We start from the raw sequence: 72,089 nt of genomic DNA, 5'->3' as shown, positions 1-72,089 counted from the left end.
GTTTTTTTTTCCCCTTCTCTATAAAGAAATTGATAAATGTTTCTATTAACTAATAACCCAGGAATCAACAGTCTTATAAAACCGGTTTATTCAGCCCAGAAAATTAGGCAATCCATCATGACTGATTTGCTCACATTTTCCCCTGCAAATAAGTGAGATGAAAACTTTAAAACCAATAAGATAATGCACTTAACAAATTCAGCTGAGAGAGATGGATAAACTAAGATGCCACTGGCATCAGTTAAGGAAAATCTGTCGTGTTTCCAATTATTTGAGCAGATTTTGTATCCCAATTTGCTGCCAGACTGGCTGCATCCCCCACTCCCCTCTTTCAAACCAAATCATCTGATCTTAAATCAGAACAAGCTCATCATATCACACTATGAAAGGCCAACAGGGGATAAATGACACCAGATGTTATATGAGTTTTCTTTTAGGCTTTCATTTCAGACTTACTGCATTCCCCATGCTGCTTTTTACTTGTCAAAAACTAAAATGTGCTTTGATAGATAACAACCCTATTTTCTTCACTGCCTGAGCTTAGAGAATACCATTAAGTATTGATATTGATGGTGCTTAACTAGGGAATGCAACCTGGGACTGCAGAAAGCAGGATCCTGGGATCCTGAGGTATCTTTCAGTCCCACAGATACATTTTCTGCTAGTCCCAGGGTTTTTCTGTTGTTGCTGCTGGGGGTGGCATTGGGATACATGCTGTGTGATTTTACAACACAAAATGTGAGCACACAGACAGAGAGGAAGAGCAAGGAGGGGCAGGCACGCTCAGAAACATAACTCTTAGGCCCATCTGCTGCTGCTGTCTGAGCTGCTGAGGGAGCCGATATCATACTGAAAGACTAACAATGAACTTCTGAAGCTGAACTGAGGCTCAGTGGTGCAAAATCCAAGGCACGTCATTTTAATTTGCTTTGCTTATGGTCTTCTGGAGTCATTGTGTGCCCAGACTAGTGGGGAGAGGCTGGAAAATGGCAGGAACAAAGAACAGCACGCGCTGCTCAACAGCGGTGGGAGAACCAGGCATGCACAGTAGACGACACGCGTGGCTGTTTGTGCCTGCAGGGCACACCGTACCCCACCAGCCCAGGTCTGTAGGGAGAAGCTGCTCTGTAAGGGAGAAACCTGATGATTCTACCAAGGCGTGGGCAGCCTTTTAAAAGCCAGCTTGGCCGTATGCAACGTACTAACTGTGTTCCCAGAATTAAAATGGCTGGCTGGTGCTGCAAAGAACCTGATGTAAAGAAAATGTGAACCACCTTGGTACTGGGCAAAGAAATAAATAGGTTAAATAAATAAATAGGTTAGTCGCGATCGTGAAGGAAAAAGCCACGTCCTTTTACAGTGTCATAAATTATTGGTTTTAACAGTATTTATAAAGCTACACTAGCTTTTCATAATTGCCACAAATATTTTCTTAAGAAAATACCTAAGTAGTGAATGCACTTTAACTCTTAAACCCACAGTGACTGGTGACATTACATCACAGTGGTGCTGTCTCCCACATGGCCCGGTGTGTGTGTTTGTATGGAGACACTACCGTGGTTTCAAATACTTTAGTCTACTGCCTGGGAGTAGCTTGCTTGTCTCATGGGTGGCTGTAGGAGGTGGCAGCTTAACCTCATCGACTTTCCTTCCAATACACCCTGCAGATGCAGTGAGGGAGCATATTCACACAGACTCTGACTGCAGCTGCTGGCAAGCAGCTTACTCCAAGGTGCACTGAAGTCAACAGGGGTAAGCCTCAGGAGCAAAGGAAAAGATAAGGGTATGGTCAGCGCGATTGACAGCAGCAGAGGCTCTCCTTTACAGGTCAGAAATGCTCAATCACAGATTCTGAAGCAGAATTCAACTCCATTTAAAGAGCACAACAACTTTCCCCCTTCAACTCTTTCTGCTGCCCCGGTGCTCTGCTGCTGCCTGTGCATTTCTGCCTGCCATCATGATTCCACTTACTTCCACCGATAGCATCACCTTTGCAACTCATGCAAAATACGCCTGGTGAACAAAATACACCAATATGCCAGCAGCTGTCAGAAACCATGACTTACAGCATTAAACAGCATCGGTTTGGTTCGGCTGACCCTCTGCAGTACCTACGTAGCACAGCATCACTTGATACTAAGAATGAGCTGGCCTCAGCTCCCATCCCAGCAAACCTTTACAGGAAAGTAGAAATCCTCATCAACCAACTTGTGCAATGAAGTGATAATGCAGAACATCCAGGGTAAGGGGAGGGGGGCTAGCAGCAGGTACATTGATGTGTTTAGGCACATCAGTCTAGAGATCACTGCCCTTCTGAGCCTGCTTTCATTCAAAAAACTAGGCAAAACATAGTGTGAAGAAAGGAGCCAACAGCTCTTAAATCTGGGATGACAACAAAAGAAACATCACTGAATGTCTCACAACAACAAAGCTGTGCCAGATTTGCCTCACCTTTAGCCACTTGTACCACTGTATCACATCTGTGACTTCCAGAACTGGTAAGCAAGAGCTTGAGTTGGTATCTTAATGCTCCCCTCCTTACAATATTCCATTTGAGAACAAGCATCATATCACTTGCTTGTCCAACCTCTAAGTGTATTTTATGTCTTTCATAGAAAACTAGCAGAATAGGGTAGAAGGTGATAAGCTGACTGCTAAACTAAAAGCAACTAACAGTGGAAGTTATTTAGGCAAAATGATAACAAAATCCATCATCTATTCAAACTATTACCCCAAAAAAGGTGATGGAGTAACCTTTTCATTTTTCTAAATCTCTGATTATTATAAACGTGGTCAGATATGCTAGTTAGCAGATAAAAGGAAAGGTCTCCCACCCTCCCATGCTCTCTTTCAATTCAATGCTAATTTATATTCCCGCACCTGACTATGCACGTGCTCACATGCTTTGTGGAAAAGGGACAAATTGCTGCTTTTGGATCCATGGGCACAAGAGAAAAAGCCTGTGACTCAGCAATCCTCCAGCATCATCAGGAAGGGTCATCCCTACAGTCACCAGAGATACCAGACCCGTGGCCCCCTGGTAGCCAAGCTAAGTGTGGTTTGAAATGGGCTGTGGTGAGGAGAGACATCAGGGATGTCACCTCTGCTCCCCCTCCATGTCAGAACAGAATGAAATGGGCTTGGAAATGTGTTGTCCTGCACACAGGCACTCGGCGTTTTCAGTCGATTTGAGCTGGCTCTCTTGGCACCTCTGGAGGTTCTTCCTGTAAGGGTTTTCTCTGTATGTGAATTTCTCTGGCAGAAACTTTTGCCTAAGCTGAAGATTTTAAATGGAATTGGAAAAACATCTGTGGAAAGTGTTTCTGGAACCTGTTGGTGGACAGCCACCCTGGAAATCTTGTTCCTCAAACCAGGAAAGGAAAATGGCCATCATGACATGTGAAATCAAAGCAGTTTGAACCACAGCAGCAAATGCTGACAACAAACTGCTCTCAGCCAAACTCCAGGCTGAATATTACAAGCAGAAATTAGGTAGCTAACACTTTAGCATGACCAATCGATTTAAGAAAAATCAACACTCTGCTGACATATAAGTCATGAAACAGGAGCAAAATTAATCAAATCAATGACTTCTTTTCACTGTATGATATTCAGCGCAGCTAAATCCCACCCATCACTTACTTAGGCCACCAATACAGTAAAATCACCATGATCTGTCACTGGCCTGCCTGTGGAAGCAAGCTCCTAATTTAATTATTGCATACCCTCTGCTCTTATTGCAGAGCTATTTCCTTTTACATTTGCTCTGATCTAAGACACGCCATTTCCTGGACTGAAGATAAAAGAAGCAAGAAATATCCCCAGCAGTAACCCTCTTAAAATAAAAGTCTGGGAATTAACAGCAGCCGCATAGGTATCTTTGGAGATCACAGGAGCAACTCTGAATTTCCCGGCATACAATTGTACGAATATTTGCCTTCTCCTATCTTTCCAGTTGAGAATGAGGCAGCCAAGTAACGGGATTTGAATGCATATTGGCTTGCTGCCTCTGCTGTTTTGATTTGCAGACTGGCCAAGCAGAACGCAATTAGTGGTTATTGACACCTTTACAGGAAGCACTCATAAGGGAAATGGGAAATTGAAAATGGCCTTTAAAAGACGGAAGCAAAATACTGTATCAAAGCTTGCTGGTAAATAAGACGAGCCCAGAAAAGTGCTCAGTCAGAATATTTGTATTTCTGTATCATTTAGGAAAATCCTATTATGGCTTTAGCCACAGAGACATCCCTGGTGTGCAAGATAGAGGCAGTTCATAAAATACATAGCATTTTCAGCTTGAAAATAGGGCAACCTATTGCTTTCTGTAGATGGCTATGTTACACCCCAGTTCCCATCAATAGAACATAATCTCATTGCAGCAGGCAATACTCAATATCAATGAAACACTGGTATTGTAGGTATTTGCAGACTGCCAGTACCTAAAGGACAGAAAGACTTTGTGTTTTTACAAGGGCCAATATCTCTGGAACACATTTATGAAACAAGGCAGCACACCAAGGAGGCAAACAAGTTATATGCATGTGTCCACAGAGCTGTCTGCAGGCGTTTGTTTGCTCTTTCTCCCTCTCTCTCTTTTCTGATACTTTGTACCATCCCTCCCTTATACTCTCAAAGTTTCGCTAGCAATGTCAGTTATGCAATTAGTCCCCTGCCAATTAATGCCAAATTAGATGCCTGCTGTCAGCGTTCCCTAGCACTGACGGAGTGTATGGTAATAATCTGTAACCAGGATAATGCTCTAAGGAGTCTGCATTGTTCTCTGGAAAGGAAAAAAAAAAAAAGGAAAAAGAAAGAAAAAGTATGTTGCATGTTCACTTACGCCATCAGCAGTCCGTGCAAAAATAAAATAAGTTTTGTTGTGCAGTTATCCCAATGATTAAAATATAATAGGCTAATGAGATTACAAAGCTGATTGTGAACAAGACCAATTGTGTTAATTGGAGACTCCTGAATGGCAATTTGAGCTGCTGCCGCTGCTGAGTTTTGAAATATAATCAGTTTTACTAATTTTATCTGATTTCTTAATGAAGCTTGCCTTGAGCAATTGTTCTATGTGTTCTTTAGCAAACAGTGTGTGTCATAACTGCTGACATTAATCTTGATTACTTTAGTTAAAATAAATAGTTATACTTGGGCGGCTTTCAGAAAATACATCAGAGCAAATGTAATGTTAGGAAGAGATGGGGTTTTACTTCTTATATTTGTTGTTTTTTCTATATTGTATTTGCAAAGTCCCAACTGTGAAACATCTTTCTTGTGTGACCTGATCTCTTTCAGACTCCCCTATCTTTTGCCCACCCTTCAGAAGGCATTTTTGACTTCTACAGAAAGAGGGATAAAGACAGAGTCGTTATTACGGAAAAATCTTTACTAAAAGGAAAAAAAACCCCATCCACCAACAAAACCCATCTCAGAAAAAAATACTACAAAGAGCTTTTTCATGCATGAATCTCAAAGTTGGCACACACATTCTCACCACCTCATGCTCCAGCTGCCAGTACTAACACTCAAGCCTTATAGAAATGCTCTCTCTCATATAGCTTATTTATTTTTATGGAGGATTAATATACTTAGGATGGCTCTTTGGAGCTTTCATAGTGCATTTGATGGGATGCTGTACCATATTGCTGCTTACAAAGGGACATATAAACATTAACAAAAATAAACAGTAGAAAAGGGGAAATGGGAATATAAGTGCAGTCTGAATTAATGGTAAACATAGCTAGAGATTGTTCATATTTCAGAACTCCTATTATATTATGGCCTTGCCTTTACAGGGATAATCTTTTCATAATTAAGATAATGGCTAACTAGTCTGATAGGTATTATACATCTTTTTGAGCCAGTATGCTTGTATGACAACATAATTTGCATGTACTTATTACTGGACTATAAAATCTGTGGATTTTCTATGTAGTTGCATTGATTAGGTACTTGGATGATAAATAGAAACCATTTTGGGAAAGATGATATAGGATATATTAAACATTTATTTCACCCTCTCTTTATAGCCAGCACTGCTTTGGTAAATTAAAAGTGTTTAGTCTGGCCTGGATAGTAATCTATGTCCAATTAGGATCTAAATATGTGTAATAAACAGTCTAGCTTTTAATCCATATGTATGCAGCAATTTCTTTAGTCATGGGGTTTTAGAAAGAATTACAAAGTTTTTTCTCTAAGACACAGTATTGTGGAACATGGGAAGGTCACGGGCAGCAGTGCAAGCATGGAGAGCAGCTTCAACACAGCACTCCCAAGGACTGCGCCGAGTACCGAACGGCGGCATTTTCTACTCACAGATAGAATGGGTGAAAGTCCGGATTTCCTACTCAAACTCTGCTTCCTCAGTGCTTAAATGCACTACTGCTTGAAGCGCTGCAGTAAGAAAAAATGTTAGCTTTTTATGGGCAACTCTGACTTTTATGGAGAAGCTGACATCTGACATATGGCGTTTTCACTCCCTGCCCCTGAAAGGATTGCCTTTTATTTAAAACTACTTCCTGTCCTGCTTAAAAATCGAGCTAGAAAATTTGGGGAGAAAAAACCCCAAACATAAGATGTTTCCACAATGACCTTTCCTTGAAATAAACATCATTCATAATCATGATTCATACCCATAATTCAGACCCTCACCTAAAACGGCACTGTCCCCATCAGCCTGGGTCCCTCAAACACCAAACAACCTTTTTCAGACACGTTTAAGTCTCCAGTGAGTAGGGTCATGGCTTCTCTAGAAGGCCCACTTCAGTGAAGGAGTAAAAAAATACATGTGAAATTGAATTTGTGTATTCTCACTTTTGGTTAATAAATATGAAAATATATACTTAATGAGAATCTACTTTTACCGCGCTCTGCCTTCCTTCATGAGAGCTAATTGAATAGAACAATCTTCATTTGGCAGGACACATCACGAGGGCTTGTCTATACTTAGAAATTTACTGAGATAACTAATCTAAAATGGTTGAGAAATATCCCTACAGCTTTCTGCCCAAATAGCTGTTCCAGAGCAATTATTTCAAATGAGCTATTTTTGTAAATTTTCAAGTGTATACAAGTCTCAAATCTAATATCTGGCTGGCATTACATACCCAACTAGTTTATATGGATCAACCTATTTGATCTGGTGAGTAAGTCACACTTAGTAACAAAAAGAATATACTAACGTTGGCTCCGATCTGCCTTTATGCTAATGCATGATGCTATAAAAAAAAAAAAGTATTAGTGCCACTGATAATCTGGCTATATATGACCTGGATACCGATTCCATAGTACCAGTTGCAAATTCCTAGCCCCAAATACTTTGAAAGGTACCACACAGGCTACTTTGTAATAAAATTTTTCACCTTTTCACTTCCCATTTGGACTGAATAATTTATTTCTCAAGTGCTTTCCCTGCAATTTACAGACAGCTAGGCTGCTGTAACTTTCAAAGGTACATTAGTGTGTGATAAGCCCTATTTTAGGTCCTTGCTGTGCTCAGTGCAAGCATGGCTACCGAGTTTCAAAGCTCACACGTATTTCTTTGGGGTCTGGCAGCACACCAAAACAGCAGCCTCTGCTAAACCAGCCTGGATTCAGCAGACATGGATTGATCCTTTCTTGTTATGTGTGAGAACCATTTCCCTCAGCATGACCACTGCTTTAATCTTGTATTTTAAACATAAACAGAATGACAGATTTTACAGTATAATCTGGTAGGCACAGCAGCCTTTTAGAAGAATGAATCATTAACCTAGAAGCTATGTTTAAGTAAAAAGGACAGACAACAAGAAAGGGGGAGAGAGGGAGAGAGATTGGTTTTGTTCATGATTTAACACACAACTGTGATCCACCCGCCTCTAAAATGCATTGCTGGAGCAGAAATAAACCTCACTATAAGCAGGGCAGGAAAAAGTGGCAATACAAAAGAGCTTAAGGAGCACAGGGAGAGAGGGGAAGGAAAATGAATTTTAAAATTTTTCTCTCCTGCTGCATTTTCGAAATGTAACACATACTTTTATGGTAGTAATGTTCTTGTTGCCATGCTGGTGTAAAAAGACAGAAGAGAAGGACGGCACGTTGAGAAAGGCAATGACTCTCATTAGACCAACTGATATAAGTGGAAAAAACAGGGAAAAGGAAATACAGATGTACTGTTTTTCCTTGTATTCAAGTCAAGCAGTTTAAAAGAAACTTCCATTCTATTACGACACTAGGTCATTTTTGTTTGGAGGATAACTAGATTGCAGCTAACATTGATACATTAATCAATTCGCAGAGGGAGAGCTTCTGGGACAGTTTCTCATTTATACTGCTGCCCCTTTTGTAACAGGCTGGGCAGATTAAATGTAATTTACACCCTTGTTTATTTTACATTGCTATGTTATTAGTGTAAATAAGAATCAGACCCTCTGCTCTTAAACTACTCCCAAAGGTGGCTTAAATAATAGAGACCCAAATGTGAAACTGATACCACTCATTCATTATCTCCTTTGTCTTAATAGAATAAATTTTGCTTTCATTTATATGAGTATAAATGTGTGTGTAAATGTATTGACATCACACGTACATAGGTGGAGCAGGAGAATCTGTGTTATAGCATTGCTATAATTACAGTATTCATGTTTGTTCATCGTGTGTACATACACATGTAGCTTTCCCTCTCCTTGATTACAACAAGGAGGACGTTAGATTGACCCATTATTATCTGTAATGTTTTGTTCGTGGGTTGCATTTTCAAAATTGACCCCTTAGGAAGACAGCATGGAAAAAAATAAGCCTTTAAACTTGTGGTTAGGGCTGGTACAGTCTTAGGAAATATATTTTCCGATGTATGACTTGGATCCTTTGTGTAACTTGAACTTGTGCTGCCCAATTGTTCACTGCAGTTGGTATTCCCAAATGCATATGCAACCCACGTGATCAGCAGTTTTTTTCGGCCATCTCCTGGGAATTGTTTTATACACCTGAGTCACCAGAAATGATTGAACTAGATCAAAGTAGGGCGAGAGTGAGGTCATCCAGTTGGGTGGCTGTTGTCATGTGTCCTAATATAATTTGGTGATGCAGTGATAGACCATGTTACTGTGACAGGATGCAACAAAAGGAAATTAGAGATGTTTGAAGGGAGTTCATGTCACCAGAAAAGCTTAGCCATGGCCAAGTGCATGTATATACATGGAGCTATCTGAGGAGACAACCATGGCCTGCTGACCTGCCTGTGATGGAGGACCATCATCAGCTGGGTTTCCCATTTGCTTGAGGGAATGAGCAATAACTCTTTTTTCTATTCTTCATTCAAACTAAGGCATTTGTAAACAAGATGCAAACTCATACCAGATGGGATCTTACTTTTCGTAATGCAAAGACCAAATTGTTATTTAATCCTTCCAAATTAATTTACTATGTCAGGCATCTCTTCTGTTGCTAATGGTAGGAACTCAAGAATTTTGGGGTTTCCCCCCTCATCCCAGAATGCAGAGTGACTTATCTCCTAGTTCTTATGACTTCTCTCACACCCACAAAGCTGAAGCCACAGATGAATCAATCATATCCCAGGCATTAGAAGCCTTTCACAGAAGACATGCGTGCCTTTACCTTCCTCTCCTCCTTCAAGCAATCTCTGCATATAAGAAAAAAGGTGGCACTATGATCCCTTTCTTTAATTCTTCACAGATTTTTTTTTTAATGCTGTCACACCTGCACTTCTGAGATGCTTTGCTAACCTTTTTCTTTTTACCTTTAGTTTCTCAAGTGGATCTGCTGAAAACAGATGGTTGTTATTTTTCCAGGCAATATTTACTTAAATTATGTCATATAGTCTACATTCAGATTTCCCTTTCAGAAGAAAACAGAGCCTCAAACTGTACGTACATATAGGTATGGTATAGGTAAGGTACCTTTGCTATATTTAGATTATTTAATTTTTTTATAGCTAGGATTTATATCTTTCCATCTTGCTTTTATACTGCTGTTTCTTTTTATTAGGGTTTTTTAACATATTTGTCATGCATGGCTGTGGCTTTATCTGTAAGCCATTAATATACAAGGGAAGCTTTTTATACAACAAATAAGAACTATCTAGTTTTACAAAAGAAAAGGAAGAAAACCCAAAAGATTAAGGTGGGGTTAAAGGCTAAAATTTGCCTATAAATGCAGTCTAGCACTTAAACAGGCACGTAGTTTTAACTGTATGAATATTCCCGCTGAAATCTAGGACAGGGAACTGTATTTAGAACAGTTTTTAAACACTCTTCTGACCAACTGGGGTTGTAACAAGTTTTGCGTTCAAGCATAACACGATTAACAACCATGGGAAAGAAGACAAAAAAAAAAGTAGGCTAAAGAGTTATCCTGGGTTGCCTGTAGAGTGATTTTATTCCTGATGCCTTCACTTGGTTGGACAAATTGTAGTCAAAGCACGCTAACGCAGCAGAAGCATGCTGTGAAGCAGCTTGCTGGGCACCCAGGGTTTGCAGGACAACCATTTCTGAATGCTACAGCAAAGGCTGATCTGCCTTGGCTTCCTGCACGGACATGACCTGAAGTGCTAGAAAACAGAGGGAGAGGTTAGACCTTGTTTCTTTAGGTTTGCAGGACAGCAGAGTCAACTTCTATCAGGCTGCTTTCTTACCTTCCTTTTCATCCAGAATTAAATCAAAACTGACAGAGTAAGGAAAAGATTAACACATTTGGAGTTTGGGAGCAGAAAGACTGACTCATTCTTGTTTATGATGCTTGCCTGGTTTGTGATTTGGAACAAAAGAAAAGTATCCAGCTAGATTTTTCAAGCACATGCCAAGCATGAAGGGTTGCCAGGCTTCAACCTTCCTCGTGACATCATCTGAAAGGCTGTGTAATTCCCTGCAGAAAAATATCCACAGAGGTCATGGCAGCTTGCTGCAGCAGCTGAAATCCGTTTGCTGTCCTCTACATACTTGCATTTGGAGGAGGGTTTGTGATAATTATTTAATTTGGGGCATGGAAAAGTTCACAGGCTGTTCATAAACAGGGAGGAGAGCTGGGCAGAGAAATTAAAACAAAAGTATGATCTGGTCGCAAAATAAAAAGCATGACTTTTCTCTAGATTGCAGACCCCAGAGTTGTCTCCTTTATCTTTCTTCCAAAAGAACTTGTGATCTCATGGAAAACTAACAAAAAACAAACAGATCTCTTTCTTTCTCCCAGTATCCCATAATCATAAGCCATCTGTCAAAAATATCATCTCAATGCTGCACAGATCTACTTGATCCCTGTGTGTTCAAAAATATTTATATATTTCACCACTGCTAACCTAGTTCAGTTAGTTGTGGAGCTACCTTGATTATTTTCACCTTGTGGAACAACAGAGTTGTTAATTTAATTCCAATTCAAACTTTTGTCATACTGCTAATGCACATACCTGGGAGAACACCTTTTAGCTTTCAGATTTCAAACCAAATGTAATAATTGGCATGTTTTCCTGAGAGAGAAAAGTTGAATCCATGTATTTCCTAGCTTATTCATTTTGTGTCATTTCTTTTGATTTAAAAAAAGATTGCAATAACAGGAACTAATGCAAATTCTGTTGTCTTTTGATAAATACAGTAATCCTCTATTTTCAGACTACAACTTACAGATCTGCAGACTTCAAGCTTTAGAAAGAAACTTATGTTTTTATTACTGTGCCTCGTCTTTTTTCTATCATACTAGCTCTGCAATGCCACATGGTTTTAAGCAGTGCTAGTCTCACTCTGAGGTTTTAAAAACAAGTCAAATGACCAATCTTGTGGAATCACGAGTAAAGAAATATAAACTAAAGTCTGCATTTTTTACCTCAGTTTGGAATTTTTGACTGCAGAAATTTTGTTTTCAGGAATTACAAAAATTTTTTTCTTCATTTCAAAGTATTCAGTTAGTTCTTTTCAATGGTTACTTCAATCAACATCAGAAACCAATTGGAAGTTAAAAAAAAAAAGAGCTTGTTTTTGTTTTTCAATTATTATGCATCTAGTAGATAGAAAAGGTTGAGCTCTACCATTTTGAAGGCCTCGATGGACACTATGAACAGAAACAGTTTGTTTAACTATGCCATTACACTATTTCTTCTATGTAATATGCTTGTTTTAAATGAAAACAATCTAAGTGCATGTATTTTTCCCTTCTGCACATCCATCGAGTTTAAGATAGATTTATTTACTTAGTGAGAACTATTTTAAAGTGGTTTTTTCCTGCAGTTGTAAAGATGATGTGAATTCTGTATAAATAGTTTTTAACACTAATACCAAAGAAAAAATAGTATTCACCTAATGAAAAAGAGGTACAGCACTCACCTTATTCTAACATCATGTAAAGGTAAAAAATGAGGAAGTTAAATTATATTAAACTAAAAAGCTGGCTAATTGAATGGGCAAAGATATAAAGTACCTTTCCGATCAGCGACAAATACAAGAAGTAGGCAGCTCACTTTGTAGGATGTATTTAGCCACATATTTTACAGCTTACCAACCAACCAAAGAAGGGAAAGCTTTCTAAAGGGTAAAAAAAAATAGGACAAATGCAAACAAGAGTAACAGATAACTGAAACCAAGTTAACCTCCTTAATGATTTAAATCATGATTAAAACAAACAATTTAAATCCTCCAGATTTAAATAAAATCAATGAAAGCTTTGGGTTTGTACATACTTTTCACATGTATCGCAGTGAGACCCTGGCACATGCCTGCAATACCAGTAGTAGTTAATCACACCTGTTCTTACTTTGGAGCTCTCTCCTGGTAATCAAGGTTGACAGGTACCCCTGTCAACTGCATGGTTTAGCTCTGGGCCACAGCTGGATTTTACCCGTAATGTTTAACGTGCAATCCCAGAGGCTTGCAAACTGTGACGTACAGAAACGCTAGCCAAGTTGCTACTAGTAGTTTGTGAACCTCTTTGGGGTGATACGTGACACAAGGCTGGGAGCAGCACTGCTACCGTGGCTGCTGGCACTCAGAGAGACGCCTGCCTTGCTCAGCCCTTTGATCACCATCAGGTGACAGCGACCAGCCTCCTGCCCTCAGAGCAGAGCAAGGTGGCAAAATCATTTTCTCCCAGCGTCTGCACCAACCAGGCTTATGAAGATGACCGTGAACTTCAGGTTCAGAGCTGTCAGCTGGACCTCTCACACTCCTTGCAACGAGGAGGTCCCTGCCCATCCTTGCTCAGGATCTCCTCGTAACTGGATGGCAGCAGGTATCACAGAGAACAACCAATAGGCTTTTGGTTTGACAATAACTCTTACCAATATTTACCTTTTCTCAAATATTTATTTCTCATAGGGAGCTGCCTGCAATGGCTGCATCAAGGTAGGTCTGGAGATAAAAGCACCCCTGCCCTTCTTTCTCTTCTGTTTCAAGCCAGGTTGAATTTCTCCAGCAAAGAGCGCGACCTACTAGTAATAAAGTTTACCATGTCGTAGCTCTGGGGGAGATAAAGAGGCAATTCCTCTGATGCTCTAAACATGTAACCTGCAACATGGTGATGATGAGTCATTTGGCCTCTCCTTTTTACTAGAAACCCACCAGTTCCAACTTTTAATTCATTGTCTGTCTTGCTGGGATTGAAACCTGAGCGAGTGAAACACAGTTCAGATCTCACAAAAGCCTTCAGTCAAGGGGCAGGCTTGAGAGCTGGTCACACAATAGAAGAAATCTGTCTGGTTTTATTTCTGGTAAAAGCAGTCACTTTTTGAGAAATTGGATCTATAAAACTGCAAGGCATGATGAAACGATAATAAATGCATGGAAGCTTTCATATTTATTAACTGCACATATTATAAGATAAAAACCATCCAGAGTAGTTTTCTAAATTGGGATCAAGATTTTTTTAAAGCAGCAGCTCTTTTAGCTGCAGATTCTCACACAAAACCTACCAGCGAGGTTTCTGAGTACCGAGAGACTGCGAACTGTGTTAGTATTTGAGATAAAGTAAACAAGACCATCATGTGAAGCTCACAGCTCTTTAAAATTACCTTGTTCACATGTCCCCAGATGGACATTAAAAAACAAAACAAAGCAAGAAGTGACACTTTCTAAAGCCTTGTCCCAAACCAGTCAATAAAAAGTGACTTCTAGAGATCATTTTCTCAGAAATTACTTGCAAGCCTCCATTTAGTTTTCTGAAACATGAATGATAAGTGGCAAGAAACTGCTGTTATTACTAGCTTAGAAAGCAGAAACTCGGGCACTAAAAGTTCATGGAATTTATTCAGAACTCACAAAGAACTTGGGAATACAACTCCTGTCCTTAGCCTCAAGATCCTCCATCCATATTCCAGAAATGGGAGATGGTACTGTAATGAATGTATTGTTTTCCCTAGAGCAGGGGGTGAGTCTCCTTCCACCCTATTTTCTTGATATTGTATCTTTGATCTTTCATGTCAAATTTCTTCTTGCGGCTGTCAATAGGGTATTTAAAAAACAAAATGTGTCAAGGAAAAGCTATGCCACATGGCAGGTATAAAAGGCAACACTTCTAAGGATTTGTGCAAATATTAAAACATCCCTCCTACATTTAATCTGGTGTTGCTGGTGTTTTTCTGTTACAGTGCCCAGTGGTATTTCATTGTTTACCACAAAACTGTGAAGAGGTACTTAAATTTTTCCTTTTGCTTTTATCCCAAAAATTAGTCATGACTGACATTTAGAGATATGCAGGGTGAGACACCCCCATGCATTTTCTTTTGACGTTCCTTGAATTAGGCTCAGTGCTAAAAGAAAACATTTTCCTGCACTCCTCCTCTATATTTTTAAATGAATGTCATCCAAATGGCATTGCCATTCAAACATTACAGTGAAATTCCTCGCATGCTGATAGTGCAGTGTGGGAATCTCTGAAATTGTCCCCCGTAGGTTCGAATTCAGCCCCTGAAGGTTCACTTGAGTTTAATTTCACTAATCACACGGGGACAGTTATTTTTTGCTCTCGCTCAGCTTCTCTTTCACATGCGAGCACACACACACCACACACACACACACACACACACTCACGCTGCATCCCTCCCGTTCTGTTGCACTTAAGTCCAGATTAGCTCTGACCATTCCCTCACGCAAGCAGAGAGCGACACAACACCACGGTGCCCAAGACCATAGGTGGGTCGTTTGCTTCAAGCCAATTTATTCACATTTGCGATGGTAAGATTGATTTTTATCCTGCATTTCTGAGTTTATTTAACTGATTTCAGAAACTGCCACAGAGGTGGGGGCAGAGATCGTCTTCAAGGTTGCTGTCATCTGGAATTTTATGTCCTTCATTTTCTTTCACTCTGTATGCCTGTCACATCGGCTTAACTGTGAGTAGCGTACTAGCCAGTACCTCTGGCATACTGTATATTAATAGAATATTGATATAGCCCAAATACTGTTGTGGGATTCATCATTTGGTAAATCCTCTGCCGTCTGCAGTTTTACAGAGCCGTTTAATTAGCAATTTTACAACCTCCTATTCTCTCATTAAATTAATTAATAATTAAGTTCAAATATAGGCATCTTTAATGTCATAATTATATTTCAGTTTTATGGTCACCAGAGTTTAGCTCATTAGGCAAGGTAGTCATAAACCATAGCTCTATTTAGGGGCTGAGGCACTGATGCACAGGTAGTCTGCTTCTGCTTGGTATTTTTATCCTTCTCACTTTCTCCTCTCCCCCCCTCCTCCCCTCGCTGCTTCTCCAGCTCCCCTCCCTCTCATTGCTCTCTGCTAGCACTGGCGTTTTTTCCTGTGGCAGCTCTTTCTCATTCATATGTAAGATTTAAAAAATCCCCGACACACACCTTCACGGCCCCCCCCGCCCCTCCGTTACTCTCTCGCTGGCCTGTCGTGGGTCCTGCTTCCTCGCAAGCCTCAGGGACCACACCACCTTCAGCGCTGGGCACCCAGCAGTGGCAAATTTTCTGTAGCATCGCGTCAGTGACATTGTACTCCTGTTTGTCTGCGTGATTTACCAAGGCACGGGACTTAGTAATGGCATTTCACACAGTATGATATGTTGTGCGTTGTTTTATATGTAGTGGATTTATTTCAGTCATTATCACTGATTAAACCAGCTTAGTTGAAAAGGCAAAGCAAAACTTGGCTTTGAAATTGTTCTTATTTAATTTTGTTTGTGCTCACATAACCCAGGACAGCACTAATTATCTCTTTAGTGTAGCTCATATTTCTAATGTAATTCATATGTAAATTGTAATTTAATTCATATGGGAATGTTTGTGTTCCTTGCATATTCTCAGTAAAGAGCACAAACAGTGAATTAGAACTGTTTGGAAATGAAACAGTGAATTAAATCTGTTTGGAAATGAAAACTTTATGTTGCCTTTTTTGAACTGTCTTTGATTTGTTTTGGCTTGTTGTTTCTCTAATGAATCGCGATTCAATTGGATGGTTAAGGCCAACATATTCAGTCTCCTCTCTCTGTATTTAGACACCTTGCTCACTGGCCTGCTCTTCCTTCTGAATTTGGAAGGCGGGGGTGGGGGGGAGCTTTCTGCATGCTCACTACCTTTGAAAGAAAAATCATCATATGATGACTGTTATTAATAACGAATAATTATAGGGCACATTTGTATGACTACAGAGCCTACGAGCACAGCACGGCACTATTTGTGCCACTTTGCTACTCAAACAGAACCGCAAGAGAGCACAGCAAGGCTGCAGGAGTGTTATTTCTGGTTCAGCATATCTGATAATGTGAGGTTAAAATTTTAAGCCCAACCCAAGTTTTCCATCTAATAACCTTTACGTTTTATTGCCTTTTAAACCATCAAACTGCTTAATGCAACATTACTGTCATCTCTAGAAACCGCTGCTGCCCACAGCAAAGTGGTCTTTCGACAGGACAAGTCGAAACTTCTTATTTGTATGAGTAAAGAGTAGGACAGCAAAAGTTGTTCCTGGACTGCTGAATTTTCAGGACAGGTTTGCTTGCTGTACGTGGGAATAATGCTGCGGTGCTCTCTAACACCAAAAGCAGAACTAAAAGTAACAGCAAATGCAACAAGCCTGGTGTCACCAGGAGGGTGAGCCTGAAAGCACGCAAAGTTACGGGCAGCAGGCGCGGAAGTGCTATCAGCTAGTGCAGCAGACAAGATGAAGCCAAAGTCCTGAAGGAAGCAGGAAGGGTAAAAAGTTCAAACGAAAGAATAATTAAACCTGAAGAGCTGGCAAGTTACTGAATGATGATGTCAGCTACAGCTTTCTTTGCTGGAACTGCCCTTCACATTTCCTAGGCAAAATTGCACTCACAACATTAGGGAGATAATGAATGTCTATTTCTCATCCTGACAAAAAAGATCTTTGCTCAGCCCACGCCAAATGAAGCCACCTGTGCTGTAAGGACAGGGGCCAGGCCAGAGTCACTGCTTTGCCCCAGAGAACCACGACCTGACACGTCGGTGGCCACACAGGAGTGTTTGAGTGGTGCCCCCCAGGCCCGGTGCCACCCCACTGTGTGGGCATGGTGCAGGGGACTCCTGACACCTCTTCCCACGGACTAGTGATGCCCACGCTGGTATGCAAAGCCCTCAGGGCAAAAATCCTTAACTCCCTGCCATCCTCTCTGCTGCTCCTGCATGTTGCCGCGGCCAGAAGAGAGTTAGGGCTTTGAGGACTAGTATTTGTGTATTAGTCCCCGCTGCCGTAATGCCGAGCTGTGGGACAGGTGGCCCTGCTCACCGGTGGGAAAGGCTGCACGTTCCAAGAAAAGAGGCAGAAGGGTCACAGCACCAAACGGGCACGCCTGCTTCATAGCATCCCTGCTTCATAGCATCCCTCTGCCTGCCTCCCCATCACGAAAAGCGCTCCCTATTTTATGGCAAACTTGTCTTTCTCAGGCTTTGGGGAACCCCTGCAAATAAGCTCAGCTCGGCAAGGCGCAGGGTCAGGGTGCTGTTTAGCGGAGCTGAGCAGAGGGTGGACAACGTGGGCGAGAGGGACCGCTGGTCAGGCTGGGCTGCGATCACACAGCCCCCCCGCAGCCAGGGACCCTCTGGGGAGGGACGCTGCCACATCTAGGGCACGCGTTTGAAACACGCGTGTGCACACACGCACGCACGCACACTCCCTGTGACGACACGAGAGCTGTCCGAAACTATTTTCAATAATTGATTTGCTGTTTAATTGAACATCATGACTGACTAACATAGCTCATTACTTTACTCATTAGTTAATTATCGAAGAAAGTAGGACAAGTCAATAAAATGGAAGGCTGTAAATTCCAATACTAATTAGCACCATTTCCTCAGAGACATATTTAAGGGCAGATTGGCTACCCGAATGTCCCCGGACCTTGTAGATGAAGGGAAAGGGTAGACTTACCATAAATCTAGATTACCGGCAAGCAAGGCTCGTCAGCAGTAAGTAGTCAAGTACACGGGTGCTGAGCTACTGTCAGGCACCCTGTTTGAACTAGAATATTGGAACGCAAGCAGTACAGAAATTCCTATTTTTAAAAGGAAAAGGCGGGGGGGGGGGTGAGGGAGGGAGCACTCACACACCAGAGAGGATCCATATTTAAAATAAATTATGCAAACTGAACTACTTCTGCAGAGCACATTTGCTTTCCTAAGCTCTCTCTTTTCCAGTCTCTCTCACAGGCACTCACTTCATTCTCTCTTTTTTTGGCAGTCCAAATCCTAGTCAAAACATAAGTGCGTCCCTTCTGGAGCGGGCAGATTTTGGATGTGTGGATTCTAATTTATATCTCTTATTTTGTGTTTTAAAAAAAGATAAACTATTCCAGTAACAGAAACTATATTCTCCTGTTATTGCTATTATTTTTTGTATTATCTTTAATTTAAAATAAGTCTGAAATACCATCAGAAGCAGAATTTAATCGGTCCAGCAGAGCTTTAATTGAGACAAAAAGTGATTTGAAACAAATAAAGACAGTCTCGAAGAAGACTGGAAGAAAAGGAAGCAAAGGGAATGTGTGTATGTATGTTTGTATTCATGGTATATATTTTATATATACATGAGCTTATATACATGTATATATAGACTTAAATAATAAGTGTATGTATGTGTGGATGTATATAAAAAAATATATGCAGACACATACATACATCCACATACATACATACCTACTGAAATATGCCTACATAGTATTCTTGTTGCTCAGTAGGAAGAAACCAGCAAATTCCTTGAGTTCTGCAGTTTAAAAGCCCCCAGGTCTTACTGGCTGCCTTTTAAAAATCAGCACAAGAGGACTTAGACTATGAAAAGGTTCTGTTGATATACTGGTATGCTGTTCAACAGTTTGCCTGAATTAATTATAAAAAACTTCCCATCAGTAAGGGATCAGGACAAATACACTTTCTTAATTCCTTTTATTTGGAGGCACATCTTGTGGGTCTTCCTCTCAACAAATATCTGCTTTTGAGAAACTAATTTCCAGTCAGGTGAATGAAAATGGAGATCAAAAGCATTACCTGAGCTCAACTTAAGCGAAGAAATCACCCTAAGAATAGCTCTCAGTGTGGAGCTTTAAATATTTAGCAATTCTAAAAATATATTAATGGATTAAAGTAAAAAAATGCTAACAAATGTCTATTACTTGACTTACTATATTTTGTGCCTGCAGTTCTGATTATTAAGCCACAAGTTGTGATTTATTTTCAAGTGTTTTAAAAAAGTACCTTGCCAAAGTGTGCTAAAGATTGCATGGATTTTTTTAATCAGCAGTTTTGAGAATCTGGCCTCTGGTGCTAATAAAGTAAGACTGAAATTTAGGGCAGAAGGGGGGAACATGGTTGTTTTGCTTAATAGAAAGCTCCTGGTAGAAATAATGCAAGGAAAATCCTCTAATTATTTTAGTAAAACTTAAAAAAAAAAAAAAAAAAGTGATATTTTATTATCCACATTTGGGAGGGGATATTTGTTTGGAATGTTCTCTTCTCACTAGTGAAGGAATGAAAAAATACCTGCCGTGTAAAATTGACTTGGGACAGAACAGACAGGAAAAGATTTCCCCAATTAGATGTTCACTCAGTGTAGGCTAAGGCACAAGGTATATACAGCATACACAAGCACCGCATACTTGCCAGCAGTTGGAAGTTATAAATGAGAACATTCAGAAAAGCAGGAGATGTGCTCTCTGTCTTGTTTCCAGACAGTGCCAAGCACTCTTTGATACTGAGGTTTGTTTTTTTTTTAACGGTTCCGGTTAGGTCACGCTGGATCCCTAGCTATGCTTGAACACCTTGGCTACAGGGGCTGAGGAAGAGCTCCCAAACTGAACAGCCAGTGTGCTCAGCCTACAAGGGCTCAATGTACGCACTTGGTATGGAAATGGGGAGAAGCCTGGGAGAGGACCCAACCTCAAGCTTCGAATCATGCTTTAGAGCCACAAATGGCTCTAAAACGTACACTGAGGTTTAACATATGCAATGCTTATATTTTACACTGCTGTTTGTCGTACATCATGTAATGTATGTACATAATGTTAGGTAATTCTCATTCTAACTTCTTGTCTGTATCTGTTATCAAACACTCCAAAATTGGAGGCAGAAGTTGATTACCGAGCGCGATAGCTAGAGTGTTCCGTGCCAGCCGATGTAAAATGTGCAGACTGGAAGTGCTCTGGTGAATTTGCAGTGGTCCTCTTTTTGAGATGGGGCCCCCAGGCCCCTGCAGCCTTTAATCAGCTGTAACCGGAGTGAAGCTGTCAGCTCCTGCTTGTATTCTGTCAGCTTCAGTACCACTTAGAGCATCCCTGACAAATGCGCAGTGCACATTTAACAGTCAATCTGTGAGCAAGCTTTTGATTTTGGAAGAAACTTTCTAAGGTTCCACTTTCTACAAGGGAAAACTTGTAACTTATTAGGGAGGAAAATGGAGAAAAACATCCTTCAGTCACACTCTTTTGTTTTATGGAGAAACCCAGATGTTATTTTTTCTTTAGCAGGATGATGGATTGGCTCAGCCCAAGGTGAAATCCCAGGCAGTGCAAGACAGAGCAAGGGCTGTCATACAAGGGTGACACCTCTCCTCCTCTGTCAGCCAAACTGTGCTAGTTGTACGTAGAATTGCAGCAGCCTGCTATTATTAGTAGTATTGTCATATAAATTATTCACACTGAAATATTTGTTCAGCTCTGGTGGGTTCATAAGTTTCCCATTAAGAATTCAAATTTAAAGATCTTTTCCAGCTGCACAAACTTCCCTAAATACCTCTCCCCCACTCACCTACCCCTGGTGTTGCTTCAGTAACGTACAGGTGTAAGTGTGACTGCCTGGGACGAGTGACTTCGAGCAAAGCTGTTCCTATATTTTTAAAATACTACATGCATTTCAAAATAATGCAACCCCCCCATCCACACCCAAGAATTCTTTCTTATGTGTAAAGTATTTGAAGACTTTTTCTTTATCCATTTCCTTCCCGATGCATGGCAATTTTCTCTTCTTTTTTTTTTTTTTTTTTTTTATGGGCAGTTTATGGGCTAAGCCTATTATTTGCTAATTAAAGCTCCTTCCTCCTCCCCTTGGGAGTTTAAAAATTCTAATATTATTTCTTCACAGAACTCACTCCTACAATATCCCTGCTGTAAATGCAGCTGAATCTTACCTAATGGCCACAAAAATAAGGCCGTGGCATGTCTGAGCAGACTGGAAGGTTACAAGGGGAGGAAGGGACAGACCCAGCTCCTTCGCAAGTCAAAGCAGTCCATAGCATTCAGTTTCCCCACAGTCCCCAGGGTAATGTCATTGCAAGAGGGAAATTATTGTAACATTACAACACTAAGCTCCAATAACCACGCTGATCCCTGGGGATTCTGTCCTTTGCCATCCCACAACATGGAAAATTCCCTGAATAGGCTCCTTCCCTAACCCCATTAAAAACACGGTTTTCCCAAGGAGAGGACAGAAACTTCTTGAGGTCGCTTTAAAAGTTAGAGTCCTCAGAAGACAGTGTTTGGAGGCCTTCTATGTCATTTCTGCAAAATGGGAATGAAAACACTTCTGGTCTCCTAAAGGCACGGCATGAAGATTATGGCAACCTCATCCAGACAGAAATTAGGAAACTAATTCTAAATTAATTAGAAATTAAATTAAGCATTGGAGTAATTAATATTTATATGGCACCAATATGTAACTATTTATTACTACTAGTATTACTGTTGTTGGTGTCACTTTTACTATTTTAATTATTTTTTTTATTACTGTAGCACTTAGAAGCCCCCGCCACAGATGAGACCACAGTTGCACCAGGCTAACAGAACAAATTACGATCCCTTCTCCAAAGGGTTAAGGAGCAATGACTGTACTTATGGAAGCAGTTCTGGTCCTACCAATAGGGAGAGTTGCCTAGTGAAATCTGGAAGATTATTTAAAGGAAAAAAGTATTCACTTCTATTGCTTTCAGTGGCAGTTAGGTGCCTAACATGCATTAAAATCCAGGCTTGGATTAGGCAATCACAGCTAGTGACAAAGAACATTTACTGGCAGACTCAAACTGAAGCGCAAGGCACAGCTTTAGGAAAAAAAAAGCAGCGACAAACTTTTGCAGACACTAATGCGGGAACATTGCCAGTCATATTTAAAAAGAGAAAAAATTTCACACAAAGCCAGGCCTACCCATCTTGCAGAAGCCCAAGGAATGAGCAAAGTGCCAAAAAGAGTCAAAGTGAAGCCACCCATCTCCATTACACATTAAGAGGCAGACAAATGAGGAAAGAAATAAATATTTGTGCATATATTTGAAAACCCCTTCTTTCCTGCAGTTAACATTCATCAAATTCTCACTGCCTCTCCCGGTCAATTCTCTCCTTCAATTAACCAATAAGTCAATTTTCTCCTTCCCCATCAGAAAAATCCCCCTCTCAGCAAAAAATGCATCACTTCACTATCAGATCAATTCACCCTTCCTTCTCGCGGCTCAATCGATATACTCCTCCTCTGCATCTGCTAAACAACAAACAGGTCAGTGGAAAGAAACCTGCCTAGGAAGCTTCTCTCCTTTTATTTGGCATGCTACATATGCACGGGGGGCTCGCTGGGCACTTCCTCAGCACGCAAGCATGGCAAACACTCGAAACAATACTGTAGAGAATCGGTTTTTAAAACAACAGAAAGATCTGAACTGAGCTTTTACTTCCAGTAGCATTGCAGCTGTTCAGATAACCAGTGGAATTATATGTTAAGCAAGAAGCGCATACAAAATTTCACTATATAAAAACAAACGGAAAATTGAGGATGCAATGACAGACGCACCATTTTTAGACAATATATAGCTTGTACAAACCATTCTATTCTACTGGACTACTCTGATTTAGTCTGATAAAAGTAATGAGAAGTGTCCATACACAAAGCTCTAGCCATCCTTAGATTGCAAATGGAGACAGCTATGCAGAAAGAAAAAACTGTATTCAAACAAAGGATGACTGTAAACCAGGGACTTTCCATTTGACTTCACCAGAAACCATCAATAAAGTTCAGTACATTCAAGATGTCTTTGTAAATCAAAAATGTAATAAAATATGGTATTAGAAAAGCACAAGTTTATCCGACAGTTTGCACCTTCTGTACAAAACACATACACAGATACAAACCCAGAGACTCCTTCAGCATGGGCAGGCATCCAACCCGGGGTGAAATACAATTACCATGTAACTAGACAAAGTGGCAATGCTCAGCAGATTAGGGCATGAAGTGAAAAATCTGAGATGTTTAGATTATATCAAATAATGCAATTAGCCAAATTGGTTAGGACACTGATATCAGTACTCACAGCAAAGAAAGGTCAAGAAGCTCACTTCCACCAAAAACCTTAGGCAAACTACAATAAGCACTCCATCTGGTGATTAGGAAATAAATTTTGTGAGATTATATTTTGGGGGGTTTCTCCATCATTTAGAACTATAAAGACTTAAAATATGAACTGCTATAAGCAACGGGTCTTCACTTCATTTTTTTAAAAAGTTCTCCTGAGTGTCTCTTCACTTTGGGTTTGGGGTTTTTTTAACCACTTCAATTGTTTGCTCTCTGTAGCAGTGAGACTGGATACGGAGCACATTTTTTACTTCCAACTGTTTATCAAACCAAAAGTAAAAGCTATACCTTTTCTCTGTGATCTCTTAAGATTTGTGAATATTTTTGTAACTAGAGCACGATTTGAATATTTATGAATAAAAATCCATGGAATACTAATGAGTTTACCATTCTCATTCCCTAGCCTGTTTCTTAACCTGTTTTGCCATTAACTGATAATCCCAACATAGTAGTCCAAGTTAGTCTTGGGCAAAAAGTTTCAGCTGAATTTTTTATTTAGGGAAGAATGCAAATTTGGGCCAAGCCAAACTATTCATAAACTTGTGCTGAATATTGTTAGTAGGTCACCTGAAACTAAAAAGAAAGAAATTCACAAAAGTCAGACTGCCCCTTTCCCCTTGTTTCAAAACCATGTTCCCAGTTATTGTCTCAAACTGATTCTTTTCTCTTCCAGGGAGAATCGGGTCTCAGTTTAACCCACTTAAATACTTTCTGAGCAACTGCAACTTTAGGCACCAAAATCTCCCTAAAAACACCCAGGGAGTTGCAGTCTCCTTTGGGAGCCCAGCTGCGTTTCAGTGCCTTGCAGCTGGGCACATCACTTGCGTCAAAGAGCTCCCAGCGTAAGGGCTCCTCCGGGCAAGGATGCTGCATCCCAGTTTAGGTACCGACAGTACCTTTGCAATGAGGTGGGACACCACGCAGTACCTCCAATTTAACTCTCCGCAGGATAAAAGAGCCAGAGGTCGCGGTTGTAAAAGATGCTACAACACGTACAAATGTTAGAAGCCTTTTCAACTGAAAAGCTAGAATAAGATACAGCTTCTTTGAGACAAAAATGTCTTCGCTTTTGAGACAGCTTAAGTCTAGATGTATAACATATACATATGTACTTTGCATTTTGTATTTCATGCTGTGAACATGCACACATGCATTGCTGATCACTTCTGATACAGCTTCTTTTGAGACCATCCCACAGAAGCTGAGACTTTGGCAGTGTCAGCACTATGGTTCAGTTTACCACTGGTTTTCTAAGCGCAGCAAACGGAGACGTTTTTAAGACTGAAAACTCTAAGGTGGCTGACAGTGCAATCTCTCCAGCCTGACCTTCCATAATATAGCCATGAGTTTATTTTGGATCACAGCTGAATATATGCGCCTTAAGATTCCAGCATAGGGAAATAATCTCTCCTTACTCTGCTGAGCTGCCCTGGGCCAGATAAACACCGTTTTCAGAGTGTTACCCCATGGCTGTAAGAGCTGCATGGTGGGCAGGAAGGGGAGAACTCGTCTGTACACAAGATTACGGAGGGGAGAGAAGATTGCAGGACACAGGCTGCACCTACCACACTCCCCGTGATCATCACCCAATGGGTGTCCCTTAACCTGGGAGGACAGAGAGAAAAAGGAGAGGATACCAGATCTTTTTTTGGCCAAGCAATTTACTTCCACGTTGTGTGGTAACAGGGAACAATACCCATACATCACTTGACCAGAAAGACGTTTTCACGCTGTTGCCCTCGAAATCCTTATTTTTGTTAACCACAGGGCTTACGGCTTTGCTCCCCTTCCCCTCCACCCCCCTCCGTTTCAGCCCCCGGTAGCAGGGAAGGGGTCGGGGCAGCCCGCTCCCGGCCCCGGGGAGGAGGTGGCAGAAGGCTGGCCTTATTTACCTTAGTCATTTCCCCGTGTAATCTGGGTAATTGTGTGGCTAATCGGCGACGCGGAGGAGCCCCCCACACCGCAGTTCACAATGCCGACCCATTCATATTTCATACAATAGGGTATTTAAGTCATCCCATGCCTTGCCAAGGCGATTGCGCTCCCTTTGTTCCACTGTTTCGGGCAGGGGTCTCCAGCCCTACCCCGTCTTTCACACCAGCATATGTCCTAGCTCTTGCCTGCTGCAGCTGGACAAGGGCGGTTGTTTTTGTTTTGTTCTTTGAAACCAATGAATCAATTATGGCGGTGTGAAATGTGAGTTAAAACAGTCCCCGCATGTATGCATACATTAGCCATTTGCTACATTACAACTTCACAGCAAGGTGACCAAGGAGGCAACAGTGTTCGTGCTCTTCCATTTTGAATGGGCAATCTGTTGAGCACAAAAGGAAATGATAAATAAAAGACTGACTGCACGTATTGTTTCAAAAATGGCTTGCCATGCTGTATCAAAGTGAAATAAAAGTGCCTCTACCCCAATGTACTGCAACGATAAAGAAAGATCAAAACCTGGTCTGTAGCAGAAAATTACAGTGTTCACATGTATGGATATTGAATATTAAATTCAGACCACGTTCCTGCAATAAAGATTGCTATTGCATATTCACCTTTACTTGCTGCCCCTCTCACATTTGGGATGTATTGAACTCAACAGCCTTACAGAAGTGATAGGATCTGATGCCATCTTTGTACAAACCAAAGGCAAAAAGCCCACAATAAACACCTGCAGTTCAGGATTTACCTCTCATAGGGTGTGTTGATCTGTGGATCAGAACTGGCACAGAGGTATTGCCTTCATCTGCTAGACTAGACCATCAGCTCTCTTCCACCCCTGGCTGGCAGTGACAGAAAGCCAATCCTCTCCAAAATCTCTTTTGTAGCTTGTAAAAAATAGGTCTTGTGGCTCCATTTCTCTCCCGTGGTGTAAAGAAATGACACATCACAGCAACTGCCTCAAAATTAATATTACAAGCTAAGGTTAATGTCTGGAACAGAAATGCCTTTTTTATTTTGAAGAATAACCCTAAATGCATTACAGTGTAGTTCAGGTAATTAAAAAGATGTGTTTAATGACAAGCTAGAAAGTGTCATTCATTCCTCGTTCAAGTTCATGTTACTCCACGGATGTACTACTGGTGCTGAAATATGTCACTCGCAACTTCTCTCTTAGAAATGCCTCAATGGTGTTCTTTGGCTTGAATTCAGCGTTTGGAAGTTCACACCTGTGCTCTGTATTACAATCAACTTTCATTTTTACTCCTAAAATTGAGAAATAAAAAAAGTTTTGAGCCTCAGTCTTGAGAGCCAATTTTCCACAGAAAGCTAAGCTTTCTATGAAGAGTTAATTAATTAGCACCTGTGCTATATTTTACAGACTTATAAATAGTACTGTATTGTATAAACTATGCAAAAGGAAAAATTTGTACAGCACACTCACCTAGCTATTTGAGTACTTAACTGTAAAGCTAGAAACCAGGAAATTCAAAATCTTGAGGGGAGAAGAGGGCACAACACAGATGTATTTAAAATTTCATTTTGATGATCAAAGAATTTACAATATCTTATTTCAATATCCAAATTTTTAATGCCAGTATTTTGAAGCCTCTACTTTTTTTTTTTACTTCTCAAAAATCACAGAATAACAAAAACAAATAAAGCTTCTCAAGACTAATCTTTCAGGGCAGACTCGCACTCTTGTATGCAGCAGCAAATTATCTATCTGTACATCTCCCACTGAAGTAAAGCAGATTTTCTTGAAATTGCTATCAGTAGAATTTATACCACTTGAAAATGATCCTAATACAGCTAAATTTGTAAATGGTTACTTCCCCCAGCACCCAAACAGCAGGGACGCAGCTACTGCAATATAAATGTGCTAATCCCAGCATGATGTATTCCCACATCTCCCTGTATCAAATCATTCTAGAGGGTTTTCAATATACAAGTTAATTAGCTACAGTGAAGCAGCAGAGTAACATCTAATGAAGACCGGGGCTTAAAATACCAGAAGTGGCCCGTTGTACCCTTTCCCCCCTCTTCAATACTGACATATTCTTTTGAAATGGGTTACAGATATAGTTCAAGTGTAATTTAACAAGAGATGGAAGGCACTTAATGAACAAGATTGTTTTGATTATATGGTAAACACATCAAACATTTTAAAATATGCATGATCAACAATATCTACAAGAATACCATTTCTGTATTAGCACCTCAAAATGCTACTGCCACACAGTATCTATCTATAAGTATATATATACGCACACTCGTAAAGCTGAGCAAGAAGATTACACCATTTTGTTACTGAATGTATGACATTATATTCTAATTACATACTCAATTTCTCATTTCTTAAAACAATCAGTGCATGGGAAAGCAGTTATGTACATTCTACTCAAAAAATTAAATCTCTCTAAAACTAATTGCACAAAGTTAAAATGATACAAGCAAGCAATGTCTGCAAAATACAACTTGCAGAGAGAAGATAAAAAACAACATAGGAGAGTAAACTTAATTACCTAAGAAATACCTGCTACTTTCAGGAAACACAAAGTTGCCATAGTTGTATGTTTCAGATTTAACTAAGAAAGGAGAAGCCCTAATTAATTTAATTAAGGTCCTGATCCTGACTAGATGTGGAAGTCAATGAGACTTTACCCATGTGAACCTCATTGCTGGTGTGGGACGGAACACTCCCTTTTGCTGTCTATCAAGGATGAAGCTCATCTTGTAATCCCACCACTTCATTAGCACCTTTCCAGCACATTATCTTTACCCTAATCCTCCTGTCACTTTAGGGATTCAGGGTCATTAGAGCACTTGAAGGGTCGATGTTATTGTCGTGGAGGTGTGAATTGATCACTAAGATGACAACTGGTGACAAGTGTACTTTATTAGTCTGTTACTTTGCCTCTTAATTGCTACTGATTAGCCTGTCTGTCAGAAAGGAAATTTGGACTCCTCCTGCCACTGTCAAAGATTACACTGCTTTTGAATATGACCATCTAACAACTCCCCCCCCAGCCCCTGCAATGGGCCCATTTAGACATAGTATGTTCACCCAACCCAACGTGAGTTGCACAATTTATGTGAGCAAAATCAACAAGGTAGGGCCTTTTAACCCTTCCATTACATTTTGTTTAGCTTTTGACCTATAGGAAATTTCTCTGTTAAAAAATAAAATATTTCTGATTGTTTCTTTTCCTTCCCAAAGGCATGAATAGGGTCATCTTTTTTCCAAAAATCTCGTTTTATGTATGGCTGTGCTCACTATTTGAGTGGATTTCCCAGAGGATGTGCTGGCTCTGCAAATATCACATTGCATTTAAACTACACATTAAGACAAACCAACAAAAAAAATTAAACTTGTGCATCTTGCCAGAGCTCGCATGCTTCAAGTCTTAATTGCTGTTGACCACAAGAATTGAATGTTGAGTCATACAGGGCACATCTGCCAGCAGTGAAGAAGTACTCTAAGTATTTAGTTTTACAGAAGTCCCTGCTTAAAGAATTGAAAAAAACAGAAATGGGCGGGGGGGGGGGGGGAGAAAAAACTTTTCAAACTAGATAGCTAGGATAGTAGAAAAATCTTAGTGCAGCATAAATGTACTATCGTACTTGCTTGACAGTGACAATCTTTGCACTGCTGGTGTTTTTGTTTCATACCAGGTTAAACATACCTATAAGAGATCATGATTAGTAGCAAGATATCATGAATGCAGATCTCTGTAAGCTGTCTGTTCACTTTTATCAACATTGATTCAAACATAACAAGGACAACAAAAAGAAAACAACTCCCAGATCTCCTGTTCCTACTCCAAAACCCACATAAAAATCAGTCTCTGAATTACACTCCCTTCCAAAAGCAAGTGCTAAACCTAAATCAGCAAAAATTAAGAACTTCAACAAATGCCGAATCTTGAATTGTGCACTGGAGACATCATGATATGAATCTAGCTGCTCAGGATGAATATTTGACCTTCCTGGAGTCATCTGAAGTGTTCAGGGTTATTTTACAGGATCAGTATTTCACATCCTAATTTTCAAGGATGACACATTTCCCATGAAGAAAAGATGCTGCATAATAGTCAGTGACTGGCTCTTTGAATTTAACTGTGGTCAGAAGAAAACTTCAAACAGCTTGTGCAATAATCTGATCCCTCCCTTCCTATTTTAACCATGCCTAGGTAGAACTTTTGCACAGGCATTTTGTTGCTTATTAAAAAAAGCTTGGAGGTGATGGGAACCTTTAATTATTTTTTTATTTGATTTCACTAGAGAAAAATAGCAAATACCTATGGTATTAGTTGTCCAAGAGCATGACTGCTTTTTATAGATAGTTGTACGTGCATAGTCCTGTTCAAGAAAAACAAAGGTTCTTTCACTTTACCTCCACAGGTTAATACAAAGCACATCTGCTCCTGCCTAGAGTGGTTTTTGGTCTTCTGGTCCCACTGCCTTCTGCAAAAAGAGATTCTGCTCAGTATTTAGATGCAAGTCTCTGTAGACCCTATTTTAAACTGTAGTTACTTTAACTTCACTAGTTTGGGTTTTAAAATATTTTAACTAATGCAAGCCCCCTGTGTGGTCAATGTAATTTCAGTCTAAGTGACTAACCTCAGTTTTGATTAACCAGTACCTAAACAGCTTGGCTTACCTGAAACAAATTGGCCTGTGTGGAAATAATACCCATCCCAACTACAAGAGGTATTGGGTTGATGGGCAAAATAGTTGGGAGACAGAACATAGTAAATGACAGCAGGTGAGCACTATCAAGGTCACTTCTGAAACAAGTTTCTATGCTTGCTTTACACGGTCTGCTCTAACAAACATTAGCCTTAGGAAATAACCGTTATCTGGCAGTATTTCTGGAAACAATCATACCTGGACATTCATGCTAGAAGATGGGTACTAAGGAACAGAAAACACTGTAAGGGCATTGAGACAAACTGGTACAGTGAGATGTGGTTGAGATGTTTCCTTACCGTTGCCACTCTGATGATTCAAAATTTGGTTCCCACAAAATGTAATTGCCTTGCTGCAACAGAACATGAGTGAGCAGCCCTTCCTGGAAGGAGACTGGCTGACTAACCATAATCTACTCATTATGATTTAGGTAAATCATAAGGTCACGTAGATTGTTGGTTTCAAAAAAAAAAAAAAAAAAAAAAGATTTCAGGTAAATAGGTAAATGATCCCTGCTTGTCTGGACAGCCTTGCCAATGATTTGTGATCTTTCTATTTTACATTAGAAAACATGGCCCCTCCTGTTGGACAGCCTTTAACTTTTACTAGAAGTAAACGTCAGATGGCAAGTTCTGTGGTCGAGTCACTTCATGCTGTTGAGCTGTTTGTTCCAGGACTACTCACAGATCACAAAGGTATTGTCCTCTTGTCAAAGTTTCCACTCCATTGAAATGTCAGAAGTACAAGATCATGTCTTGCAAAAAATAATTCCGAGTAGGTCCAAAAATTCACAGGAACAGCTTTCAGGAAATTCCTATCAAAGAAGGTAGCCTTTACGTGAGATGGGAAACAGTAGCTCTGAAGAAAGGATGCTGGACACTCTGGGGAGTGGGATCTTATTGTACTGCAGTGGCTAACTGCACTAACTCGATGGCACAGACAGGACAACATCATGGAGAAGCAAATAGGTGATATTACCTCTACATCTGGTAATGAGGAAGTTGCTACTGAAATACACTTTGATGTCCATACTTAAAAGATGGGGCAGATAATTTGAAAATTTTAAGAATCACGAAGTTAAAGGACTGAAAAATATGACAAAAAATGGGAGAGACTGTAAATTTCTCCTGAAGGAAAAGATCTAGTATCAAAAAGGAAACTAGGACCACTTGGCTAAAAGCTGGGAATAGTCATACTTCGAGCTGGAGGAGGGGATATATTTTTCAGTACAGGGAGGGCACATATTCCTTTGCAATGACTGAACAGACTGTTCAATAACAGACCCATCCTCACAGGCAGAGCTCACCTGTTTTCTCAGAGACTTGCTCTTTTCAAGCAGAGCATCAGCAGATGATAAGGCAGCAGAGTCAGCTCCAGGGTCCCTGTGGCAGAGGCCATCTCTGATGACAGCAATGATCAGTTCTAGACTTAGCATCTCTCCAGGAAGTATCCTTGACCCTACCGATTTTCTCCCACTGCCTGAATAATTCCCGGGTTTCTTCCCTCCCATAGCCTTGGCTTCCCAGCCTACTGCTCTGGTGTATAACACCAAGGCACAGTGCAGCTACTACGCACCCAAGGCCCTCTCACAAACAGCCCTAGTAAACAAGCCTCAGGATGCCACAGGACATGATCACAAAGAAACTGAGGTCATCTTTTCCTAAAAAATATGCTGATATTATACATTGGTGTTATCAGGACTTCCAGTTCAAGAGATAGCTGTATGGATAGGCAAAGCTCATGAAGTCCTGGTCAGATTGATAGCTTAGCTCAGAACTCTGGCATTTGGATTAAAGCAGTATAGAAATGAATCTTATATTTGACATTTAAAACACTTTCAAAGGGAACCTTTTCCACTGCCTGTAGTTTCTTAAATCATAGCAGAAAGAACTGCCATGGCAGAACGGTGTGAGAAATTACTCTCCAACTGCTTCTCTGTTTTCCCACATTATGACTGAAGACATTAGTCCCCGAATCATTTTACATCCTGGCATTATGTGCAACAACACTGTGCGTAATAAGCAGACAATGCAACAGAAAGAAAATTTGAAAATTCATTTCTCCTTTCTTTTGGACAACATCTAGAATATAAATGTGGTTTGTGGCAGCTCCAGCTGAAGGAAAAGAAAGGGCTGCTTTCGGAGGGCTAGCATGACTAAAAACTTTGGATTTATACAGTCCGACTCCCATTTCCTGCGTGACCTTGGCAAAGTCGCTTATTGTAACATTTTCAGAAATGGATGCTATTTCCTCAGGCTTTCATTCTACTTCTCATCTCCAGAGTCTCCGACTGTTTTGCATGTACAACCAATAGCAAAAGTAAATGTCTCAAGGGACGTTATGGAATCTCCGGATCTTGATCCTTTCAGGGCTTCAGAGCTGTTTTATGTTACATATATATGGCATGATTTGTTAGCTTGTTCCAGGACTTCCCCCACAAAGCTTTGGGTTTTACAGAAAGTCTTTATGGACTGCCAGAGTTTTGCAAGCCCAGTTTAAGAGCTAAGTCATCCAGATGAAGCCAGTGGGAGATACAGTAGTTCTAAAATATCAGATCTTTTTCCAAATTCATTTCTTCCCATGCAGATGAAATGATGCATTTAACAACTGAAGGACACAAAACTGAGAAGTTTCATCTCTCCCTTATTTCTCAGCTCTCAAATTGGCGGTTTAGCTATTTCAGAATGGTTGAGGCAGAGGAAGTAAGGAGACAACCACTGAACAAGTTGAAGACCTTCATACTTGGAAGAAGTAATAAGCTTTATACATATGCTTTTTATGTAAAGTGCTTTGTACATTTGCTAGCAACTTGCATTGATTTATAAGAAACATCCTCTTAAACCCAGCTATTCAGGTTAAATTAGTAATTGCAATCTCACTGTGCTGCCATGTTAAATAAATAATACATACTTTAGGACTGAAAGAATCAATCCAGCAAGGAAGGACATCAGACTATAAATACAAACAGACCAAAGCTCTGCTAATTTTTAAAATTAGCTATTGTAGGAGATTCAAATACACTGTGTACTTCCTCTTTATCTTCACCAATCTCTCTCCTGCTCGATTTCAGAGTGAGGTGGGCTATCAACCTTCACAATCATCAAAAATCACATTCTGGTGAATATTCAGGCAAGGCTGGCAGAGCATGGGAAGCTGAAGTGCTCTAATAGGGCTTGGAAAAACATCAGACTCTCTGTTGGTGTTCATGTCACCGGCCTTAAATATTCTCTAATTCTTATCTCAGGACAATTTCAGTGATGCGATCTTACGGTTCTCACTGAATTTTTCCATGTAGGTGCTCTACATTTTACTGTGCCCATAGGAAATGTCATTTCTCATTGCCATGGCGTGAACTTTCACTTCCACTTTCCTCCTTTCACTTGTGTGCACGTGAAGCTTTCACTGGCTAACGTTTCTTCTCCTCTTCTTTTTTTTTTGAAGAATGGATGTAAGCATGCCATTGCTTAAATGCTCCACATAGTTCTTAATAGATTTTCCACTAAGTCAAAACTATGCCAAGGTGAAAAATATTCCTTGCTTTAAATGCCAGATCATAAAAACAGCTTAGCTTTTCTTAAAATTCTGGACATAAGATTTGCTCATAAGAATTGAAAATGTTAACAAACTTCTGACGAACCTATTCTTTAGTTCCTTTGAACAGCTCTCACCACCAGCAGCAGGACAGCGGACAATGGTGTCTGCTGCTCTTACCAGCAAAACCTACATAGGGACAATAACCAGAAAAGGAAGGAAAGTGCATGCATTTGTTCCAGTAGTTAAACCAAAATGGAGTGAAAGTCTTCTGTACAGGTGACCATAATATTGCATACCTCTTAGTGAAATACTGACAAGTAACAGTGTCGGTGACTGTGCTTGCACTGACTGCCTTTTACACTAGCAAAATCCACTTGTACCAAGATTAACCAATAAAAGCAATAAAAGCAGATGAGTAAACTGTGATGCAGGTATGAAATACATAAAAGTAAGCTAAACTATTGGGGGGCAAAAAGAGAAAAGGCAACGCCTGGAAAACAACAGAAACATGCAAAACCAAGATCTGAATAGGATCACATGAATTAGCTGTGGCATTCACTTCAGATTCCCTCAAAACATAATGAAAGATATCATTGTTTGTAAAAAAAAAAAAGGGACTTGGCTCCAATAGCTTTCTTAACTGCCACTTGCCAATATTTTGGAAACAAAGAAACTGCAGTACACTAACTGTTTGAGCTGAATGGGAACACAAACTTTCTAACACCTCGGTAAATACTTGAAAGAGAGCATTACTCCGATATCTGTAAATCAGGGCACTTCAAATTAACGCCATGTTCATTAAAAAGCTTGCTGATTTTATGTTTTTGTTATCATTCTGATACAAATCTGAGAACAAAAGTGCTTAACAATTCCAGTCAAATAGGATAAAGGCATTAATTCTTGTTTGGATGCAAGAGTAACATAAATCATCCATTGCAGGCTAACAATTTAAAGAGTGCACAGCACGTTATGTTAAATAAAGTATTAACACTGAGTTAAGAACACCTATTAAGGGACTTTGAGAGTTCTGGCTCACATTACCTTACACCAGTTTTGAAATAACCTTATTCCAGCTTTTTAATCCCATAATTATTCCACAACAGTATTGTCAGAAAACTCCACTGCTTCTAACAATTTATAGCTGTAAGACATTACATGAACCACTTCAGTTAAATTCTTGTACTTAATCATATTATCAGCCTGGCCCACATTAGTTCCTTATCTTTTAAGTTTTAAGATATCTAACTTTGTAATTGCAAGATGATTAAATAAAGTGTACTTGATAATGTAAAATTCTGTGTTTTTTGAAACCGCTGAAATATGAAGAAAGAATCAAATTCTATGTGTGCATGCACATATATGCATATACATGTATACAGGCACACTTAAATTTAATACTTGTGATTGGCTTTCACTCAGTCATTTAGCAGAATGATTTCTTCCTAGTCACTTTCAAAGTTTACAGGTCATCTACCTGAGGCTTTTCTTTCAGGACCGCTGTTTTCTTTCCAAGATGCTTTCTCTTGGTCTATTCCCAATTTCAAGGGATGTACTAAATCCACCGTTGTGCAGATACTCGTATTAGACATTGCCGCATAATTTAGAGCCTGAGATGCTGAGAGGAGAGTGTAAGAGTTCCTTAGCGGTGAGGCTGACCTGGCAGCAAAAGAGAATGGTGGGTGGTGCATTCATGAACTTAGGCATTGGCTTGTGTCTGTGGTCAGACAGGCCATATACCCATCGCTCGTTTGGAGCAGGAGAGAAACTGCTACCCTGATTACCTCGTTCCAAGACATTCTTCCACAGCCTCCTTTAACAGCGTTATGTCTTCCTCAGTGACACCTGTGATATCTTTGACTCAAATAGGTGGGATTGTGCACGTATGGAGTATCTAGGGGGGATACGGCAACTATATACGTTTATATAAACACATATCTACAGGGAAGAGCTCTCCAATGGTACGAATTATTGATGTTTAGCTAGAAATCAGAGAAAACTTAGGAAAATTTTCTAATGGCAAAAAGTTCAGATGGTCTGAAGTCAGACCTAACCAAAACACTTGTATGTTACTGTAGTTGTCAGAGATGGCGACTAATGACCTTGAAAAAGCAGGTCTCTTACTGTGCTTACCTTCTGGCCCTCCAGTACAAGAAAGACAGGGACAAACTGGAGAGAGTCTTGCTGAAGACCATTTGGATGGGCCGAGGACTGGAGCTGTGTGTGGGAGTTGGACTGGACAACCTCCTCAAGTCCCCTCCAGCCTGGCCTATTCTATGCCTCTGTTAGTCTTTCTGGTATTTCTCTCAATAGAAATTACTTGGAATATAACCAGAATAATATAAAGTGAAAAAAGGTCCCAAGGATCATGTTGGTCTGTTCCATTTCTATCCCCTCCCCGGCCAGATTTTCCATCTGACATAACTCCATAAAGCTTTAAGCTAGCTAAGAATCTAGCACCCAACCCTATTGGATTTAAGTAAATTTGTCACAGAAATTGATTGGGACAATTAGCTGAATAAATAGATATAGCATATCTTTAAGTGCCATAAAAGTGACATGACTGCAGGTAAATCATATGAATAATTACAACCAGGAGTCAGGTTTTCCAATCACTCTCTGTACAGACTTTGAATTGCAGGGCCTTCTGGTGACTAATTTGCCATGTTTTGTAGAGAAATTAAAGAACAGATTTGCAGTGATGGCCAAGCTGCAAGGTACCAGTGAATGAACAGCAAAAATACTCAAACATGACACTTTTAAGAAACATTGAATTTTGCTTCATCTTTGTTACTTCTCACAAATACTAATGTGAGCACAGTGTTAAGAGAGTGAATTTTTATGTCTGGAGCTCAGATTAATTCATTCATGAAATGAAAATAATTTTGTGAAACAAATAAGCCTTACTTCAGGCAGAAGTGAAAGCAGTTTATAAAACCTTACCCAATCAGAGAAAATAAGAAAACGGCATGATTTAGATAACCACTCTGATTGTATAAGCTATTTAATTCTCAAAGGAACATTCCAAGCAGAGAATCTGTGGGAAAATCAAATATGAACACTGTTTACACGACATGTAATTGAAATTTTTTTCATTTGACATTTTAGACAAAAATTCCCTTTCAAAAAAAAAAAAAAGCCCGATTCTATTGAAATGGTTCATTGTCAATTTAAAACAAAAGCTAAAATGGTCATGAAAAATAAATGGAACAAACACAAACTAAAATTTTTCCCCATTTTAGTACATAGCTCAGTTAGCTTTTGAGCTGGGAAGATTCTGAAAACCTCTGGATATACTTTTAAATATATATAAAGGAATTGTTTTCACAGAAATTTTTCAACACCTGACTTCCCAGCCAGCTCTAGTTTTCACAGACATGTTTAAGTGTCTAAAAAGTAGTAAAATTTTCACTGAAAAGACTAATTATTACTGAGAAAAAGAGGACTAAATTTTCTGAAAATAATAAGCTGCTATTACAGGTAGATTATCCAGCTCATGAACTTACCTCCTGCAATAATTTAATTTTAGATTTTGGATTTCTGATCTTAACATTTTCTTCTTTATATACATATATGTGTGTGTACACGTCTCTCTCGCTCACTCTCTTTTTATACATATATAAATAAACTGGATGAACAAACCTGAGACAAACTCCAATAGGTAAGAAAACTTTGTGTGCCAGTTTTGGCTAACCTTTTCTTTCCCCCCTTCTAGTTTGTTTTATTTCTGACTAACACAACTATATCCCAATTCACTATAATAATTTTTTACTTTGTGTTTCCTAACAATTTTAGTAAGACGTGAACTCTACAACAAGCCACGACTGTATTGGCATGGGCCAAGATGTTCTCTTGTAAAGGGCACTGTAAAAGAGCAGATTTGGGGAACATGAGGGTAGGCTTTTTGCACCTTCCCTGTTTCAGCTGGAAATTACTGTTGTGAAATGTAGGTGAACCTCTACTTTGAAGTGTCCAAGGGAGGACATGCATACTTATATTTCAGAACTGAGTCCCAGCTTGGCCAAGAAATCCAGAAAAGTGCCCCACCGCTGCTGGTTTTCAGTCCCTCTGAATGGGACCTTCCTCTAGATGTCTTGACAGTCCCAGGTGTGAGCAAATCCACTTGGAAATGCCAAGGGGAGAGAAAGACAAAAAAGTTTTTGCATTTGTTTGGTCATTATTACTTATGGAAACTGGGCTATAAACTAACGTTACTGATTCATAACATTTTCAGACACTCAGTTTATATAAACATGCAAAGTCTGGAGGGGTACCCAAGGATTGTCAGCCTGGAAAAATGGTGAGGATTCACTTGCTGGGTCACTAGCTCAAGCGTCCAACCACATTCGTGTCAGGCCCTCAGCTTCTGGATGAAACCGGAGTGAGTTGCCAACAACTGACAAGAGATAACTAGATGTTTTCCATCGTCAGGAAGAACCTACTTCAGACGGGTACACCCTGAAATTTGGACCAGAGTTCAGATCTGTTCTTATTTTGTCTGGTCTCTGCCTGCATGAGACACATGAAGGATTCAGATTCTTACTTACATTTGCCAAAACAATGCTAATATCAGGTCAAACACAAACAATTTAAAATAAACATCACTGAATCTTGGCCTAAACTGGGAAAAAACTGTAAAAACCATCAAGGCTAGCAATAAAGCAGACGGCTGCAGTTACTCGGGCACTATAACATCACTGATACTTACTATACTAAGCACAAAGATTATGGAGCTCCTTGGGCTTCCAAAATTTATTCATGAGACCCACCTGTTCTCTTTATTTTCATAGGCCAAACGCTAGCCCTTGGAGACAGGGACCTTCTTTCTTCATAGAGACTTTCAGTTCCTAACTCAGTGGAGTCCTACTTCTCAGCTGAATCCTACATGTTTGTTCAAGAAATCAAAACACTCATATGCAATGGAGCTGTAAGGAGGCAAAGAAAGATGGGTTTCCCAGCCTCTTCCACTCTGGTTTTCTGTTGAGTAGCAATAGAGCACCAACAGATTTGACAACCAACACAGAGAAAATGCTGGAATTAAGTTCCCTTTAGCTTTATGGCGTTGAGAATACTATTTAAAACAAAAAAAAAAAGGGCGGGGAATGGGGAAGAAAGTAACAGCCGTTTTTGCCAAGTTTTGTTTTTTCCAAACATTTGCTGTTCTGCCCATCGACAGACATATCTGTGCTAGTTTCCTTCCATGTCAAACAATGTCATGCAGTGCGCTCGGTTTGGGTCAGACGCTAACACAAAAAGAGGAGGCGCTGGGGCCTTTCTAAGAGCACATTCATTTGAAAAGGTATTTATTCAGTATATTAAATCAGTTTTCCACTGGGGATGGTTTTGTTCTCAGCATTCCGCTCTCTGAACAGATTTGGAATCAATGCCTGATCTTGCGCCTCTCTTGCAGCTTGCCTTCAGAGTCTTCTCCTTAAGGAAATTATGCATGGAAATTCATTTTTACGAGCTTTTACTGAAACCACAAGTCTGTATCTGAAATATATACTACTGCAAAATTTTGCCCAAAGCTTTGTCTTGGCTATATAAAGAAATTATAGGTGTGGACCAATTTTTGAATTAGCATGAAAACTGCTTTTATGTGCATATGAGAAAGGCCTTTGAAACATCTTGCCAAAGGCTTTTTTGTCTTCTGGTTGTTATAAGAAAACATGGTTGCCCAAAAGAAAAAACCTGATCATGGTTCCACCTTAATCAGATTCACAATCGTGTCCTAATGCAATTTGTCCTAATCCATTTCTAAGGAAGACAACCATTTATGATTTGGAAAGACGTGTGGGAATAAATGTGGCTATATGGAAATCCCCTGAGTCCTTTATGTACTATATTTTACCAGTTCATAAAAAAACCTAATTACATTTTAGAGAAGAAGGCATTATAGATGCGATGTATATTCTAATACAAAAACCCTCTACCCGGGTGTCCTACAATCAAACTGTGCTCAGTTTGCAATATCACAGCACATTTTATATCTCTGTGGCTGGTTTTAGAATAATGATGCCATGCTTAACACATTTTAATACTGATCACACATTTCAGCACATGGCTGAAAATGCTGCTGTGCTTGTTTTGTTTGGTAAAAGAATGCCTTCTGCTTAGTATGGCAGCAAATTGCCCTTGCAGCAAAACAGATAATTACTTGGTGTCCACGGAATAAATTAATTAATACTTGTGCAAATATCTGTACATTCATCCATACACAAAACCCTATATAGTTATTTCATTAAAATTACGTGCTCCAGAGAATGAAGAGACAGTTCAGTGTGTTCAGGAATCTGCTTAGACACATCTATTCCGCCCCGTGCACATGCATGTCGGGAAGTGAAGGGTGGGATGGGAAAGGTACAAGAAAACTCTTCTTTAAGAAAAGACTTAGCTTTATGCACATGAGTTGTCCCATTGGAATTGTGTGAATAAAGCTAACCATAAGTGTTTTGAGGACTGGGGTCCTAAAATAATACAGTAGAGTTCCAAATGTAAATCGGTCGAGGTTTATTTGCACTGAAATTCTTTCATGTGCTATTTCCCTCCATACGCACACATTAAAATATTATAAATGTTATTGTTAGGAATAATTTTGCTATAAACATTACTGACTATAATGAATGGCAAAAAACTGGGGCAGGTCAGCAGTGTAAATAATCAGAGTCTTTCTATTTACCCATTTGTAATAATTAGGAGATCACGTAACTCATGAAATCATAATTATCCAACATTTCATCATTTGTTTTTTCCTTGAAAAGTTTGGGAGGGAATGTTTTCTTTTGCACACTCGCATCTGTGGATGATCATCTGTTCTTTAGCTGGTGAAAACTGAGGTCCTAATTCCAAGCTTGTCTTCTGCCCTGTCCTTTTTGTCGGTGGTTGGTTTCATGTACTGGAAAAGTTGCTGCTGATTAAGAAACAGTGGTTTTGCATGCACGCAGTAAAGGAATTTTTTTTTGTTTGTTTGCCTGATGAAAAATAGAGCTCCGTTGAAGTCAAAGGATTGTTTTATACAGGACTGCAAGATAGAAAAATTTGGCTCTGTTCCAAACTGGAGCAAAACTTAAAATAGTGGAGTTGCCTCTGAAGGAAAATGCCGTTACTTGTTCAAAACACGTTGCTCTTATTTTGTGTAGCTATAATGTTAAATAAGACAAATGGGAAGAAAATAAAGTGAAAGGCTGTCAAAAATTAAAAGTGTGTTTGAATCCCCAAATATCAAAGCAATATTTCAGTATGAAATTATTTTTTTAAGATTTTCTGAATAAAATATTGCAAAGCATTTCAATTTTTAAAAATTTGCATATTTCAAAAGCAAAGTTTCCTCAAAGTGTCTTAAAAAAAAAAAAGAAAATCAAGTGCTTCTTCATGAGAAAGTTAGAACGTTAGGTTTTCTCCTTTCTTTTTTAATTATTTACATTTAAACACATGGATGTGCAATATCCCTGCTTGTTCTAATGATTCTCTATGTAGTGTACCATATGACTGAAAAATAATTGATTTACCCCTTGAAACCTTGTAGTTACTGTCAGAATAAATTTTGACATTCAGGAAACTTCATGCCTTAGCAGCAGCACTGACAATCAAAGACTCAGAACAAACTTCAGGGGGGGAAAAGGTGCTTTATAAGAACAACTTTACTGGTACCTTCTAACAAGAAGGACCATGATTAGATGCCTCCTGATGCATAAGCAGAACATGAAGTAATTCATAACAACTGAGTGAAGTTTAGTTTCCAAGAAAATACAAAGTCTCCAACACGTTTACAGTTAAATAGAAAGTGAGACACAATATATTTTTGTTTCAGTGCACTGCATGAGTACATCTCCAAACCGAAGTCCTAATTAATGTATGAACCAAACATTGCAGCAACTAAACCCATCTCATTTCAAGTTACTATATACACACATACATATACACAAAACGGAACTGCTCTCCTTTGATTTTTATTGTTATCATTTTGGTTTGTTGTGGGGTTTAGTTTTTTTGCTATGTTGGATCTTGCTTTTATTTGTAAAATAATTTCTCCCTATGTATTTGGTTTCAATGTTTGGCATATGTTTCTTACACACTTATCGCATCACATGCAGCCCTGGACACCATCACTGCTCCAGACGACTCCGCTGGGCAAACTTTGCAGACAAAAAGAAACTTTTTAATGTTGAAGAATATTAGAACTAGTACAGAATTGATGTGTTCTGAACTGATGGGCAATCAGCATCCAAAAGTGAAAATCTAATCAGGTGTGAAAATAAACATGTGCTTACCTTGAGACATTTCGGAAAGAATGGTTGTCAAAGAATAGACATTCAACACTTTCTGAAATTTTGCCTTCTTTACACTGGATGTCCAAAAATAAAGGTACCCAAAAATCTTTTTTTTTTTTTTATATTTAATTTTAGATTTATTAAATCTGAAAGTTGCAGACATAGTTTTTGCAAGCTCAGCATGTTCAATATGTAACTTTGAGTACCTTTAACAAGACAAGACTGATTTTCGTATTGGGAAGATTAATTTCTCATTGCTGTTGTTGTATAAGTACAGGCCTGTTTTCCTTTGTAATAAATAAAGCTAAGTCAACACATGTAACCACCGGTATAATACGTGCATGTTGTGAAACCTGCCCTGACTCAAATCTGTTTAATGGTTTTCCACTGAAAATTCAACATCTGCCAACACCACACAAATCTTGATAACTGATGTCATCATGAACCTATTAAGCCTTGGTTTTTAACATGCTAGGAAAACAAAGGGTTTATGGAAGACTGCTAACAGAGGGCTAAATCCTGGAGCCCTTATTCAACAGTAGGAATTGTTCCTTAAGTAAGGTGTGAGTAAGAACATCTTAAGCCTGACAGAATGTAAGCAAGCTCTTGTTCCACATTAAATTTAATTAGCCAAGTCATTCATGAAAATGACACCGTAAGATATGAAACCTGTCACTGCAAATCACCTTTCGTCACTGAGGCTGATTTGGGAATGCATGTCCTGCCACACCAGCTACTGGCTTTGATGTGTCACAGCTGTGATACTGCAGAAAGGAAAAGCCATTTAAATAGAGGGGGAGCTCTGGAGGAGTCAGGCATTTCCCCCTAAGGATCTGAAACTTCTCAGCAGAGGCCATCCAGAGATACATATTGAATAAAAAGGTCCTCATCCTAAAATCTCGTAACATGCCTGCAGGATCCCTGTAGCTGTAGCTAGGGGAAAAGCTGTGTAGCATTGAAACAGTAAGGAGCATCCATCCAGATAAAGGAGGAATCCCATGTTATCTCTAACATCCATACACCTGCGAAACTGATAATGCCTATCCAGCAGTTCGTTTCCTGGGCACAGAGGTGGTTAATCAAAGTTACAGCATAAGACCTGTGGGGGAGGGAAAGTCATTTAATTAATGTGCCAGATATCCTTGCCAAAGCTTTTGCCAAGATTAGGTTCAGATTGTAAAGAAATCTCCAAGAGAAGGATAATTCTCAACACCTGCGGGCACTTTTATTAGCTGCTTGCACAGAATAGAAAACCTTATGTTAAAGTATTTGTCTCTGCTCTACCAAACTGACCTCACATGCTTTTATCTGGCCATAACCATAAGCAGATTTTAAAGCAGGCTGCAGAAGAGATTGTTAATGGGCGAGTGCTCTGTGGCAAATCCACTTGAATAAAGTAACCTGTGGATGGAAGCAATCATATAAAGCTGTTCAAAAGGGATGCCGTCAAAATTCACTGTCAAGGGTAGATTCAGGTGCGTAGAGGAGGAAGAAAGTGAGAGAGATCACTAGGATCTTTAACACACCCAGAAGAGGCATCCACCTAACACAGCATTATACTGGATCCAGGTCCAGGCCACCAGGGCAGAACCTTGGCTTTGTTAAGGGGAACAGCAAAATTCCCTGTGAATCTCTCAGTTTTTTCCCCTGAAAAAAACTCAGCCATCTTTTTGCATTTTTCTTTGGTTGGTTGGGTGGTGGTGGTTGTTGTTTTTTGTTTTTTGTGGGTTTTTTTTTCCAGAGGCAGTTGATTCTACAACACTCTGCAGAAGAAGGTTCAAAAGTTGAATGTGTGGCCACAATGCTTTTAAGAAAACAAAACCTCAGTAAACACCTGATGCGTTTAGAAACAGATTACAATAAATCTAGGAAATTATTATGTTTTGGTACTGCATAATGTAACTCCTCATTAAAAGAAATTAAAGTGAATTTAAGGTTTGTTTATCTGTATTTTGTTGTGAAATAATTTGTTTGCATCTGAAATGAACAGTTACAACTGCCTAGTGGAGACTTGTGGAATTGTTACTCACCCTTGACCCAACAGTATGCACTTTCAGCACATATAAACACATAGGCATGTGGATAGACATGTGCAACCCAATTTCTGCGACCGTTTGTGGCAGTGAAACACAAATTCTCAAATGTTCATCATTCCATGCAGTTTAAACAGTCTCTCTTTAATCTGTTTTATCCATTTAAATAATATTTTTCTGGGGTTCAGAAAACTCCTACCTTTTTTCTAGCTAGAACAGCAGCAAAAGGGCTCTGATTTCCATTCTTATAGTCCTGATGAAATAAAAATACTACTAATTATAAAAAAAAATCAACATCTGTGACTTTGGAAAATATAGTAAAAATCTTTAGTTTTTCAAGAAATAGTCTTGAAACATTGCCCTGAGTTTTGGTAATGTTACTGTTCTGGTTGCATTTTCTTGTTCCTGCCTCAGCTGCACCAGAATCCTTTTAAATAAAACGTTAATGACAACTCACAGCTCGGTAATTTCAGGTCGGATTCTTCCCTCTTCACTGATGCTAACTAGTACCTTATTCTGCAAGAACCTAAGTCACCTAAATAAGCGATGATGATAATGAATAAATGACCAGGGACATCAGGAAAGCTGCAATGAATCTAAACCTTAAGTCATCTGTCCTTCCATTTTTTCCCTGTAAACATCACAAAAACAGTGAATCACCCTAAATATTGATTACCCTTTATATCAGGTAGGGTGATTTATGGCGCTTACCACCTACTGTGCTGGCAATGTTGCATGCTATAAAGTGCTGCATGAGGTAAGGAAAGCAGAGCTGTGATAGAGCCCTGCCACTTGCAGTCATTTGCAGAGGAAATGCAGAATCAGATACTGACGACCATGATCCTAAAATTCGGGAGGCAAGGCCCTCCCACAGCCTCTGAGAATATTGCAGCTGATCTAATAGCTCACACAGCAAAGCAACTCCTAAGCAAATATATCAGTTCAGAGCTGACGTCGCTTCTTAACTTTCAGAAATCTGAATATAGTCTTAATTAAAACTAAGTTTGCACGCATTATACACTATAAATCTGTAACTATGATTAGCTTTTACAAAGCAGATCATGAAAAAAAAGCAAATGTATTAGGATATTCCTAAAGGTATTCATTCATGCTTGTCCAGGAAGGTAAAACTGCTGTTAGAGCTTTTACACTATACTTCCTAACTTTCCAAGTCACAAGCAAAAGAGCAATCCAGCACTTCCTGTTTATTGGTTCTCTCCACACTCCAAATTCAAGGGGATGGCCTTCTCCTGCCATTACGTTACAACTTACAATGATTTTAAACCTATCTCTAGAAATTTACTTTGAAAACAATTCTGAGTATATCTATTGAACAGCCATCTTTTACAAGACTGAACTTAATACTTAAGACACCATTTTTGGTACAATAAAGACCAAAGGCAGCTGTGCAGATATCCTCATTAGCATTGCTGATACAGGTTTATCTGGATAAAACCTAACTACTCAACTTGCTACGAACAATGGAATAAGAAATGAGGCAGACTTCTGTAAAACGTAACACACTTCTGTGTTCTGTGGAATTTGCTCATGCCCCAGCCCTACGGAGTACATACATCTGAGTTTTACACCTGACTAGTTCCACCAGTTGAAAAAGGGTTACTCATGCGTATCATGTTAAATGTGAAAATAAGTGCCTGCAGGATCATAAGGAGCAACACAGGCACTGAAAAGACAGCATAATCTTGATGGGCAAATAGCAAACATGTTCCTCCACGAAAAAAAAAAAAGTGAGCCTGACATAATAGCTTCATCAATGCAAATCTGGCAAACGCAGCACCATGGAGGCTGGCTGCAATTTTTCCACTATAAGTCTGACCTGTAACTCATTAACCCAACAGTAAAACAGTATTCACCTCATTTTTAGTTCTTCGAAGCACTCAAAGGAAAAAGAAACTGGAATGAGGTTTTATTCCCCTCCCCTGGAAAAGGGACAAGACATGCCATATTTGTAAAATTTCATAAACACTAGAAAAAGACTATAAAAGAATCTATGCCTGACCTATTGAATGTATTCATACAGCACTCCGAATGGCTTTCGTGATTTTTTTGTCCACATTAATGCCATTAGATTGTAACTTTTCTTTGATATTGCATTGTTCTCACATAAAAATAAACAAACCCTCCTGTAACACCAAAATTGCAAAGGTTCAAGACCAATGATAAAAGTGCTGCTGCTTTATTTCCCTGGGTACTTGCCACCTGCCCCATGGCTAACACTGTATTCCGTAACACTTCTGGGTATTTCTGCAAAGCCCACAATGCCACCAGAATGACTTCTAAATCTCTTCCTAGAACTTGAGTTCATGAACGACTGTTAGTTTAGGAAGTATTCATGGGAGCTGTTTCACCAAATACTAACACTGCTTTCTCTTTCATGGGATTGTGCAGAATTTAAGACAACCTAAAACTGAGCCCACGGTTGTTGGTTTTGCATGGGTTTATCAGAGTCTAACTGAAAACAGGCCCATAAATAAAACATCAGGCCATTTTTTTTTCCTGTTATCCTCACTAGGATAAGATTAGATCACACAAAGGTCATAGTATGTGAAAAATTGTGAAGCATTAAATTAGACCCCTTTAATGGGAATAAAACCAGTACTTCCCAAATTCCTTCAGGAAACTCAGATGGGTGGCTCACTTGGAAATTTCCAAGCAACTGGCTGAAGAACTTCACTCCAGCTTCCCCAAACAAGTATAAGCTGTCATTGTTGAAGAATTTGAGAGTGATTTCCTTCCTTTAGTTTTTGTATAAACCTCCTAACTAAAGCACTGCAACTTCTAGATAAAGGAGCATAGGTCCTTGCAACCATGGAAACAAAAGATTATTTTTACTTTCTTTGATAAAATGTAGTCTTTCCTACCTTGAATCCCCCTATCTCATTATTTACTTTTTTTTTTCTTAAGGTCACTGAATTTCCAGGTTGCCCCTTGACAGTAGCAAAAGTCACCCATAAGTTACCAATGCACACAGACTAACCAACCCACTACCTTTCCCCTGCTCTGCAAATTGTCTAGTTAATACATCACCACTAAACTCAGAGATTCCTAGCCTCTACTTTGGTGTTTTCTGTTTCTGTTTCAGACCAGAGAAGACCCCGTCTGCCTTAAAGCCTGCCTGCTTTCTTCCAGCCTTATTAGCTGATGTAAAGAAAGAAGATACGACTTCCTACACTCCTGGGTAGTACTCTGCCTGTCATCTTGGAGATCAGAAAGACTGCAGAGCTTTCTGGGAAGAATCCTTCTTTTGTTTTTATGTCTGCACTCCAAGCCCTGTAATTAATGCTGCACAAGCACAGATATGCATAACTCTTACAAGTGACTATTTTTCAGTATCGATGCCAAAAATGCAACCTATTGGGATTTGTGTTTTTAAGCCGCATAGCAGAGGCTGATCAGCACTGTGTCCGCAGTCTGGAGGCAAACGCCTGCGCTTATACAGGCAAATTACAGGTCTGGATGAACAGCGAGAACAAGCTCTTCATTCCTGCAGGATTTTCTTTACTGCCAGGGCTGGTTCTATAAAATACGACCTTCAAATGGAGGGGAGGCCTAATCCTATTCTGAGTTACGCGTGCCTAATTTCAAAGCTTTATGCTTGGGCACTATCCACATTGAGACAGATACCGCATGTTGCTCACTCTTCCTCCTCTTCACACGCTTTTATCGCTGAGATGCAGTTCTACAAAATTGCTTTAGAAAGCAGTAGTTTGAGAGACTGTATCCCCGTTTCCTCCAGTAAAGCGTAGCCGTATGGACATTACAAACACTATCATTTCTTTTTGTCTTTCCTCTTCTTGGAAACGTTGGTTTCTAATGGGTTAAAAATCTGCTGTTAAGCACTGGCCATTTTAAGGTGTATTCTTCTCCCCTGCTGATTTGCCCTCTGACCTTCTGGGGGCCAGGGCGGCTGCAGACTTCATTTTTACTCTATTTCCTGGTCTCTCTCCTGGCTGTGCACTCAATGTTTCCACAGCAGATTAATGACAGCTAATAATATCTGATATATCTGGACATTGCCACATAATGAGTTGCAGTCCCACTGGGTCCCCGAAGTGTCACTACTAACAAATTCACCAGAGCTGCACATAATTAGCATGTAAAGGGAGTGATCATGCAGTAAATCTGGAGGGGAAGATGGATAGCCCATGAGAAAAAAAATATAAGGAAAAAATACTGTTCTTAACACTCATTGGTAAATGTATGTTTCTCGCCATGAATATTTTCTTGATAACAAACTGTGGACAGGTTACCTTTACAGTAACATTATTCCTTCCACGGCTGATAGGCAGAATTTCATTATGCCACTGCTAATGTTACAATATTTCTGCAAAATGTCACCATATGTAAATTAGAAGAGGTTAGGGTTTCTGTCTTAGTTTTCTTTCAAGATGCACTGTCCCTTTCTGCTATGGCCTAATTGCCCCTTCTACTAGTTTACAGACATGCTAACATTGACCCAACCTCGCAAAATACAGTCTGCACTGGAGGATCTTCCTTCTCCACTAGCTAAATCAGAATGAAGAAACTCAACATGTGACGACAGAGGGAGCAAAGACCCAAGAGTAGAAAGTAGCTTACTTGATGAGGTTTTATCCAAAGTACCATCTTTCCTGACACATCAGAAAATACCAAAAAAAGAAAAACGGGGTGCACGGACAATGTGAGTTACCTGACCTGATCTGAACACGGGTCTCTACCTTGCGACCACCTGGCTGCCCATCACACACTAAGTGCTGCCTGCAGTCTGGATCTGTGCAGGCAAAGAGGCTTTCCCAGGAGAAGGAGGTTGACAAGGAGCAGATGAATTGTCCTGATGGGCTGTATTCACCCTGAAGAGCCCTGAACTGGGCATCTCTGCTCTATTTTAAGTCATTCATTCCTCCTCATTAGAAACCATTGCTCACCAATGCTAAAGACTTCATTTTGGTTTGAGGCTGTGTCATTTACAGGCCTTTTGCTGCTTTGACATCTGGGTGGAAACGCTTGCATTTACATGACTCCCAGCTCTGAGGTTTATTTGGGCAACTGGCCAAAACGTGGTTAATTCAAAGTGTAAGGTTTTTTTAAAAATTATTATTATTATTTTGCTGAACAGAGAGGCCTTCGGCCCTGAAGGCTTCAGCCTTTAAATTGTTCTTGTTCATAAGGCGCTGCTTCTGCCCTTTGAGAGGGAAAAAAGTTAACAAGGAAGCCTCACTTCCAAAACCAAACCCAAATCCCCAAAAAACAAACAAAAAGTTCTGTATATAACACATAAATTTTCCCATGATAAATAATTATTTAGAGATGTGAAAAATTCATAAGGGCTTACTCTAATCTCTGTAGCCGCCTTCTGCAGAGCAAGAGCTCAGCCAGGAGAGCCTTGTGATCCTCAGGCTGAGCAAGCACGAGCTGACTCAGAACCAATTTTATATCAAAGGCAGAAATGGCACAGAGCTCGGGTACCAGCCCCTGTTTGTGATGCTCATGAGCACTATCAATAAACCTCAGCACTTTTAAGAGTGTGAACTGCTACTCAGCAGTGCAGGGAAACACCCTGGAAGTAGCAGCTGCTCCTGTCCACTATTGCATTCCTCTTCCTGTCATTAGCCAAGTGCTCATGAGCCCCTCGGATCAGCTCGGAAGCTCTGAAAATTTCTGTATTCGCAACTCATACTGAATTTCATGCTGGCTCATGTTCTGTTGGAGAATCACCTTTTGGAGTCACGTGACTTTAGCTTTTATCCTTTTTTTTAAAAAGAAAGTTTCCACACTGGATGTTGAACAGAAAAATAGAAACCCTAGAGGCTTAAAAACAGCACAGTTAATTAAGAAGTAAGTATTTCTTTTAAAAATCCCACAAGTTTTGCACCTTAGAAAGGGCAATCCTACTGGTTTTCAGGAAAAAAAAAAAAGGAAAAAAGAAAAAAAGAAAAATTAAAAATCTTTAAACTCTTCCTGACAAATAACAACTTTAATTTTGAATCCCTTGTTCTACTGCCTTCTCTGCAATCCATATGGTAACTATCAGCACAATTATTCATTTCAAGATTCACCTTTTCACATCATTTCCTTGTATATAAAAAGACCTAAATGAAAAAAAAAAACCAACCAAAACGCAACAAGAAGGCTTATATTGTTTATCTTGTTTTTAATGAAAGAACGAAGCTCACAGACTATCCAGCTCCCACAAGGGCCTTTTTTTATGCCATCTTAATGATAATTAACTGACAGTGATTGATGGCTAGTACTGAGGTAACAGAAGATACAACTGCACCATTCTATCCAATTCACTTCTCTATTTATTTGTGAGTCCTTGTTTATTTCTGAGTAACATCAAATGAATTATTTGTCCAATTTGAATTTCACATTTAAGGTTCATCGGAAACACATTTGCCCAGTTGTTCTGTCACCTTGCTGACTGGGATTTCATATCCTCAAATTTCATTCTGTGTCAAGTTTAGGGAAAGCAACTACTTTGGCATTAGAAATAAAAGAAAACACTCACATACATTTCCATATGTTTTGTAGGGAAAAGTATTTCTACTGGAAAATGGGCCCTGGTGCACTGAGGCCATACAGAATTTTTGAATATGTCCATGTGGAATTTTGTTGAAGGGAACATGAGTCTTTTTTAGCTTAATTTCAAAATATTGTTGTTAGCATTGTAGACAGCTCTAGGGATATTTTTTATATGCACTGAACTGTTTTACTACAAAATCACCTTTGCTGAAAAACTCCCAGAGTCTCACATCCAACTTTGGTCTTGCTGAATCTCTCAGCATCTCATACATTGTCTAGAATGACTACACGAAATGACTACATTTTATGCTTTATTCTTCAAATCTACTGTTTTAAATAATTGTTGCCATTATGCTGGTTGTGTCAGCCTTAAAATTTTGTATATACATCAACTGTTTTACAAGCTTTTTGAAGAGGTCTATTGCTTTACCAGGAAAATGGTCCAATTTGAAATGCGTATGTTACACAGAAGACCTCATGTTTTAAATTTCTTCATCTGACAGGTGAATTCTCTCTAGTATTTTATCACTTGTTACATTTAAATGATATTATTTTAACTGCTTTTCTGAAAGACTCTTTCTTTCTTTTATTGGTTGAAAGAAAAATAAGTTCTTTTTAGACATGCAGCGTTCCCTTAACAGCTTCACTGCCCTTTTAGTGTGTCATTACATATAACAAAATGTACACACAATGCATCCCTTGGGAGTTGAAGCTTATCACGGTGCAGTACTTTCAAAGTGAATGTTTTATACCATTTGGCACCCCGAGGACATGTGAGGTGACACCACTAATCTCTCAGGAGAGACATCACTGATTTCTTACAGGTCTCACTGATGAAGAAATTAGTCAATAATTATATTTTGTAAATTCTAGCAGCCTTTTCTTTGTTTCCCATCCCCCCATAAGATGGAGGTTGTGGTAAAACTGCATCTGACCGGGCCTCAAGGCATGTTCAGTTTTTGCCTACCTTTATGCCTTCCTTGATGAGAGTAACAAATCAAGTTTAAGCATCCCGTACTAAAGGATCCCTCACCAAGTCAGACACTGCTAAGCCCCGACTACGAGGTAAGACTTCCATGGAGGTCTATCAACAAGTCTCAATCATCTGTACCGGTTATTGCTCGGGGACAAGGGACATCTATTTCCACCCAGGGGCTGCCTGCTGTCACTGAAGCATCCTTTTCCAATACAATCAGTGATCATTTGACACACGGGGGACTTCCAGGATTATGGCCAATAAACCTTCCCCACTATGAGAAGAACAACTAGTGGCCATGAATCATGCATTTGTGAGCACTAGAGAAGATGGACAATACATAAATACCTCCTTACTCAAATGATTTTTGAGGAATGCCTTCCTTAAGAATAGGCTGGGAAATGTTGGTCTGTGCACAAGAGAACATACCCCTGCCTCATGCAGAAATGACATGGTCCCACTGCTTCACAGACAACTACAAATGGAAAAAACGATTGCAAGAAAACTGAAGGTGATTTTTTTTTTTTGCTTCAACTGAAGGAACAAAGTAGCAACAACAAATGATTTTGTGTCAAAAGAAGCCTTCCAAGTGACCTGAAATTGAACATTTCCTTCTCACGTACTGCAAGCAAAGCAAAGGACACGATGCACTGAAGTTGCGACAGAGGAACTGGGATAGGCATTTTTACCTCTCGTGCTACTGACTGGCACCTCGATGCAAACCTATCTTCCTGCTGAATGAAGTTGAACCGAACACCCCCTGCCCTCCTCAGGAAAGGATCCTGGCCACCGGGTAATTGCGTATTTCCGTCTCTGTGTACGAGGTCAGGCGAAGGGAGAGTGTTCTTCTTAATTTCTCCGATGGAAGCACTGCCATGCGTTGCCACAGAGAGCACAGCAGCCATCCAGCTGGAGTCCTGCCTTGCCACTGGGCTAAACTCAACTTTTTTACAGCATGAGAAACAGCACTAATAGGAGAGGCTGAGGCTCTGAGGAGGTGAGAGGCTCCATACCACCTCCCCCAATTTCAATATTTAAAATATTTAATTTAAAATATTTAAAAATTTAAAATATTACAGCAATTCTGACATTCTCTGGGCAAATAGGTAACTTAAATTCAAAACCCATCAGGTAAATATAGGAAAGGAACAGTGCTCTTCCAAGTTCTAACCTCTGTGATGCTGGAAAAGTCGAGAGGCTAGAGCAGCTTCATCCTCTGCATTACAAAAGTTTAGTCGCAATTTCTTTCGTCAGAGAAAATTACTCATGAACATGTGTTACTCATGCATGTAACGCTTATCAGTGCTTTTCAGCAGGCTTACTTCTAATTTTATGTACACCCACCTATCATACCTGTATAAGTAACATCAGGAACATATAGTAATGAAAACAATCATCTGATTATAAATCATCTGGTATCTGAAACAACTTTAGGTATCTTCATGACAAGCAGGAATTACATGTTGCGCCCAGGACTTACTGAGATAATGATACTTTTATATTCTATGGTGCTTGCTATGTGCAAAATAATGCCTGAGATCATTTAAGATCTAACACCACAGCATAAAAGACATCCTTAATTTTATGCTGGTGGCCCACTATAAAACAAAATAACAGCTAGACCAACCTTCCAGGTCCCCTGTGTCGAGCTATTGCTTGCTCTCAGCAAGGCATGGGTACAGATTTGTGAACTTCTCCTGCCGATGGAACCACCTTTGTGTTTTGATACTTTTACTGCTTCTAGTAGAGTCAGCTGCCAAAGTGCTTCTTAGCTGGAGACTGGATTTACAAAAGACTTGGATCGAAATGGCTTCAGTGGGTTTCAGGACAGAATCTAATTTACCTATACGAGTAGTCATTCTGCTGCAAAACCTAGAGAGACCATTCTATACCACAGAATCACGGCTGCTCTCTTTACTGTCTAAATCAAGCTTTCATTTTTCAAATCAACTCTTAGGTCCACGGAGCGAGGAAAGATGAAAGAGAAGGGACTTAATCTCATTGTGTCTTGTATGTTGTTAATTTAGAGGAATACATTTGAAAGTACAAGCAGGCACCAAAAACTACACTGGAAGGAAGGGCATCCGCATGCACTGAAGAATGATGTGAAAGGATAGCAGTAAGTTATATATTCCAGTCCCTAGTTTTAGACTTCCACGTCTGAAGATTTGGACCAGGCCTGTTCTCCTAGTTCCTATTGCATGTGCCTGCCTGCCATGCCAGCAATTGAAATCCGACCTGCCAGCTACAGCTAACCTGGAGGAGACCAAGAACTCTGTTGTGATGCCAGTTTGATTTGAGGAGCTGAGATTTAACAGATAAAAAGTGGAAGAGACGTTCCTCCAACTACTTGTACTTTGAGACAAACCAGAAAAATGAACAACACACAAACCTCGCGTCACTTTCTCTGCGAAGTTTATTTTCAAAACACAAGTATTTAGCTAAAACCATTTCATCCTCTTCAAATTTTAGATACGCCTGGAAGAGAGCTCTCCTATTTGAAGCAGGATGCTCGCAGGATTGTAGAAATGTCTGCTCCAATTAATGGGAACAGAGTTTATATCTGGAGAAAGGCCTACCTCCCTTTGCCCCACTGAATTTCAGGCAAGGTTTTCTAATGCAGTTTGAAGGTTGTTATCAGGCAAGCAACCAGCCTCTTTCCAGAGTGGAGAAATTAACTGATTAAAAGCCCTGCTAGTGTCATGATTCTGTATACCCAATTCTATTCTTACTGGGCATACTGCTTGCCAAAATACTGTCTAGTTAGGTCCAGATGTTCAGGCTTCCCTGTCCTTACACCCATTTGTACAGGCATCCATTAATTTTGAGACAATGTTACTTTGCCAACACCTTATATAGGGGAATTGGAAAAATGGAAAACAGCCCCTACTAAACTTGGTGATTCATCTAAACAAGTTTTGTTTCAGTAAAGCAAAATTTGTACCAGTCTGCATCCCAATTCCCTCAGACAAATCTGCCATGATTTGTAATTACATTATTATTTTAAATTAATCCATCCGTGAATTACAGTTGTCTTTTGTTTATTCACTTGTTTAGACTGGTCTAAAAATATGAGCAAAGCTTTCAGCCATTTATAATAAAAGCAAAATGACTAAAAAGACCTACTTTTTTTTTAGTTTGCATTAATGAGTTCATCCCAAAATATATATGCAATAATATAGGAAATTAAGTTATAAATGTAGGGATGTGCTCCGAGTCACCATGAAAATCTGCATGCAAATGCATAATAATCACAAATCTACATTATTACAATATTAAAAAATACCTACAATTAAATTATCATGTGGAAATAATCATAATGTTATTGGAAACTCAATTATTGTGGCAACCCTTGTTGGGGAATTAGCAGGCTATGGCAAAGGCAAGTCAGACCTGAATTCATCAAATATATATTATCACAATATTACATGTTCACTTCGATTCCATGCAAAGACAAACATCCTCACTCACTAGTATCTGCTCGATGCATTTGTATTATTCATGAACAACTCTGTGATCTATTATACATACAAAACTGATTGTACGCTGCTTGCCGGAGGCTACAATGCAGAGACACAGAATTAATTTTATTATATACACATGCATGATAATTGTGTAAAATTCGGTCAAATATCAAACTCTGCTCCTGTGCTCCATTATTTTACTTTCCAAAAAGAGGTCTAAGGTCAGCAGCAATTTCTCTTTGGCGACAGTGAAACTCTTTGTCATTTAGAGTAGAAAGTTCCTGGGTACTAATGAGCCTGGAGCTGTGATGAATGGTCACACATTCCCTTTCCTTTCCAACCCCCACCCATCAAAGGGAAAATGTAACTTTTATTGAGATTCTCAAGAATTCCTTGCCTCTCATGCACACAGAAGTCACTTTGCGCTGTGGACTTAGAGGCTTGATTTGTCAGAGATGGAGGCAACTTTTTTGTTTGTTTTGAAGACTTGGCTAATAATTGTGTGAGAGGATGATCAATACAATTAAGGAAGCTTGTTTGCAGCTGTACTTTTATTCCTGTAGGAACTGCTGTTATTTTCAAGATGTTTAAGTAAACCCTCCAGAAGTGTTTTCACAGACCCATCTTCCCTGCTACAAGTTTTCATTAAAAACAAACAACTACCTCCCCCTTTCTTCAATAGCACAAGAGACTGATAGGAAGGCCTTTTTCCTCTTCTCTCAAATCTCCCAAAAGTTTTGCCGGAAAGACAAAGATTAGAACCATCCAAGAAATTAGTAATTGTTTGAAGACACAGGGAGATAGAAACACATGACACTTGAGAAGGGACCTGAACAAGGTGCACCACCTCAAAGTCCTGGTCTGGATTCAAATGTCATTGAAAGTCAGCAGGACACTCAACTTCAACATGTTTCAGTTTAGGTAAAAGCCAGGCCTAGGGGGGTAAGCGGTAGTTGCAAATTTTGGCAACAATAACTACTGTCACTCAGCTTCAGAGATGGGTATCAACTCCCACGTCCTGGAGTTACACGAACGCCCCTTAGCACGCATCTATCCCAATGATCCAAAAGACTTGGTTTGGGAATGAGAAAAAGAAAAAGGTCATCTTTAACTGAGCAAAAAACCTGTCCAGTGTGCCATTCTCCATGCTGCATTAAATCAAATCCTGAAGCATCTTTCCTTGTAGTTCCATTCACTCCCACTCTCCATCCACCATCCAGGCTTTTGGCTATCACACTCGTCTGAACCTTTAAGACTGAGCAACATTTACTCCTTGCCTGGTGCGTTCGGAGTAGGCTCCCATTCAAGCATATCCCAAACCCGTTCCTGCATCACTGCGCTGCTTTCAACAGTCATAAGCAAAAGGTGCACTCCAAAGCACTTATATTCTAGACTCATAACATTTATAGAGATAAACTGTAACAAGGACTCTAAAGGGTTTCTCTAAGTCTACTCATGAGCCAGGGGAGATTTAAACCACCTCATCTTTAAACTCTCTTTTGTATGCTTATGTCATGCCCAGAGTCCATAATTTTCATGGCTTTGAGAGCAATGCAGGGTGACCCGCATTTAGTAGTGCATGGCTCGCAAGTTTACCACAGTATCATAAATTTACTATAAATTGGTAAAATCATCACTGTCCTAATTAAGGAATGTGACAGACACACAAAGTCAGGAAGGAGGAAGCGAACAAATTCCCCAAATAATGCGTGGCTCTATCACAAGAGGTAACAAGTGAACATGTTAAGCTGGGCTGTTTATCTTGGCTGACATACAGCCACCAACAACAGAAACAGCAAAAACACAGCTCTGACCAGTCTCCAGGGCAGCAGTTTAGCTAACTGAAATGCTGGAGGTGCAGAAGAAAAGCCCTTGTGTTAAAGAACATCTCAGTAATGCATTTTGTCACTTAATTGTTTATAACTCCATTCTGTTAAGATTTCTGGGTTTAGGTAGACACAAGCTACACCTTTTTTAGCGATAGCAACGACTCCAAGGGAGCTGGCACCTTATAAACATCCCACTTTTCCATGGTAAACCCATGATTATTTTCTGCCATTTCAGACTGGCAATTAGGTGAGCACCAGGACCTTAAGGCTCAAGCAGCATCATTTAACTTCAACCTTTGCTGCAAAAGTAAGTAACATAAGCTGTCAGGTCGCAGAGACAATTTCTCCTGCAGATCATTAGCTTGACAGGCTCTGGCAGGCAGTAAGATAATGGGGAGAAAGGCCCTACCAAAGCTACTTACTTTGTCATCGTTACCCAAGACCTGTAAGTTCTTACATACATACATGAAATTTCAGTAATTCAAGCTTGTACCTCTCGCTAGCACTAAACCCATGTGGTTTGAGTTCAGATAAAAACACAGATTTTAAGAAATTTAGTTGAACCTCATCCAAACTACCAAACCTCGTAACCACATGAGGAGATCGAACAATTTGAGAGAACACACTTTTATTAAACCTGAAATTGTTGCTCTGCCTAAAACCACCTTCATGGGTTACTCATGGCATTCTGGCACTTTCCCACTGGCCTTCAACTGCTAAAACACACAAAAACATACAAGGAAAACAACATTGCTGTTAAGCCACATTTTCCAAGCTTGTAAAATAAACTCATTTTAAAAATCATGTAGCTTTTAATTGGTTTGCCCAACTCCAGTTATTAGTAGCCACACTGGAACCACAAGCTAAACAGCAAATTGTTGCAAAGACTGATATTATTTCCTCAGTTAACATTTATTTTGCATGTATCCATAAAGCACTACATGGAAAGAGTATGCACACACAGAATGAGTCTTGGCTTCATTTTCTTGCCAGCTATCAGACAACATTGCTCATGCACAAATCTTTTGGTATTTAATATTCATAGTGCAGAAGCATCTACTGATCCCAATTAGGATCAAGAAATTTTATGAGAGGTGTTGTACAAACAAAGATTGTCACAGTTCTGCCACAAAGCACTTAGTTGGACACATTGACATCTTGACTATTGCTGCATTTTGTATTATGCGAGAAGTATTTTTTAACATTATTCTAGTCACCCTTAAATGCAAATATGACACTACAGGTAGCTCTACGCAGTAACGGAGGGCATTCCGCTTCTCACAACAAATGCAGGACAATACTTCAGCAGCTACCGAGGCAAAATAGCTACTTTGTCTTACCAGGGTTTTTTTAATATTTTTGTGCATATATTTTATTTCAGTGGAACATTCAGTGACATGATACTATTATTCAAGCTGAATCTAATTTAGAAGATAACTCTTTTTCAAACAAAAAGTTGGCCAAAATTAACTAAAATATACATTTTGACAGTCTTCCTAATGGGAACAATTTTATATTTGATTTCAAAATTCAGTAGTATTTTTGAAAGATGTGTCCCTTCTCCAACACTTCTTTCCTCAAGAGAAATGACGTAATAGTGGTTTGCTTGCCTTTTGGTTTAACAGAACACTTAATCTCACTCTTAACCAATGACAAAAATGCTTTTCTAGTTCATAAAGTACAAATAAATAAGAAAAAAAAAATCAAATCTTTGCATAGCCTTATTAGCCATGATCAACCTTCCTTCTTGGGGGGCATACTAAGACAGAACAGGTTACCTCTGAGGTCAGTTTAGTATTTAAGCATTCTTTGGGAAACCTGCATTACTGACAGAGAACAGTTTTCCCAAGGCTGAGCAGAGAGCTGGATGGGATCAGAGCTCAGGAGTAATGTCTCCTAGTCACGTGCGATCCCCAGCTCTCTTCTGCAGCCCACTAAAGGCCCCTGGCAACCCGAATCCCCCAAATGAGGCAGCAGAGGATGCTTCTTCAAATATCTCCTTGATGCCAAGGATGTTTCTATGGTAATTCTGCATTCAAAGTTACAGGCTCGTGCTGCGTGAGAGGCTACACCAGGGCCCAAGGAGATGAATGAACATATCTAAGGTTGTGCATACCCAGGGGGCTTCCATAATTTTGGGTGCGCAGAAATACAAAGGCGGAATAATGGCAATGTTGTGCTGCACTTCAATTGTTGAATTACTTCAATACCTTGCTCACAGATGTGTGCATGTGAATCTAATCAACCAAACTCCTCACAGACAGCAGAGATTATTTTGAGATATTATTCCTGCTTCTGCTACAGAAAAAGAAGCACCAGCCTTTCATAACCTCTTGTGTATAGGGATGTGTGTGTGCATGCGTGCACAAACACATACCCTCTCTCTATACACACACAAAAAAAAGCTGAGGATGAAAAGTTTCCTATATATAGCACATTATTCTCAGAAAGATAGGACTTCTAATAATGGACTCACCTTTTCATGAGGGAAAAACACACCAAAAACCTGTTTGATTTTTCGTCTACCTAAACATTTACAAAAAAAAACCCCCAACAAACAAACCAACAGGGGAAAAGGAAAGGTGGCACTATCAGAAATAAATATCTGAAGAAAATGAGATTTTTCCATATCACTTTAAGTCCTAGAAAAGGAAGCTTTTCAGTATCTTTTCTTCTTGAACCATTTTTTGCTTCAGATCCTAAAGCAGCACATTCAACTATTCAATTTGCTGTTCAATAATAGGGACTCGCATTGTCTTTTAAATGCATACAAAAAAGTTGCATCTTTTTGCTTTCATTTTCCCTGTGTGTTTGTTGCATACTGACATCAAATTCCCTGCAGGCATCCTAACCTCAAAATTGGAGAAACAGTGCTCTAGGGTTTTCCACATGTCTAATACACCTGGATAAAAAGTGCTAATTGTCACCAACTTCCATTAAATGACAGCAGTAAGGCACAAAATATGCTTGATTTGCAGACGCTAGTGCCACTGGGAGTTAGCAGCAGATTAATAATTGTGCAGACCTCGAACATTCCCCTGGCACTGCCAGTCTGGGTTTCCAATGTAACGCCAGATTATGAGGCCTTTCTTTTTAGCTTGCTTTCCTAAGGAAATAAGGCTGGGGCAGTTGCACTGTCTCCCTGTGCATGTGTTTGACTGTCCTACCTTCCCACAATAATTTCTGGTCAATCTGAATACATTTTATAGGAGGGTAGAGGTCACAAATGTACAACGGCCTTAGCAGTTCTGTGAAAAACAGGCAGCTAGGTAGATATAATCAAGCCTGAGCTTAAGTGTTTCAAACATCCTGGCTTTCTTGATTCATGTATTCTTGTGGACAAATGACCCTTAATTTTGCTCAAGTTTTGTTAGCGCTGAAAGTAGAAGGGAGATGTGCTGTGTCACATATTCAGCAGGCAGCAACTCTTGCATCTGACCACCTTTACAGATCAGGTGTCAGACTAGGTTCCCAGTTGTGGGTTTTTTTTTTTCTTTTTGCAAACCTACATGCCAAAAATCCTATTTCAGCTCCATCAGGAGGCAGCTTCTTGCACAGGAACAATCATGCTCCGGCTTCCTCCAGGTAAATTCAGGAGCCAACACTGTACCTTCTCCTTTCTTCTTGCTCTGCTGCTGCTGCTGCTGTTTCCTCTCTGCTCTCGGCGCAGGTGGGCACGTACTCTTGGGTAGGAGAACACCACCCCTATGGCATGCAAGCTTACCGACAGCTCCGGTGGCATTGCAAAGCTCATTTCTGCATGCAGCAACACGATTACGGCAAAGGTGAGGGCGAGGTTGAGCGAATGTGTTTCAACACTTCTTTCTTGGTATTTATTACCGTGCCGTAGCATTCCTGCAATCTGGCCTGCTGCTGCTCCAGCTGCTTATGCAAGCTCCTGATCGAGCGCAACAGCAGAAGCCGTCGGTACATAGCTAGCTGGAGCCGGTACTTCTCCTTTTCCTCCTTTTTCTTATTTTCCAAGGTCTCCCTTACTTTTGCGGTCTTTGTCCAAATCGCCTGGCCCAGACTAGAAGGGGCCGTGTCGCCCTTGGCTCCGCTCCCTGCCTGCTGCGTGTGGCAGCCCCCGGGCTTGGTCCCGGGCAGGGCAGTGACAGCCTGCGGGGGCTGGCTGGCCCCGCCAGGCACCCTTGGGACCTGTGGCACCTCCAAACTGGTGTCACCCTCACAGCAGGGGCCTTCGGAGCACAGGGAGGCGATACCCACAGGCTGCAGGTTATCGACAGCCGCAGAGTACGACGAGCCACCTAACGATGCATTTACAGCTGTCGGGCGATGCTCAGCCAACCCAGAGGCTGTCCTCTGTGCCTGGCCACCACTAACCATCTCTGGGCCAGTCAGGGCTTTTGCCTGGGCCACGGCCTTGCTGGAGAGGATGGACAGTCTTTCTGGCACTGCTGAGCTTCCCTTGTCTTCATTAAGGCTGGCTAATGAAGGGCTGGCAGAGCAACCAGGGGATGCCGTTACAGCATCGTGATTCGGAAACGGGTCTTCATCATCGTTGTTATTTTGGCTCTCCTCTTCATGTCTTGGTATTACACCTACCGTCTCAGCCATTTATTGCATGAGCTACAGAAACTTTCTGTGGACAAAGAGGAAGCAAGAGGATTTCATTTCCACATACACACAGAGAGAAGCCCAGTGCAGAGTGACATTTGAAGAAAGAACCTCTCTTTATATTTAAGCAATGGACCTATTACTTTTCTAATAAAGCACAACCCTTGGGTCACTTCAGGCCATTTCTTGTGATTTGCATTAGGTGTTCTTCGAGACACAACATTAATCCAATAATAATTAAAATGATATACTGTACTATTAACATTCTCAAATCTTTAAAGGCAAGTGATCTATCCCCGCAGCACTAGCTGTGCTGACTAATTAAACAGAATACAGTGTAAATGGGCATTGTAAGCACTTCTCCCATTTAAGAACACAGCTCTAACAAGTCTAGTTTGTAGAGATGGGCAGGTTATCAGGATTGATCAGCTTTAAAGGGAGGTGGATGTGCCACAAACAGCAGGTTGCATTTAAACGCCCTCTCCAAGATTAATCTGCCTGCTACCAGTTTGTTTACAAGGTTGCCTTTCCCCCTCCTATTAATTCTAACAGTAAAGCTATATTAGCACCACGCTAGCCATAGACAGGAAAAAGAAACCAAACACTTACCGAGCTTACTGGGGGAAAGGAAAAGAGTTACAGTGCATTGTGTCTGTGTATCATGTTTTCTTGAGTGTGAGTCAGCACTATCTGGAACAGAAACATCACCGTGCCAGAGCAGGAGCAGCAACAGCATTACGCTGTTCCACCCAGCAACAACACAGTCAGTCCCAATCACAGAGGAGTGCAGGGCTGGTTTCTTCCCCCACAATGGATATTCCTCCCTGGCATCCAGCTTTTGTGTCATCTTTGAGCACCAAAATGAAAACCAGGGTTGGATGACACTTCTTTTCCCACCCCAAAAACAAACATACCCGATTCACTCATTCTATAGGGGGACAGTATGTATGGCCCTTCCCGTCCCTGCCAGTCAGCAAGGAGCTAACACAGCACCAAAAAGAGGGTGAGGCATTCTGGACTCCAGTGTACACATCTTCCTTCAGAGAAAATAAGCTTAGATAAACTTTAGCTGCATGAACAAGCTAAACCCCAAAATGAAACAGGCATTCAGCACCAACCGAACGCTAACCATAAAGGCAGGCAGAAGCTGTAGATTTAAGTGTTTAATGTACAGCCACGTTTAATTATGCTGGCCTAATCTTTAAGGAGCAGCTCTACATCCAGCTAAGGTATCCCACAGAACAATAAACTTTATCTGCACCTTTGATGTTCAGAAAAGCTACCTTCAGCAGCATCTCGTGCTTCCAATGCCAGGAACAAAATTCACAAATCATCTATCTGCATCTACTTCAGTCAATTTACTGCAGGGCTTCAGTTGCCCGAAGACTTTATCTACTCCATTCTGCTAATATAAATAGAAGAAAGAACCAATCCAAAATAATATCTAGAGTCTTCCTGGAGCTGGAAAAGAATGAAGGTAGATCCTATCTCCACTTCTACATGTGCTGCAATACAGATAATAATTTCTTATTTTTCATTTGTACTGACTATCCTTCGTTCCGATTAATCTGTTAGGATATACTTCCAACCTTGAACACATGAAGCCTGGTTAACATAAATTCAGATTTGTACCCCGAGGTCTAACTTAAATGTATTTTTTGGTGCAAGAGATACTTTGCACTGAACTGGTAAAATGAACTAAACCTGCTGTGTTTATGTGCCAGATCATGCTGCAGATTATATAAATAATACTAGGAAGAGATTAGTATCTAGTGAGTTAATACACTCTGCAAGTTTATATCTTGGTGATTCCCATTTATCTGAATCACAAGTTACGGTAATTGAAGAATATGGAATTCAGGTAACAGGGATTTTACTGTATTACACACTGAAAAGGTTCATTGTAATACAGCATTATGAAGAGAATCTCTTAGTTTTGTCTCCTCTCCTCTCTAAAGCACTGCAGGCATTATCTTCCCGCTACAAAGAGGACAGCAGATGGGTGCTAGGTAGTACACGGTCTCCAGCTATGTCAATACTTTTCTATCAGCAATAGTATTCTGTTCCTCACTTCTACCTTTGTAGCAATCTGCTGCAAAATAACTATTTTCTAATAATCTAACAGAGCATGAAAAAACAAAGGTGGGGTGGGTGGGGTTTTTTTTTGGGGGGGGGGAAGTTGTGAGTTGTTTTGTTGTTTGTTTTTGTTTTAAAAGCTCCCTGCAGCTTTAATTTTTTCAGCAAACTTTTAACAGGCAGTGTTGTTTGAAGGGATGGGGAAGGGGACAAAAAAGTGGGTTTGCACACCAAGTTAGTTTAATCAAAAATAATATTAAATGTTTTATAGGTGTGGATCTGGATGGAATAAATAGCATCTGATACAATCAACAATAAAACTACAAGCAATTAAAACTCATTGAGCTAGATGGCTTTTCATACAATACTATGACTTCAGCTGTAAACTATTAAGCTTAATAGCAAAAAGTAGTCAGTCCATTGGACATTTGGATTCAGCAAAATAGAAATAGCATAAAAGACACGTATTTATTATGGCTAAAATGCAAGTGCCATCTATGGCTAGGGCTGCATGCATGTTTCTGTTATTAGCCTCCCTTCCATTGTTCACAACTTCCTAAAATCTCACCTAGAGCATCAGATGGAAATTTTCCAGATTCAGTTTCTGCCTGAAGGTGAATATATACTGAACACTTTGGCCAAAAAGATTGAGACGCTTGAGTACAAAAGCAGGAACAAAACCAGTCTTATGGCTGGGAAGACTTATGGAAACCTTTCAGGAGAAAGGCCTCTTGTGTAATTGACAGACTGGGGAACAGGGAACAAGACCACAGCTCATTTCAAATGGAAACATGTAAATTCTTGTTCTGAGATGATACAACAATCATCTCCCCCCCCCGGCCCCGAGACTGTAACCTTCACAAAGTGACTCCTACAGTTTAGCTCCCTTTATTTGCAATTCAACAGTTTAATAAAGAGACCTGAAAAGACCTTACGTTAGTTTCTTCTGCAAGAGGCACGTTGTGCCATTTCCCTGGTGAAGAAACACTTTGAGAAGAGTTTGCTGTTCCCCTGGAGAACCTGTTGCAGGCAGACTCTGTTCAATGCTTCTTGCTCACTCCTGGACTTGTTTTCCTATTTGTGGGAACCTTTCCAGGCAGAAGCTGCTTCAGATTTCACGGTGAATACATCTGTCAGTCCAACACACTAAGAATTTCAGGTAGGAAAAATGAAGGCAAAGACACCTCCAGTTGAGGGTCATTGCATTTTATTACCACCCACTCACAGGTAGATGCGACTGCGGCAGTTTCAGAGCCACCTTCAAACTGTCAGTCTTGCACACCCCTGCAAGGTCTATGCCAGCAGAGGTTTTTAGTCCATCGCCCTCCTTCAGATATTAGCTGCAAGAGGTACTTGACAACCTACAGGCTCACAGCTGTAAGTACGTGCTGAAATCTCTGTGCTTGCAGGCGTATGGAATAAGGGCTTAGCCATCACTGTTGCCTCTCGCATGGTAGCAGGAAAGAAACGGTCACAGGGGAGTCCCTGCAGATAGTCATGACAACTATTTCTCCTTTCTCTTCCAATTATAATGCCCTTCTCGAGCATGGACAGATGTGAGGACAGGAAGGTGCTTGGTCTTATTTTTTTTATTAAGTACAAATGTTTTACTGAAGTTCAAAGCGTAACAGCCAAACACATTTACGAACAGCGTCAGAAGGTGATAAGCATTGGCGAAGATATGCCATTATAAGACCGCGGCCGGGGAAGCTATGTTGTTTTGTATTTGAGTTTGGGGAATACTTTTAACAAAGTAGTAAAAAATATCCTATTACACAGTAGTGTAATTCCATATTTTATATTAATTGCTCTGAAAGATCAAAAGCCATATTCTGTCTGTTAATGTACACACTCACATGGCCTCCTATGAAATCAATGAGATCCACATGTGTGCATCTGAGGCCTGAATTTTTCCCCAAAGATTCTTTAAAATCCTTTTACAGGGCAGTAAGTCATAGAATAAAGTCGTATGTTCCCTTTCTTCTGCCTCCTTACCCAAACCAGACATGAGTTATTACAGGCTGCTCTGCATTACGCTGGATGGTAACGGTACCCTGAGGGGCCACTGCCCAGCCAGGGATTGCCATCATTCTGCCCCCATGCTCGTCCACACCTAGGCATTTCTGCAATCCTTTTACACCAGCAGAGAAATAAGAAATGGAGCCCAGCTCCATGTGCGGCCCACTGATGATATCAAGAAGTGCTCTAGATATTTCAGTGGCAGGAAAAAGCACGAGGGGACATCTCAATGACTTAATTTCCTTCTGTCCAAAAGCATCTGTACAGAGCTGCAGTGCAATCATGTGTGCAGATAACCTGGAAGCTTTTAAGAAAAAGCAGAGTGGATACATGATTTTACCGGTGGGGAAAGGTTCAATGGCTTCAACCATGAAAATCCAGGGATTCCAGTACACCGTCTTTATATTAAGGGTAAAAAACATTGAAACAATCTGCCATGACTGGCAAAAATGAGCAGGCTTGCTGCCAGTCTCAACAGAACTGCCTGTCAGAGGTGCAAATCTCTGAAGGAGTAGCTCAGACTGCATTGAGACTAAGGTTGAGTTGAGCTTGCAAGCTTCGAAATCTCAAGACTGCAGGTGCCAAAGTGACCCAAACACTAGGAAGGGCTTGATGACAGCTCTCACTGCAATATTTTAGCAACTCTACTCCTAACCCTGCTTGGGCTTAAATATTCCCAGGGACACAAAATGAAAAAATATTATTTATATGGCTTTATAAAGGTATTTTAAAAGTGGAATGTTTTGATTTTTCCTCAAGGCAGCAGCTGTTCTCCCTACCATTTATGTGGAAAGCATTAGCTTATGATTTGAATCGCCGTTCACTGAGTAAAAGAATAACAGCATCATTGCCTAAACCAGTTTATAGTCTAACTCCACATTCCTGCCATCTGATCCACAGAGCCACGGTTTTGTGCTGAAACAGCCACAAAGAACTTTCTAAAGTCTTGTTGTGAACTCAGGGATCTACTTCAGCTCACACAATAAGCATTTAAGATTGGCACAGAGGCCAAGGTGGAATGGACAACCCATGGGTACACATAGCTGGGCTTTTGTTTGATTTTTCTCCCATCCGGGCAGACCGATCTGTGCTGGGCAGAGCCAACGGGCATTAAATGGGCTGGCACATTTCAATGCAGAGCAAACTCTTTGCATTTCTAGAGTGGGTTAAGAATGCTTCGCAATTGATAAACAAAGGAGGAAGGCTTGCATGGCCAGGGCGTCTGCAGCATATGCTCTACAAACTAGGGGGACGGGGACGGCGCAAATAGGAATCTTTAGAGTGACCTAAAAACCCCATGAATCTTGAGAACTGCCAGTTTACCCCATTTACTGTTTCTTCTTCTAATGGAGAGAATATGCTTGTCTATAATTCATTACAATTGTACTGAAAAGGAAAATCTGATTATACACTGAAAAAATGATGGATTGCAAAAAATAGCTTCCCTTAAGTGTTAAGGGGAAAGGAAATTCTAAAATATCAAACGTTTCATTATTTTTTTTCCATAATAAAGAAACGATTGTGGTTTATGGTAGCAAAATTAAAGGTGACCTTCTTCAGTGTGATGCTCCTGCCTCTATTTTTTTAATCTTAATTTTGCAGTGTGCCTGTCATTTTGTTCAGAAAAAAATGAAGTGTGGGAGGCAGAAAGAAAAAAAATGCAAAAGAATTTAAAGTAGGAAGATCATGTAACCTGAGATGCTATTACGGCCTTCCTGTGGAGAAGAGACTAAAAAATTCTTCCTGTAGAAAAGATGGTACTTGAAATACATTTGAATAACCACCAGTATTAAAAGATTTAAAAGTGTTGCTCATACATTGCAAGAAGTCCATGCCTGGCAGGTAAATACTGGATTACCCAACCTAGCTGTTAGATTTCAGCTGTGAAAATGAGCATGTAGACAACTCACGTGTCTAGTTACAGTTCACATCCGGTATGCATTGAGAGAAAAATCCTTTCTGCTAAGGAAAATGTAAACAAACTATGTAATTTTTGATAATTGATGCTTATGTTTGCTTTCGTTTTGACACTTGATCATAGCTGACAAACTGATGGCTAGGAAAGAAGAAAACTTTAAGCTGTAAGAATAATAAACAGAGCACTGTGAGAGATGGAAAAAAAAAACCAAAAAAAACCACGCAAGGGAGGAAAACTTCAGGAAGTGGGGCTAAGCCACAAATGGATAGACAAGTAATTATTTTGTGTTTCACCACAACTTAAAATGATCTTACAGACCTTTCCAGAAGCCAAGTGCTTTTTTTTTTTTAAACAACAACATTAAATGCTTTAAAAAGGGTGTGCATTTTCTGCCTTAGGTGTTAAACTAGAATGGTATGAGGTGAGATTATTAAGAAAATTACATTTAATATAAAAATTTTTGTTAAGAAACAGTATCAGATCAAGTGGCTAAAAAAAGGAAAAAAATGGATGCATTCATGCTGTTTGAGCCTAACCATTTCTGCAAATCTTAAATTGACTCATGAGGAGCTAAACTCTACAGATCACTATCAAGGACTGAAAAGACTCCATCTACAAACACCTTCTCAAAAATTCTACTTTCTCAATCAGCATAGCCGACTGCGGTGTCGCCTACATATCAACCCTTGCACAGCACCCAAAGCAATCCAGCTTTACTCACAGTGCCTATGTAGGCTCACCTGCCATCTGTATTGTCCACACACAAACACAGAGTGAAAAAAAACTTTCCTCAAGCTCACCTGAGGCTGAGAAGAAGGTCAGGCTTGCTCATTCCTTAATGCCTTTGAAGCTGCTAACGTGGCTGAGATGGATGAGAGAGAGTAGGATACAAGCCTGTCTGTTAGCAAAAGACACGATCTCAGCAGTATGCGGTGTAATTGATCTACATCTCAGCTACAGCAGTTAACAGACTCCAACGGGAAGAGAAGGCATATGGACCACAGGGTTTGTGGTACTTGACCATGTTCTTACTTTGCAACGTAGGTATTGCTCAGCAACCTGGATTTTTGCAGTCTGCTTCCAGTGGTTAGTACAGATAATTCTTTCACAGCAACAGTTTCATTTTTACATCCAGAGGCTCTTTGCTGAGTGTCTGTCAAAGTCCAATTCATTACTTGCAGAATTATCAGCTAAAACCCTATCACTTTTCTATAAGTAAAATTTTTAAGATATTAGAAAGTAACAGAGAAAAGATAGCTGTATACAATTAATGAAAGATAAGCATTCAAATGTTTGGAGGTTTATTTTAGAGATGTGTATCTACAGATACTTATTTCTTAAAGGAAGAAGAGATATAGAGACCAATTTTTATTTGACTGAACAGAGGACAGGCTAAGAAAGAAGAATCTGAGATACCAATCCCACTGAAGTCTCAGGCTGAACAGAAGAAATAATGCACCCTTCCCAGAAACAGCGAGCATAGTTATTCAGGTTCTGGATGTCAAAATTAGGTAAAGCTTCCTTGTACCACTTAAATTCCCTGCAGCTCTGCCCGCTCAAACCTGGAACTCCTCTTGAACCTCCCTGAGCCCCAGGCAAAGGTCCTGCCAGAACCCCACTGGCACATGTGGTCCCAAATCCTCCTTGTACCCAGAAGGCACTAGCAAGCTGTTATTAACTCCAGTGACACCAGGCCACAATTTTCAGTCATGCTTACAGAGCCTCCTTGAGATCTGCCTGAAGAGCGTTAAAAGAACACAGAGCAAGATCACTGCCAACTATCAATGTATTATTTGCCACCTTGCAAGCTTTCTCCCCATCCTTTCTAAAACCTCCACCAAGGCACGAGTAGCACCACCTTACTGACTCCTGAAGAGATCCCAACACTTAGTGGAGGTATTGTACTAATTAAGATTTTGAGAGCAGTAAGCAAAAACATCGTGTTTGACCTCACACTTGGCAAATCACTCACAGTTCCCTGCTTCCCTTCACAAGATTGTCTAGATAACAACCATTGCCAGTAGGGACCTGAGAAGCAGCAAATAAATAAATAAATGCCTACATACATGAACTCCACTTCCTTAGGCAAAAATAATGAGTCAAATGAGTGAAGGATCTGCTGCTCTCATACGTATGGCAGTTGTACATACACCAACGTGCAAGAAGCCTTCCAGAGACTTCTGTCATTGCTTGGGTAAGCGATAATTCAAATTGCCAGTCTACTGATTTCAAGAACTTGCTTTATTCTCAAGAGAAGGTTGCTGTTTTGTCATTCTAAAAGGGTGGCACGCCTCTGCAGCTTCTTTCAGTATAGGTTGAGGGAATGAGTGCATATCATGTATGCCAGGAGGAGGTGGAATTGGCCAAGCTGAGCAAGTTAAGGCAATCCAAAGCTTTGAGACAGGGGAAAAATAAACCCGTGCGGAAGGACACATAGTACATGTAAGAACAACACCCACACAGACTATCTCAGGTCCTGCTTTCTTGCTTGGAAGAACAAACTCCTCTCTGAACTCTGCTCATTTTCACAGAAAAAGCCACCAAGCTCATTGGACAAAAGCACAAATCGTAAGAGAAGTACAGGGCACCTAATCTAGGAAATTTATCTCATCCTAAAGTGTTTTCAACACAGACAGGAGAAACTACCACTTGGAATAGGCTTCCTTTAACTTCACTTTAAAATGACGTAACTTTCAGATGCTGACTGCACAGTACTGCACCTTAACCACGAGGCACGTATTACCGAGAGAGACTGAAAGCTCAGCCTTAACACAGTTAGAGCAGGAGCTCGTGGTCGGTGGGGAGGGTGATCCTTGCACTGGTATAGCCAATTAGCTTCCAGCAACCACTGTTTTAGGGGTTTCCTGAGCTTGATGCTGCATCTAGATAACTGCATTTAACAGTCGTTGATGGAACAATTTGCCTAATTCCCTTTTGAAGCTGCTTATGCCTTTTGGCTTCTATAACATCCCATGGCAATGAATTCTGCAGTCTAATTTTACATTGCGTGAATAGCATTACCAGCAGAGCAAGCCACACCTTTCCAGGGATTCAGTAACATGCTGACACCATTTTACTTTTGTCTCATTTAATCTCATGAATCATAAGCAATACAATAAAGATTTCTACATCTGTCTGCTTTTTCCCCAAATATGAAAACGCTCTTTTAAAGCAATGGCTATCAATGGGCAAATGACCTGGTATACTTTTGCACAAGACAGTGTACTTCTCACCTAGCTCATGCTACCATAAACCCAAGGCTGGCTAAGGCTATTCAGCAAAGGTGGCAAAAAATGAGGAGTAAATAGTTATTTGCAGAAAGAAATGCAAGGCTGGGATGGGACAGGGAATCCCCTCACTCCTGGAGCAGCCCAAGTAGGAAGCAGTGGAGACTCCCTGGAGGAAAAAAGCTAGGAGAAACCAGCAGGAGTTTTAGAGGGAGGGTGAATGAGAAAAAGAGACTGGGAGAAGGCAAAAAGATGTCTTTACATTTCCACAAGAATTAAACTGGAGAAAGGGGAGCAGGCGGGACAGTGGAGAGGCAGGTTAAAGGATTGTATTCCTGTCGTCGTCAGCAGAGAGCGAGTAGGAAATGTAGGAAACGAGACCTGGACTGCCTCTCTCCCAAGTCTGCTGCCCTAGGCGACTGTTTACTTTGCTTTTGCCCAAGCCAGCGTGAGATGTTATAAAATGAGTTTCCAAAATGCTCTGAGTCACCAGAACATGGATGAGATCTGTGGATTCAAGCCACCTTTCAAGATTATGAATCTCTTCTGAATATCCATTATGCCGATGATATTTAACAAAATCACTGCTGTAATGTGATGCACATGTCAACTTTAAGGATGCAGTCCCTGCTCAGATGGCATCAGCAGAGGGACACGTCAGCATGGTGGATTACCAGAGCAAATGCTTTAGCATGCAAAGTGATGCAATGTGTTTTAACAACAATTGTTCCCTTATGTTTGTTTCTGTGTCAGGTTTGATGGGACTGTCTGCCAGGACAATGCTCAGGATCCTTTGCATTGCTTTGCAGAAGCTGATTATGTGATCAAATGCTTAAAGCACATAAAATCACTTCCACGATTCAATGAGATAGATGTGCCAGAAAAGTCAGTAGGTGTTTGAAATAATTGACGCTAACAGCTAGACCTGGATTTTTCAAAAGAATATGCGTTTTGTTTTGGATTTGTGGGTTTTTTTTGTTGTTGTTGTTGTTTTTTCTTCTTCTTCTAATGCACTATCATATAAACTGCCTAGAAATTCAGCCTTAGCATAATGTTCACATCAAATGAAATTCACCCGTTAAGAAAGAACATACACAGGGTCCTCCCTGAAGTGGAAAAAACATTGTCTTTGTGTAGAGCAGATACCCTGTGAGCCTTCTTACCCTGTGCACGTGCCTAGAACAACACAGCAGACTCCAACGGCATAGTAGAGCTGAGGCTTGTAGGACTGGGAGACTC

At 40.1% G+C, this 72,089-nt stretch overlaps 1 protein-coding gene and 1 long non-coding RNA gene across 2 annotated transcripts; one reads left to right on the top strand and one right to left on the bottom strand.

Moving 5' to 3' along the window:
* Nucleotides 1–15,016: 15,016 nt before the first annotated feature.
* Nucleotides 15,017–50,002, top strand: LOC128136062 (uncharacterized). Its single transcript, XR_008233247.1, has 3 exons — nucleotides 15,017–15,110; nucleotides 15,203–15,310; nucleotides 47,345–50,002. It is a non-coding gene; the product is annotated as an uncharacterized LOC128136062 (long non-coding RNA).
* A 7,923-nt stretch (nucleotides 50,003–57,925) lies between these two features.
* LOC128139933 (UPF0500 protein C1orf216 homolog) lies at nucleotides 57,926–62,307 on the bottom strand. The gene is made up of 2 exons (XM_052783123.1): nucleotides 62,220–62,307; nucleotides 57,926–61,635 (listed from the first exon to the last, which is right to left on the bottom strand). The coding sequence occupies exon 2, from the start codon at nucleotides 61,608–61,610 to the stop codon at nucleotides 60,807–60,809; it is 804 nt and encodes a 267-aa protein (XP_052639083.1). The 5' UTR covers nucleotides 61,611–61,635; nucleotides 62,220–62,307; the 3' UTR covers nucleotides 57,926–60,806.
* Between the last annotated feature and the right edge of the window lie 9,782 nt (nucleotides 62,308–72,089).

The sequence above is a fragment of the Harpia harpyja genome, chromosome 1, assembly GCF_026419915.1.
Source record: "Harpia harpyja isolate bHarHar1 chromosome 1, bHarHar1 primary haplotype, whole genome shotgun sequence".
NCBI lineage: Eukaryota > Metazoa > Chordata > Aves > Accipitriformes > Accipitridae > Harpia > Harpia harpyja.
This window is presented reverse-complemented; position numbering and strand designations above follow the sequence as displayed.

Coding starts and splice junctions, on each gene's coding strand:
- LOC128139933 (XM_052783123.1), bottom strand. CDS start 61,610: ATGGCTGAGACGGTAGGTGTAATACCAAGACATGAAGAGGAGAGCCAA.